The following is a 72089-nucleotide window of genomic DNA, read 5'->3' on the forward strand; positions in this document are numbered from 1 at the left end:
AATGGTGTCCAACTGGTCTCAAAAGAGATGGAAGAATTTTTATCATCATCTGGCATAATACATAAAAAATGTTCTCTCTATCATACTGAGGCTAATGGGATGGTGGAGAGGGTTAAGAGGTTCTTGAAGGAGACCATTACTCTTGCGGAGTCCCTTTCATTGGAGTGGAGAGGTGAAGTTCTTAAGAAGGTTTAAAAATACAGATTGACACCTCATTCCACCACGGGTAACACATAATTTTTACTTTTTCGTGGTAGAATACCTAACACACATCTTGAGACTTTTTGGGTTAACAATTATTGTACTTCCGTGGGAAGGGAATGTGAATGCAATGGTGAAGATTTTCAATTGAAAGAAAATCAAAAGGCATTGCAAAGGAAATGTTATTTTGATAAAAACAAATCTGTTAAGTCACTAAAGGTGAATGTTGGAGATTTGGTTGCAATAAAACATCCTGGTTTGATGGGGAACACAAGTTCAAAATATAATGAGCCAATGGTGGTCATCAAAGTCTTCAGGAATGCGATAAAGACACAAGACCATCAAATTTGGAATCTAAATTGAGTAGTTGTAGTGAGAATTAACATGAGGTTGTGGATGGTGGTAATCATGAGCATCCTTCTGATATATCTAAGGATTCCAGAATAAAGAACTTTGCTTGTCCAGGTTTGTGGAATCCCCGGCGTTCATCTAGATCAAACAAACATCCAAGTTATTTTAAGGAATATGTGTAATAGTTGTCTGGACACCTACACAATTGATTACTGTCTTAATTCATTCTTTTGTTCTTTTTTTTGTTATGTTTTGTTTGCTGAAGAAGGGAGATGTGTGATATCCTCATCTCAATGGTTACTGATCATTGTCTCCTTTCCTCTTGCATACATTTCTATGGTTCTTCTTACATCATAGAATGCTTATATGTCATAGTGTGAAGATACTCAAACTGGGTATTGTCAGTTGCAACTGGCAGCTCGGCTGGATGGGATCTTCTGTCAAGAATAAACTTCAATCAAACTAACTTCATCTGGAGCCTGTTGTCTTTAAAATATCACAATGGCCCTTGGAGTTACACTAGTAAATCCTTAGCTCAGTCCTGGTAGAGTAGCAAAGAGCAGTCAGGCTTAACTAGAGGAGCATGTGTTAAGCATTTCAGAGAACCACTATAGAGGATAGGTAATTGACACAACTCGAGAGAAATCCAACACCAATTTATAAAAAATAGAGTATTTTTAATCTGAATTCAGACACCAAAATGAATGGAATAGCATATATATAACCGGAATTACAGATTTGTGAAACAATATTAAATCAGTGCAGTAAAATACATAGACAAAATACCATTGCAGTTTACTTGCAGGTCGAGTTACTTGGAACCCTTATAGGGATAAGGTCATGCAGGCCCCAGCACCAGGCCACAACAGTCAGATCAATTTTACCTCGCATGTGGAGAATGGGTACAGAGTTGTTCTGACTGTCCTTGGTGTTGAACGGATCTGCAGGTAGTGCTGTTTTTACTGCTTACAGGATACTACAAGAAACAAAAAGCAAAAACACAAAAGGTACACAGCTGCTGACGTCGGATGATGATTGCACAGATGCAGCGTCGAGTGTGGGGGTCAGTTACCGGATTGGTGACTAACAAGCCTTGGAAGTAGAATGCATAACAAAAAGCTTCTGGAACTTTACTGGGTCCAGGAGAGTAACGTAGCGGCCTGGAACATCAGAGCAGGAGAAACTGCAACTCCCACAATGCACTGTACCACCTGTATTTGGGCAATCCCTCAAAGGGCCTGATGGCCAGCGATTCTTTAGATCCGTTGAGTGTTTTTACCTACAGTTTGCAGAGGACTTTTGCCACTTGGTGGTAGAGGGGCCGGCCAGGGCTGCAGGGCACCTGGTGATGCATCTGGCTTCTACAGGGTCCTTCTCTTTGGTAGTGTCGAGTTTTAACCAGGGAAGAGGGTCCTTCTCTCAGTCTCAGTTCCAAGTCTGTTGCCTCCGGGACAAAGTATTCCTTTTTTGCTTTGTGCTGTTGGGCAAAGTCCTCTTGTAGGCAACAGTGGTATCCTCTTGGTTCTTCTTTGAAGTAGGTGGTTCAGCTCTATGGCTCTGGAGTCGGGGGGTTTCTTAATTCATTGATTTAGGGGAGTAAGGGGTGTGGGAGCTAGTAGCCAATGGGCAGCTAGTCCCTGCAGCTAGTCGCCCGAGGTGACCACATCCAGTGATGTAGGTCACCTTTTCTACCCATAACCCACTCTTTCTGCCCTCCTAAAGAGGGCATAATTACATTTTAGATGTACAGACCAGGCTGCAAACCCTGGAGGTGTGATCAGCCTTCTGGGGAGGGGGGAAGACGGGGGGTACACCTGCTGAATAGATAATTTCACATCTTGCCTGGGTGCAGCACGCCTGGGGCAAGGGGAGGGCTGTTTCCTCCCCAGGGGGACAGGCCAGATCCATATCAGAGGTGGTGCAGCCTTTGAAGCTCACCACTCTGATGTGCCAATTTCTTAGTCAGCTGGGGAGGAGGGAGCTGTGACCTCCTTCCTGTCCAGCCTTCGTTTTCGACTGCTGGGAGTAATCAAACTGCCTGCTAGCAGGTCAGAATCCTGTCCTGGCAGTAGCTGGCACAGGAAAGTGTGCACTGGTCAGCCAGAGCACATTAGAGCTCGAGGCGGCGGGGGAATCTCTAAGGTGCCCTCTAGATGCATTCCATGTCACCCAGGGCATGTGAATCATGTCAGGGGATGAGAAGGCACGTTCTTGGATATCGAACATTACTTATTTCAGTGGTACCATAATGGAGCTGCCAATTTGAAGGGTGCCCAGTTGGCAGCCCATGTTAACGTATGGACCGCTAACACATATAGTAGTTTTCAACAGGAAACACAACTATAGGGACATATAGGCTTGCACATATATGCCAAACAATATGATGGACAGAGTGCTGAAACTTTTCAGACACTCACCCCCAGTCACAGATCTGGTTGAATCTATCATATTTCTTCTGCTCACTAAGCCACCCCAGTTTGGACACAGCCATATTCAAATCAGTCTTGACCCTGGTTCTCATGGGAGCAGTCCAGCCCAAACTGCCAGACCCGGTCCTCGTAGGACCTAAACCAAGCATCCTGGGACCGATTTCGAGGGATCACCCTACATCAGCCAGGCTAGCTTGAATCTAGTGGCAACGTTACCAAGGGACCCACGTCTGAGCCTACCCTGGCCACTTAGGGCAAACATAGTAAACCCAATATGATGATGGACAGAGTGCTGAAACTTTTCAGAGACTCACCCCAAGGTACAGATCTGGGTTAAATCCATCATCGTACTTCAGCTCACTAAGGCACCCCAGTTTGGACCCGGCTATACGCAAATCAGCCTTGGCCCTGCTCCTCATGGGAACAGTTCAGCCCAAACTGCCAGGCCAGGTACTCCCTGGAGCAGAAACAAGCATCCTGGGACCGGTTTCGGGGTATCACCCTCATCAGCCAGATTAGCTTGAATCCGGTGGCAAAGTCAGCAAGGGACCCATGTATTGGCAAACCCTGGCCACTGAGGATGAACACAGCAAACACAATATGATGATCAATAGAGTGCTGAAACTTTTCAGACACTCACCACCAGTCACAGGCTCACCATGCCATTGGAGTCAAGCATGCCTAGCTGATGAGGGATGGTACTCTAAAACCAGCCCCAGGATGCTTGTTTCCAGTCGAGGGAGCTGTAACATCTTGATTACTTCAGTCTTAATGCAAGCCTTATCGTGGTTTGACAACCTGTAAATCTTATTTTTGAGAGTGATGAGGTCAGCAGTGTCTACATCATGGGTACACCATGTTGTCTGCACAGGGGTTAAAGAAAAGAGCTCAGCAAACTGCCCCAGGACTTGACTGCAGTCAGATTGCTGTGTGGCCGTGAGGTGTCAGACAATACAGCACATTCAATTGACTCATCCTGTGGGTTGTCTGAGAGCAGGTCAGGAAAGCGATCACTTTCCTCTTCCTGGCCTCCAACAATGTCCAGGAGCATGGTCATGTCTGCTCTGTCCTGGTGGGGGTTTTAGGTAATTTGCATGGAAACCTCTGGGAGGACTCCTGGTAGTGCCTAAGTCAACCAAGGAATGACATCCCCCTTCTTCACCAAGATTGAATAAGGCCCAGTCCACGTAGCACCGGTGGCCTCAAGGGCCCTCCAGAACCACTTCCGGTCATACCAGTGCTTGATTAGCTCCTGGCTGGCCTCTAGGTTCCTGTTTGCCCTCTTTATTTGCTCTGCCATATGTGAACTTAGGCCTAGCAGATAGTATACTATGGCCTGCTTGCGATTTTTGAAAAGCCTCTTCTATCCTTCCCTTACAAGACTCAATGGTGCCCTTCAGGTTGGCCAAACAAAAGTTCAAATGGGCTGAATTAAATCCTCTTTTGTGGTACTTCTTTGTATGCAAACAGACAAGGTAACAGGACACGCCATTACCTTCTGAGTTTTCCAGGGAGGCCCATTATTATGCCTTTCATTGTTTTGTTAAAGCTTTGAACTAAACCATTAAGGGTAATAGGGGGAAGTGAACTTGTAGCCCACCCCACATTCCTCCCACATAGCTTTTAGGTACGCAGACATGAAGTTAGTCGAGATCACCTCGTTAGGAAACCCAACCCTTCAAGATTTCAAGGAGGGTCTTTGCTACTGCAGGAGCAGTTGCAGTCCTGAGGGCAATTGCCTCTGAGTATCTAGTGACATGGTCCACTACCACTAGGTTGAATCTATTCTCAGGTGCAGTCTGAGGGTCTAGGGGACAACCAATGTTGACCCCATACCCTTCTAAAGGGAGTCCCAACCTCTGGTAGTTGAATTAGGGAAGACTTTGGTTGTGAAACGGTCTTGCCACTGGCTTGACCTGTCACATGGGAGCAACAAAACTCCTCCACTTTTTCAGACATCTGGGGCCAATACAAATGGGCAACCAGCCTGTCCCAGGTTTTGGTTTGTCCCGAGTGTCCAGCTAGGGCAATGTCATGGGCCAAAGTAAGGATTAACTCTTTACATTTGGAGGGACCACGACTCTCCTGGTTGCCCCTGGTTTGGGGTCCCTGGCCTCAGTGTACAGAAGCCCATCCTCCCAGTAGAAATTGCGGGTACTACAGACATCCCCCAATTCTTTTCTTGCAGCTTCGCTGCCTAAAGCCTTCAAGAGTAGGGCACTGCTTTTGCCCTTGGCATAGGTCCTCTCTGGAAGGTCCCCCTAAAGTTCTGCCAGATCAGGCTAGACTCCACCAGCTGCAGTTCCCTCCTCGGGCGCCAGGGCATCTCCCTCAGAAGAACTCTCCCCCTGGCCCTGCGATCTTTTAGAGGCTGCCTTAGCAGACCTCTTGCCCTTCGCTTGTTGGGGGGTCACTTGGTCCACTGTTTCTGGATACAAGGCCCCATGCTCCCCTAATTTGTTGCCTGTGCTCTGGTAGCAACACACACCCACTCTGGGAGATCCAGCATTTCTTCATGAGGCTTCCTCTCTCCCCTCCGCCCATGCAGAAGTCTCAAGATCATTTCCCAATAGATACTCCACCGGGATGGCAGGGGACACAACCACCTTCTTTCGGCTAGTAACCTCTCCCCATGCTTACCTTACCAAGGTTATTGGCTGGAGCTTCGTCTCATTGTCAGCATTGATAACCTGGTCACTGGTTCCCCCAGAGCAGATGTTGCCTAGTGTCAGTCTAGCTGCCAGCATAGTGACACAGATAGAGGCTCTAAGGGATAGAGGGGCCAAAGTCCCATTTATCTTTGGACTTTGTCTATACTTCTCAAAGCTTGGAGGCAAGAGAGTCAGGGCTTCAATATCCAACCCTCCAAGGGAAGCTAAAGTAGCCTCTGTGTGAGCGCTGGGCTCTCCAGAGTACACATCTACCCCACTCATATGTTAGCCAACCCCTTGACTGTCCACCATTCAGGGGCTTTTTGGAGCATGCTGCATCTTCTTTCATATGATCGGCCTGATGACAGTCAGCACATAACCCAGAAACCTTTGCTGGATCCCTGTTTCTATCCTGGTACCCTTTCCCTTTTGGCTAGGAGAAATCTCTGGCCCACCCACCTGAGTGGTATTTCGGGGTCCTTTAGAGAACTCATTATCGTGTTTGTTGCTCACCTCATTACCCTGCTTGGGGGTTTTGAACCCTTTTTCTGGTCACTACCACCATTAGTCTTTCCAGACACCCCGGCTCTGACCCATTTGTCAGCTATCCTACCCAGCTCAATGGGAGAAGACAACCTAGAAAGCCTCGAAATCTGATGTACTTTTTTCTGTGGCAGAGTTGGTAAAAATTTGCTCCTTTCTAATTCAAATAACCAGCCCATCATAAGTGTCCACCTCATTGCTTTTCACTTAGTGATTTGACTGAAGAGTCCACAAAGACCACCCATTTCTGGTTTTCACCTATGTGGATGTCTCTGAACTTTACTTTGTACTCTTCTGTAGTGTGTCCAAATCCTATCAAGGCCTTCTTCATATGCCATTAGGACTTGGCTGCCACTTAATTAAGGGATAAAAGTCTCTCTGCCCTTCACTGAGAATTACACCCAAAGTAGAAAGCCCCAGTGCTTGTGTGGTATCCTCCTTATTCTGCAGGTCATTTCAAAGGATGCGGACCACTTGTCAATATCATTACCATCACTAACCTTAGGGACAATCCCTTTGGGAGATCCTAGGGTCAAAGGATTACTCCTGGGCCCTGGTACTATTATTACTACCACCATCTTTCTCTTCAAGCGCTAGTCTCCCCTCTTCAAATTCAAGATTTTTCTCCTTAAGGGAGATTTGGTCAAGTTCATCCTCAATGAGGCCTACAACCCTATGGGCAGGGAGGGGTTGACTAGAGTGCCTTCTGTCACTTCCAACTGGTGAGGGGGTGGGGGGTCTGGGAAAGGGTGGAAGTCCTATCCTTCTTCCCCTTAGTTGCTTGTCTGGGCTAGGGCTTCATCTTCTTCAAGATCATCTTCTAAGGCATGGCCCACCCTCTCCATTCATTCTCTCTCTCTCTCTCATTGGAGCCTCTACAGAAACCTCCTTTTTAGCTGTCACAGTGTAGCCAATACTCCTGGCTTCACACAACGCGCTTAGATCCCTGAGGGCTGGGATGACTGCCATGTCAAGATTGTGACCAACCAGCACTGTGCCTAACTTTTACTTAGTAGTTGTGACTTTATTAACATTTTTGAAAAACGTTTTCCTAACTTACTAAGACTTTTAAAATATACTAATGGAATGGGGCTCCCCAACAATTCAATTAGAAGACTTTTAAAACATTTGGAAAAAAATAGTTTTGATGCTTAAGTCAATTAAATAGATCTCTCATGCAAACATCCTTGTGACCAAGTGGTACTGTGAAACACAGGTTCAGGATCCCCACCGCTATAACACCAATGTAGGAAAGTGGAATATTATGTGATAGGGCTGGGTAGCCTTACCATGTAATATCACAATAATGTCTTAGCTCAGTCCTGGTAGAGTGGCAAAGAGCAGTCAGACTTTACTAGAGGGACATATGTTAAGCATTTCAGTGTACCCACATGGAAACTAAGCAATTGGCACAATTCAAGAAAAATCCAACACCAATTTATAAAATAGTGTATTTTTTATCTTAGTTTAGAAACCAGAATGAATGGAATAGCATACATATAACATAGTTATAGATTGTTGAAGCAATATTAAATCTGCTTAGTGAAACACAGACACAATAACATTGCAGTCAATGGAAAAATCAACTACTGACAATTGGTCACTTGCAGGTCGAATTACTTTGAACCCTTATAGGGATATGGTCATGAATGCCCCAAGACCATGCCACAACAGTTAGATATATTTTACCTAGTCTGTAGAGTCCAAGTGCAGAGTTGTTTTCGCTTTCCTTAGTGCTGAACGGTAGCTGCAGGTAGTGCTGTTTTAACCGCTTACAAAGTGTCGCAAGAAACAAAATGCAAAAACACAACCGGTACACATCTGCTGAAATCGGATGATGGCTTTGTGGTGTTCTCTGTAGATGCAACATTGAGGGTGGGGTTCGGTTACTGTAGTGGCACTATTCTGGTTGGACTCCACATGATGACCTTTGACTACCATAATTTTAATTGGCTTAACCTAGCCTGCATGTACGTCCTGCATATGCCTTGTTTCTCTTGGAGAATTAATCTTGCAGTCTTGAAGTGGGAGATGTCACAGAGTAGAACAGCTTCCCAAGAATAGAACTTGTGGGATGTGCTTTTGAAAGCATGATAGAGAGAGGTGTGGAATGTACTTTTTGGTCTCAAAGTGCAGTGTTATGAGCAGTTGTGCTCAAATGTGCATTGTGTTGTACATTGAGAGATGAAGTATGTGAGGATATAGACAGGGGTGCACAAATGTGGATTGGGTTGTAGATTGGGAAATATGACGTTCTTACTATTTGATTGACATGCTCTTTTCTCATTTTGAATCTGGACGCCATCTTGCTCTGCACATACAGGCAGGTCCCCAGATTGCTCTAGTTGTTTATCCACGTTCAAGGTTGTTTTGTTTTCTGCTGGATGGAGGCTTTCGTTAGCTTCGCTGGGATAATGTGTGGGAAGTGTGCTTGATGCCTTTCAGAGCAGAGATTGGTGTTCCCAGAGAAATGTGTGGTATGTACAGCTCTGTCTCTGAGTCAAAATACAGGGGCCTGGCCAGCTTCTGTCTTCACCTCAACACAGACCAGTAAGGCAAGCTATGTTTTTCATAACAGAAGAAAGGGGGTGAGATTTCTTGAACCTTCATCTTAGGTTGAGTAAAAGGTATTAAAGGTGGAGGGTCTTGACAGGCAGCTTCAGAGCTCATTTGTGGGGCAGACATGTCACAAAAAAGAATCTGGAATTTGAGTCCTGATTGCAGGTCCATGCCTAGATTTCAACAGGCTCCTCCAGCTTGAGTTGGCAAGGACGTAAAATGAATGTTCGGGTGAGGTGATTTGTTTCTTTGAGTATTGACTTTGTGATGTGTGTGAGTGATTTTGTTTGCACATGCAAGTCCAGTGATTATATGTGGGTGCCTGTGTGCACATTCAAGTGTAATCATCTGATGTAGTTAGTGTGTATATATATATTTTTGATTTCTTGCAGGAAGTACAGTATTTGCTCCTTGTTTATTCATATTATTCATGCATTTAACAATTGCATTTGCAAACGGTTTTGTGATTGCTTGCATATAAATCTCTATATACATTTGAATGCTGTTCATTTGACACCTGGGAAAGCCTTTCTGCTAGAGAACATTGCATAAATAAAACCTCAAGCCTTATTCTAAAAAGATACTTTGATGTGTTACATTTTATAAAGTGAAACCCTTTCTAGGTGTTGTTGTGTTCTAAGTCTCTTGCTTCATCGTGTTTGAGCCACTGTGTGGGAGTGGTATTTTAGGATGGCGAAGCAGAACAGTTACTTAATTGGTGACCAACAAGCCTTGGTAGCAGAAAGCACAACAAAAAGCTTCTCAAACTTCACTGAGCCCAGAGGAGTAACAGTGGCATGAAACTTCGGCGCCGGCAAGACTACAACTCTCACAATGTACTGGACCACCTGATTTGAGGGATCCCTTGAAGGGTCCAAAGGCCAGCAATTTTTAAATCCTGAGGGTGTTTTTACCTGCAGTTTGCAGGGCACTAGTCCAGGGGAGACTGAGGGTGATTCTGGCCTCTCTTCAGGAGTGTCAAGTTCAAGCCAAGGGCGTTCAGTCAGTTCCAGTTCTGTTGCCTCAGGAACAAAGTATCCCACGTTTGCTTGGTGCTGGTGGGCAAAGTCCTGTTGTCAGCGACATGTGTCTCCTCTTGGTCCTTCTTAGAAGTTGTTCAGATCAGAGGTGCTGGTGTCAGAGAGGTCTCTTAAATTCTATATTTAGGGGTTAGTGGTGTGGGAGCTAGTAGCCAATGGGCAACTAGTCCACCCAGAGGTGGCCACATCCAAATGGGTAGGTGCAGAATTCAATTTTAGGCATACAGACCAGGCTGCCCACAGTAGGTGTGGCCAGCCTTCCTGGGGGTGTAAACCTCCTGCACAGCTATTTTTCCATCTCACTTGGGTGCAAGCTCACCTGGGGCAAGGGGAGTGCTGTTTCCGCCTCAGGGGGACAGCCCAGATGCATACCAGAGGGGTGCAGCCTTTGAATCTCACCTCTCTGATGTACCAGTTCAATAGCCAGCTGGGTGGGAGGGAGGTGTGACCTTCCTGCCCAGCCTTCATTTCTGGCTCCTGGGAACAATCACACTGCCTGTCAGGAGGTCAGAATCCTGTCTTGGCAGCAGCAAGCATAGGCTTGCCAGCCAGAGTACAGTAAAGCTTGGGACAACCAGAGGCAACCTCTTCGGTGTACTCTAGTTGCAATTCATGACACCCAGGACTTGAGAATAATGTCAGGGGTGAGAAGGCACGTTGTTTGATAGCTAATATGACTTATAGTGGTACCATAATAGAGCTGTCAAACTCAAGTGAGCCCAGATGGCAGATCTTTTTATCCTATGGACCGCAAACACATTGTAGTTTCCATTTGGAAACACCACTATAGGGGTATGTATGCTTGCACCTATATGTCCACACACTTAAAATAATGCACCCTGCCTCCCAGGCTAAAGCGGACTACCTTAGGGGTGCCTTGCTTGCATACATTAAAGACAGTGTAGGTGACTGTGCCACACATGGTGATGACGCAGATGAGTTCAGGATTACCAAGTCAAACTTAAGTTTTAGGAGGGAGCAAAGGCACTGGGGTCAGGATTATAGCCAACAGCATTTGATGCAAAAAGTGTGTGGTGGGGGGGGGCACTATAAAAAGTCACTTTCCTACAAAAGGGTTTTTTAGGGATGAGTGGAGTTCGGGGTGATGAGGGATTTTAGGAGTCCTGGATGGGGTTTAGGATTGCGGATGGGTTTTAGGGTTCAGGAATAGGCGAGTTCAGGGGTAGTGAGTTTTTAGGGTTCATGGATGGGCAGAATGTAGCACCGTTGGGGCCTTTTAAGAGTGAGTGATGTGTAGCTCAGAGCTGATGGGGGTGTAAGAAATGTTTTTTTTTTTCGGTTGGGGGGCATTCAGGCAATAACCACAATCCTGCTCAGATCGAACCAAAACAAAGTTGCTAAATTAACCTGTGCTTCTCCTCTGGTAGCTTGGTGCAAAGCATTAAGGCTTAACTTTTGGGCACTGTGTAAAGTATTTATGCAGCCCACAAATGCAAGAAATTAAAGACAAAAGAAAAATCTCACATCAATTTAGAAGAATTGAAATACAATCAGTAGAACCAGAGAATTTAAGTTTCGATTGAAAATAGCACCTGAAAGCCCCAAGCATCAACTGGGGAGATCTGGTCATGCCAGACCAGAGCAAAGTTTAGGACACACACAATTGAGCATGGAACGTTGACATGGCCCAGGTTAGTCCCAGAGTTGTACCTTAAGTCCTAGAAGCAGGGCTTTGAATCAGTTCTGATCAGGACCCCTGCAGTGTTGCAATGCAAAGTCCTTTGTAGAGTTGTCTCCGTTCTGATCAAGTGCTGCGAGGGCTAGCCTTGGAAGTTACTAAACTCTCCGAACTTTGTTCAGTTAGTGTTCCTTCCTTTAAAGAAATTCCAATTTTACGTAAATTAGACTTTAACCCTAATGTTAAATTTACTATCAAATGAAACATACATTCTAATCTCAAATTACCTTTTAACCCACCTCCTTTCATCCCATGTTAATCTTCGGGATATTGTTTAAATGATGGGGGCTATGTACACATTCATGTTTTTTATTTTCCCTCTTGACCTAATGAACTACATTTTGGGCTATATTTATTCTATCCAAACCCCATTTAGCACTACAGCTTTTGGTAGATTTAATTAACAGTTTAGAACCACATGCCTGTGAAATTCTTTCCACTGTAGCCCATCATCTGATCTCGCAGACTTGGAAAATGCTGTCTTACAAGTTTCACAAAGACAAGTGGGGTTTGTCTGCTCTTCGGCCAGTTAAGCAGAAGACCTGCTTCTTACAGCACCATTGATCAGACTACATTTAAGATTTCATCTGACCAAAAAAAAAACCTGTTAAGGGTAAATAGTTTAACAGGTCACATAGTGCGGTAAGGAGGATCTTGTGAAAGACATTAAAAGCTCCAAACAATGTAATGTAAAACATAAGTAACATGCACTTCTCCTGAGGAAAGCTGCCTCAGATTTTATTTACACAAGGATTCTGGAGATTCCTCCTCAATTGCTGTATATAGTGCTATGATGAATGATTGGTCTCCTCCTGTAATATTTCGAAAAGGAGGCAGGGTCTACCTGGCCTCTTATTGTCAAATAACACTGCTGGATTTCTTCCCGAGAATGTTGGCAGATTCACATGACCAGGATACAGACTTGGGCCAACAATACTCTAGATGACAATATGGATTTAGTAGATGTGCAACAATCAAAAGTAAGATTAAATTAATGTTCTCTGATAACTAGACTAAATCAATAGCCCCAATCCATTTAGCGTTCATTAATGTGGGGTGCAATTTTGGATTTTTTGTTGCCTTCAATTGTGAAAACAAAGTTAAACTGTGGGGCATTTAAGAGAACATGGGCTTAGAAAGTCTTTAGAGGCTTTCAAAATGCATGCTGCCACTCCGATAAATACAATCCTAACCATAATTGTAGTGATCCTTTCATTCTAGATAGAAGTCTTGAGCAGCATTGTTTCATGGGCCTAGTTCATTTTAAATTAATCTAGAGAAACATTTTATAGTTTCAATTGATATTCACTAAAAGTAGGCTTTGGCACAGTACCAATTCTCTATGAGGTAGATGCTGTATTCCCACCAAAGACAACCTCATGACTTCAAAACTATATTGTTTCTGGCCTTTTGAAGCCTTAGCAATCGATTTACATCCTCAGTTGATGGCGTTATACTCATAATGCAAACACTAAATATTGAGTTAAATGAAGAGAAAAAAAAAAAGTATCCAAAAAGCTTCACAAACCCAAGGTGCAGTTGCATCACTTCCTACAAATTTAGTACAAAAAAAACAAAAAATAAACTAATCAAATGTTTTGAACCGGTCATATGCAGCTATGTAAGCATAAGTCCATTTCAAATAGAAAACAGATTTTAAAGGATTATTGCCCCTTCTACATCGGTCTATGCACAGCAACAAGAATGTTTACCAATCAAAATGGATTACAAACAATATGGACACATCACACCTCCGGATCACTGATCTAATCCACAAGCAATGTTTACATAAAGAAAGTTATTGGATACTTTGCAATCAAACAATCATGACTGTACACAGCCCAATACCTTTTACTTCTCTAAAGAATGTGTTAATTAGACCAAAACTGGGATGGACAAGTACTCCTTAATTTGTGAGCTGATGCCTGTTAATCAGGCAACAAGTTAAAACCCAAAGTTGGGGAGAGGGGTTATGCTCCAACACGAATGCCATTCATTCATGAGCCTTACTTTCTGCAGTTGAAAGCTACAGAGAATTTTACTGGTAAGGTATAGTTTTAGTTAAATAAAAAAAGTATGGTTAAGTGATGAAAATGTTTTTAAAATGTGATGTGCTGGGGCGTGGCCAAGATGGGAGCGAGTTAGGACGATCTTTTCCAGCTCCCGTCCGCCGTCTCCCACAAATAGCACTTCCAGGGGTCCGAGCCTGGCCCAGAGGACGGAATCAGTTGGGGTTCAACTCGGAGAATCGCTGGGCTCACTACCATAGCTCAAGACCAGATATTGCAGCAAGGGAAGGCTGCGGCCCGTGACCGGGAACAGACGATGGCACTGGCCACAACTGCAGAGAGTGTGAGGGAGGACACACGCAGCCAGCCCAGGAGAGGAGGTAAGACCCTGCAGCCGGCACACATCTGCTGCCTACTAAAACGTTGTAGAAATAAGGTTAAATAAGTTGATATGACAAGGTAGAGTAGATAAGTGGGTTTAATGAACCTCATCCACAAACAGCAAAGATCAACTGACAAAACATAGAGTTCTCGGCAGGAATCAAAATACAGGGTTCTGAGGTCTTAGAATACAGGTAAAAGGTTCCAAGGTCTTAAAGGGAAAGAAAGGATAACTTCACACATCTTCCTTCCTAACAATATAAAAAATAAAAGAAATACCAAATTTGCATAAGATGTGACTTCAGAAAAACAAATAAACAAAGACTATAAAATAGGCAGAAAACTTCATGTGAAGTAACACCAGTATAACAACTAAACATAGTCTTTCAAATAGATAGGAGCCCTACGAGCTCTTGGACTCCTCTTGCATTAAAATAAGGACCCATCAAGAGACCTGTTAACAATATGATGAAATTTGCTACATGAGCCATCATTGTACACAGAGGCATCAGAAAGAGACAACCTGGGATCAACCACAACCACACGACTCTTATTCCAAATTCTCCCATCTTCCGTCTTAATTGCATTCTTAAAAATCTTAACAGCTCTAACATCAGTGTATTTCGACCACGGTTTACGTCCTACCGGAGTCTTAATTTTTACAAAATCACCCACTTTGACCTCTTGATAAGCCACACACTTTTTCTTATCAAAATATTCCTTGCGAGCAGTTTGTTTATCTAACTCTTTATTTCTCCATTCTGCAATGTCATTATGTACCAGACCTTTATTGAAACTCATCCAGCCAGGACACCACAAAGTATTTGGAACTCTCCCTTTGAATAACTCAAATGGAGACCTCCCAGTAGAAGAATGAGGGGCAAATCGATAAGTATTAATCCTGTCCTGAAGAGTTGACTTCCAATTCAAACCAGAAGACCGAGCTAGCTGTATCAACTCCTTAAGAGTGTTGTTGACTCTTTCAACAGCACCATTAGTTTCTGGATGGTATAAGGAACACCTCGTGTACCACACCACACTTTTTTAAAAAGTCAGAAAATAAAGTAGAACAAAATTGCGGTCCATTATCAGACAACAAGCTATTAGGAAAGCTTTCTTTATTAAACAGACCCTCCAAAAACTTAATGACAGAATCAGAGTTAATCTCTCTGACCGCACAAACTTCCATCCATCTAGAGTATAGATCAATGAGAACAATTAAGTAAGGAGTATCAGAAACACCAGTTAAAGGACCATAATATCAATCGCAACTTCATCCCAGGGATGACTTGGCAAAACCCTTTTAACCATAGGCATTTGCTTTGTCTTTAAAATGTTGTCACTGGCACAGCATTCAACACAATCCCTGACCATCCTCTCTATTTCTAGGTCCATGCCAGGCCACCAGAATTGCGTACGAAGGATCTCTTGTTTTCACAATGCCTAAATGACCGCAATGGGCATGAGAACAATGTTATTCTTATACCACCAGGAGGAACAAGTTTAGTACCACGAGTTAATAAACCCTCACTCACAGAAAGTTCAGAGACCAACAACCACGGCTTTTCTAAACTAGAATTGTTCTTTAAAGAAAAAATAACCTTACAAATCTCTTCATCCTTCTCCAACTCCTTCCTCCATTCAGATTCATCTATAGCACCATCAGTCACCTCACACACATTGACGTATTCATCCGACTCACAGATATCATCCGTCTGAAAATTCTCAGTATCAACCAATCTAGATAAACAATCAGCTGACTTATTAGCTACGCCCGGAATATACTGAACTTCAAAATCATATTCCTGTAGAGAAACAATCCATCTTCTGATTCGAGGATATAGCATCCAAACCTTTCTTCAAGAAAACCTCTCTCAAGGGCTTGTGATCAGAGAGAATGCAAACTTTTGTACCCCAAATCAAATTCTTAAATTTCCTCAATGCCCAAAAAATTGCAAGAGACTCCTTCTGTATCACAGAGTAATTACGCTCTGAACCTTTAAGACATTGTGAAGAACAGCAAATAAGAGAATCTTTCCCATCTTTCTTCTGCACAAGCACTGCTCCTAGACCTTTGTCACTCGCATCCGTAAATAAGACAGTGGGAAGACCTGGAACAAATGCATGAAGTGACGGAGCCTTGTTGAACTCTTTCTTGATATGTACAAATTCACTCATGCACTCAATGGACCACTCAAAAACAACATTCTTTGTCGTCAACCTTCTTAGATTATGGGTTTTGTCTGCAAAATGTGCAATATATTTCCCATAAAACTCAACCATCCCTAAAAACGAGAGTAATTCCTCCTTATTAATGGGTTCTTTCACCTTGTCGATAGATTCAACCAAATCTTTCTTAGGAAAAACACCATTACCAGTGATACGGTGCCCCAAAAAGTTAACTTCCTCTACTCTGAACTTGCATTTGGACTTTTTAAGAGTCATGCCCGCCCCATCTAAAGGTCTCAAAAAAGCACATATGCGTTTATCATGTTCCAGAATGTCATTACCATAAATCAAAAGATCGTCTTGATAACACTTAGTGCCAATCAACCCTCTTAAAATTTTGGACATTATTCGCTGAAAGACGGAGGCCGCTGATACGAGGCCGCAAGGCATTCTCTTAAATTTAAAAGTACCCATGGGTGTAATGAAGGCAGTCAGATCTTGAGAGGACTTATCTAGCTCCACCTGGTGGTAAGCGGAAGCTAAGTCAAGAGTAGTGAAACATCTTGCACCTTCCAGGGTGCCAACCATCTCATCAATGTTAGGAAGAGGAAACCTATCCACCACCACTTCCTTATTTAAGGATCTTAAATCTATGCATAGACGAATTTCTCCTGTCGGTTTCTTAGCGATTACGACAGGAGCAAGCCATTATGTGGCTTCAACTGGTTCAATAATATCATTTTTTACATGCTTATCTAATTCTTCTTGAACTTTAACTTGCTCTACTAGAGGAATTCTCCTAACCTTTGCTACCACAGGAAGAGCATTATCTTTTAACTTGATGTGATGTTTGTAACCACGCAAACATCCCAAATCTTCTTTAAAAACATTAGGAAACTGTTTAGCTAAAACATTTGACAAATTATCATCACTCTTGGCATGTACAGAATTGGATACTTCCTGAATTTGAACCTGAGGAGAGGCATTAGGATCAAGTTTTACCCCAAGTTGACGTTCATGAAGCCACCCCAACAATGCATCACCTTTTTTTGAAACAAACTTTTCCAACAATGATGTGGCAACCCACTTCTATTTCAGCCATGAAGTAGCCTAACATTCTAATTGGTTTCTCACTATATCCCAAAGGGGAGATATCACATTTCATCAATTTTACTTTTTTTTTTAAAAGAAATCATTAAATAATTTCTCATCAATTAACGTTGTTTTAGAGCAAGAATCAAATTTAAAATTTATCATAGAATCTTCTACTCTAACTGTACACGAGGGATGATCTGACTTGTCACCGTTCACCTCAAAACATATAGATCTTACTTGAGGTTGAGGCCATCTATTTTTTTTAGAGCGATCACCTTTATACGTTTTCGTTCTGCAAAATTTGGCATAATGCCCTCTTTTATTACAAAAGTTACATATAACTTTCAAAGCAGGACAAACAGGTGAATTTGCTAAATGACCAACTTGACCACATCTAAAACACGAAAACTTGTTATTCAAAGGGGAATTAGATGTGTTAGAAAACATGTTTTGCTTCTCTTGTAAACTTGTGCTTTCTTGTTTCTTAATTTGACATATAGTCTCATCAATTTTTTGTTCATCCTTCGAATCTGAAGATGGTTTCTCTCTTTCTTTAATTCACCAACACATTTAGTCATATGTTCTACTTGCTTTGCAATAACTAAAACTTCTTCGAGAGGAGGTTCATCCTTCAACCAGAGTTCCTTCCTAATGTCATCATGTGCACATCTTAAAACAAATTGATCACTCATTCTTTCGTCTAAAGTTTGACCAAAGTTGCAAGAATATGCCAACTTCCTTAGAGAGGATACATATTCTTCTACTGTTTCTTCTTTTTTTTGTTCCCTTAGCCCAAAGTGATATCTCTCCATTATAGTGCTGAGTCTCGGTAAATAATGCCGATCAAGTTGAAGAATAGCAATCTCATACTCATTCAAGTTTCTTTGTTCAGCAGCAGATAAATCAGGTAAATGTTCTAAAACATCTTGTCCCTCTCCGCCAAGACAATGTAGAAGAGAATGCTTCCTTTCTGCACTTAGATTCGTTCCACAAACTCTTGCAGAATTTGCAAAACAAATTTCCCATTTTTTCCATTGGATTCTCCAGGACTTGTTAGGAAAAACGCAGGTTGAGTAACATTTTGCATTTTATACTTCTAATGAAAATATGTAGTAATATATTTTACAGAATCAATTCTTTCTTTTTAAATAAAAAAAATATATATTTAGCTATTACTTAAGCTTGTACTCTTTTTTTTTTAAATGGAGAAGATGATTTTTCACTGTTCAGGGTAAAAAAAGAATTTAATCCACTTTAGATTATTGTTTAATAAAGAATGTGTGTATTTTCTTTATTCACTGAGTGAAGAGAACGTCATAGAAATAGTCTTTTAATAAACGAATGCCTTCCAATAGAAGAATGGAACACACGTAGTGCAATAATGGAGAATGGAACACTCGTAGTGTAATAGTCAATTGTCCCAGACGCGCGTTTTCTGCTGGTACGCAGCGTCTAAGAGGTAGAGACGAACAGAATTAAATGACGTGTACAGTGGAGACGTCCTTTGCTGGAACGCAACGTGACAGACGTACAGCTGGAACGCAGCGCCCGTATCGTTAAAGCGAGCTTCCTCTACATAAGCAAGGTCGTTTCACACGCTCAGTCTTATTTAAAATTAATTTGATGGAAATATTGAAGTATGTCCAGTTTTATTTATATAAGAATATTCCTCCCACCGCTCTCCTCACCGTTACAGCAAATCTGTTCAGCCGCTGTGAAGTCAACGGTTCGCTTCCCGATGAAACAGCCACTGGAGGAGAGGCAAGGTCGTTTTCTTTTTTTGTTGCTGTCGTGTTGAGGTAGTTTCCAATCGTCGCCAGTAAAACGTTGTAGAAATAAGGTTAAATAAGTTGCTATGACAAGGTAGAGTAGATAAGTGAGTTTAATGAACCTCATCCACAAACAGCAAAGATCAACTGACAAAACATCGAGTTCCCGGCAGGAATCAAGATACAGGGTTCTGAGGTCTTAGAATACAGGTAAAAGGTTCTAAGGTCTTAAAGGGAAAGAAAGGATAACATCACACCTACGACATTGACATGGCCGCTGGCTACAGGGAGAGGGCACTGGCGAGGCTGAGCCAGCCCAGTGAGAACCGACAGAAGCACTGTGCGCGCAGACATGACTGATCCCTGCTCGCACGGAACCCGCGGCCGGAGGGGGTAGACAGCACGCCTCAGGATCGAAGAAAGCATGAAGCTGGATGCACGCGATTGGGCACGCTGCAGAGAGTGAAGCACTGTGCTCTGGCCTTGCCCTGGGTTGCTGGTGTCGGCGAGGCAACCAGTAGCGTTACAGGAGGGACCCCGAGGGGGGGGGGGGGAGGGGGGGAGAACCAGCAGGGGGCACGGATCGTGCCGCAAACATCCCCAGCTCACGGGATTACAGAGGCCTGCACAAGCCAAGGGAGCTGATGCCGGGCCTGGGGGAGCAGTGAAGCCAGGCCTGGCTCGAGGTAGCGACACCGGGGGAAGAGCACGGATTACAGACTTAAACACTAGACACCCCCCCCCCTAACCTAAAGATCCTAATGTTTAATGTGAGGGGTCTTAACAATCCTGTTAAGTGCAAGATGATATTCTCATACCTGGAGAGTACCCGGGCTGACATATGCTTGTTACAAGGGACACCTGTTCTCCCTCGTATATTTCCCACTCAATTCTTATCATCTGGTGCTTCTAAGTAAGCAGGAGTGGCGATTTTAGTCTCCGGACTTTCCAGGGAAGGGTGGGGCAGAAGGTGGCAGAGATCAGGGGACGGCTACCGACTTACCAGTTTCCCATTGGGGGTACACCCAGGTTATTGGGTCCCTGTATGCACCCAATGAGGGCCAGGAACAATTCATCCATAAATCTGTCGGAGTCCACCACAAGAGTGGAGCGCTAGATGTTACGGGGGGGAGGGATATTCAATCTGGTCTTGGGAAGAACGAGGCTACAAAAGGAGCTGGGCAGTGTGTGAAAAGAAGCAGCGCCTTCACCGTGCTTTTGGACTTTGTACTCCACACACCCTCAGCGGCAGTAACAAGCGGAAGACAAAATGGTGCCCAGAAGACTTTGAGGGGCGTTTTGAACCACAAGCCCGAAAAACCGAGCAAGCCAAGGAAAGAGCAGGAGGTGAGCACAGCACCCAGAGAAAACCTGCAACCACCCCCCAGAGAAACGCTCCCCCCCCCCCCCCCGGCCCAGACATATTGGCAGACGCGCACAACAAGCGTGTAACGAACGCAGCGCAAGCAGGCGAGCAGAGATGCAGTGCGCTAAAGAGGGGAAATAGAGAGAGAACCACCAGCGGTGAAAGCGGGCTTCGGGGGAAGAGACAGAAAACAGCGGGTTGCGATCCTCGACCGAAAAAATGGCGAAAGTGAAAGTAACTGCTCTCATGGGCGCTGCCATTACAGGAAGCCACCAGACAAGAACAAGGGAGCGGAAATGGAAGTGAACCAACGGAAGTGCGAGCTCAGAGGGAAGGGTGCCGTTAGAGCCTGGCCGCACCCGGAGAAAAGGGCAAGAGACCACCCAGGTTGAAAACGCTACCCGGTCCAGCAAGGCAAGCACCCCAGACACGGCACAAACAGTAAGGAAAGGGCTAAGGGCTACAGCGCGCGAGAGAAAGGAGGTGATCATTGCCGGCGCAGATCGCACAGCACGATCGCGAAGCAGGCGAACCCAACCAACGAGCAGAGCAAGCTCCAAGCCCAACGGAGGTGCACAGACAGTAAATTAACGTCGCGAACCCACAACACTGACGAGTGGTCCCGCCAGCAAGGGGGGGGGCCAACTTCTCAGTGCACACAGGCAATAAGCGGCCGGGCTCAGCCACGAACGAGACGAAGCACGCGCTGGCAGGGGCAAAATCCAAGACAAGGACCAGGAACGTCAGAGAGCCGAGCAGATACAGAACCTACGCAAGTGCCCCGACTACGAAAACGGGACCAACAAAAAACCTGACATCCTCGCAGAAGGAGGGTCGACTGGGCAGTGTCCTGATAAGACGAGGCATTGGCACTATGGCAGGCAATGAAGGAAAACTGGCGGCAGACTCTAAAAAACAGAGGAAAGTAAACCCAGAGTCGCCAATGAAGCAGAAAAACGAGACCATCACCTTAAAAACCATCCTCAGGAAAATCAATGAGGGCAACGCTGTAGCAAAGGAAACGAAAATCACAGTAGATAACATGCAACTGGAGCTTGCGGCAATAAGAGCTGACCTGCACAGCACCAACACCCAAATTGAAGCCGCAGAGGGGCGCATAAGCAATGTGGAGGACGCAACGGAAGAGAACACAAAAGCAATAACAGAGTGGCAAAAGGCCACAAAAGCCATACAAAGGCAGCTGGCAGAACAGGACGACCAGGCCAGAAGAGGCAACGTGAGGATCTTGGGCGTCCCAGAGGGCACAGAGGATAAGGCGGGCTCCTGCGCAGCCATGCTGGAAGACATGATTCCCAAGCTCACCGGCCTGAGATTCGATAGGCAGTTGGAAGTACAAAAGGCGTATCGAGTGCCAGCAGGGAAGCCAGCGATGGGGAAAAGTCCCAGACCGATAATCTGTCACCCGCTAAGAACGAGCCATACCGATGCCATTTTCGCCTTCGCCAGGAAGAATCAAAACCTCACATGGGCAAGCAGCAAGATCATGTTGAAGCAGGACTACTCCAAACAAACGGTAGAAACCAGGAAGGGCTTTCTGGCTCTAAGGGACACACTAAGGAGAAGAAATTTCACCTTCAGTTTCGCCGGCCCAGCACGCTTTAAGGTCACAGACAACTGGAGGACAATGATATTTGATGACCCGGAAGACCTGAGACGGTACATACAGGGTCAACCCGCAGAAGAGATGGAAACAAAAAGCCCCGGGGCAGCCAAAAGATGCGCATCACCGGACGACGCTGCAAAATCTGACTGAGAGCACAGGAGCACAAGTACAATGATAGGACATAACACTACCTCAAGACAATGTACCTTGAAATGCGCCTGGGAGTCTCACTCAGGAACTATGAACCAAAGGTGCTCATCAGCACAAAGAGAACTCGGGCGCACGAATCCTACCTCATTGTTTTGGCAAACACTCTGAAGCCTAGCTGAGAACTCAGACTAAGAACACTACCTCAGGGATTACACGGAGCAATGGAACTTTGTCGTCGCACACCCACTCAGCAAGTAAGGGGGAGGGGGGGGGAGGGAGGTGGATGGGGGGAGGGAGGGTCGTCGCACACCCACTCAGCAAGTAAGGGGGGGGAGGGTGGGGGGGAGGGAGGGGGTTGGGGGGGTCGGGGGGAGAGAGGGGGTGGGGGGAGGGAGGGGGGCGCAGGGAGCACTTACATGGGGTATCTACACTTCTTTTCTTCTATTTTTCTATCTTTCCTCCATCTACATCGTTCCCTAGGAGAGGTCAGCACAGGAGAGAGAAAGGGCATCCACAGGCAGGGGAGTAACATAGGGGCCAGCACAGCGGGGCACACAGAGAGAAACCAGACAAACCACCAGATGCACGACACAGATAATGACACAACAACCTAACCAACCTTGCCACTGATATCGATAGTGTCCCTGAACGTTAAAGGCCTTAACCACCCTGTGAAGAGAAGGAAAGTCTTGGAACACCCGAGGAAGCTCAAAAGTGACATATGTACTACAGGAAACTAGGCTAGAAGCAGAAGACATAGGGCATCTCAAAGCCAGCTGGATAGGCGAAGTAATAGGGTCACCCGCACAGAACAAAAAGAACGGTGTTGTAACAATACTAAGTAAGAAATCAAAACTAGTTCTGGGAGGCCTGCAGGCAGATACAGATGGTAGCATGCTAGTTACCAGCCTGACAAGAGGTGAAGTAGTAATACATGTGGCCAACATCTATGGCCCAAACACTGACGACAGGCCATTCTGGGACAAGGTAGGAGAACAACTAAACACTACCACTAGGAGAACTCCTAGTGGTGGCGGGAGACATGAACCAGGTCCTAGACCCAGCCATTGATAGGCACCCGCACAGACAGAGCCAAACATCACAAAAAGGTAGCATCCTGGGTACCCTGTGCGCCAAACTAAGTCTCAAGGACCCATGGCGGCTCCAAAACCCGGACGGCAGGGAGTACACCTTTTACTCACACCCACACAACTCCTACAGCAGAATAGACCACATCCTAATATCAGAAACATACCCACCTCATAGACCACATTGAAATAGGACCACGGAGCATTTCAGACCACTCACATATCAGCCTAGTGCTGTCAGGGAAACACAACGAGAAGCCAACACGCAGGTGGCGTTTCGACGACACACTGCTTAATAACAAGACAGCGAAGGCAGAGATAGAGACCGCAATAAAAGATTATCTGGCAATTAATGACACCCCCGAAACAGACAGGAACTTACTCTGGGACGCCCTGAAAGCCACTATCAGGGAGACAATCCTTGCCATCAAAGGAAGGCTGAATAGAGAGGAACAGGAAGATTGAAGAACTAGAAAAGGAAATCAAACACTTAGAGACAGGACACATTGCGAACATAGAGGATAAGAACACCCTCACGACCCTAACGAAACGGAAATACGAACTGAACAGAATCCTCAGTGAGAGGGCGGGAACTTGGATAAACAAGTTCCAAGCCATCAACCTATGTACCGCAAACAGAGCTGGGAAAAATCTAGCATCTTACCTCAAGGGGAAGCAGAAACACTCTATAGCAGCCATTAAAGACAGTAATAACAAGTCGCAGACCGCAAACAAAGATACTTAAGGTCTTCAAGGAATTCTACGAACAACTGTACACGAGGGACACCACCCTACTAGACGACGGAGGCAAAGAACTCCTAGAACGAATATCCACACCATCAATAAATGGCAACGAGCGAGAGATACTCGATATAAACATTACAGAGGACGAGGTAGGGAGTGCCACAGCAAGCCTCAAAGACAAAGCACCGGGGCCAGACGGCTTCACGGCCGGTTTCTACAAACAGTTCCTTCACATACTCAAGCCCACAATGACGGAAGTCTTCGCGAACTGCGTCCAAGGGGGACGCATGACACCGTCAATGGCAGAGGCCAACATAATAGTAATACCAAAAGAAGGGAAGGACACACAGCAGGCCAAAAACTACAGACCAATCTCACTTCTAAACGTAGACTAAGATCTATGCAAAGATCCTCGCATTTAGGCTCATAGCCAGGAACTACATGCTCAACATGCTGCCGCTGACTAACACGGAGGACTTCCACAAAAAATTGGACAAAATGCTCAATACCTTTCTATTGAAAGGGAAGAAACCCAGACTTAGTCTACAGAAACTCAGATTAACAAAAAACCTGGGGGGCCTCAACATAACAAACTTCAAGATTTTTGAAAAAGCATGCATAGCAAAACAGGGACTATACTGGATTACCCCCAAACAAGACTACACCCCAGCCTGGCTCACACTAGAAAGAAGACTACTCAGAGGGATGGAGCCCGTCGCTCTACTCACCGCCACCCGGCACCCCGCAATCAAACACAACCCCATTTTAAGGAACACCAGGACAGCCCTCCTAAGTATAGATAGGCTACTAGGGACGAGCATAAAGAAAACGCAGCTAGAGTCCATATGGTACAACCCCACAATCAAATACAGAGACAAAACACTGGACATGCACTCATGGTACAAACACGGCATATCCACAGTAAGCCACCTACAAAAGCAAGGCGCACACACCACCTTTGACACTCAAAGAAGAACACAAACTGGAAAGCATAGAACTGTACAACTTCCTGAAGATCAAGGTAGCAATAAGGAAGGCAGACCTGAAGCTACAGACACCGTCAATTCTGCAATACGCCAATAACCTAAATAAACTGGGGCACCCAAGTAGCACACCTCTACAAAGCCCTGAGCCCCAAATCCACCAAACTCAACAACAAAGTCATGACCTTCTGGGGATCACTAGTGGGAAGGGAGCTTAGCGAGGAAGAGCAGGGCGATCTCTGGAAGTCCACATCTAGGAAAAAGGTAACGACGACTCTGGACCAGACCAAGTTCTGGCTGATACACAAGGCATACTGGTCCCCCGCACGCCTAGCATCCATAGGAATCCGTGACAGCGATTCCTGCTGGAACTGCAACAAACAAAAGGGGGGGGGATCTAGCACATCTGTTCCTTCACTGCACCAAGGTTAGGAAGTTCTAGAATACAATTGAGACACTGATAAACGAAATGACGGTGGCAGCACTACAACTAGACTTTCACAGCCTAGCATTAGGGTTCATGGCCCTCTCAATCACAGCCAAAGAGGACAGGGACCTGATCGACCTGCTGTTGACAGCAGCAGTCAAAACAGTGCTGAACAATTGGAAGGACACAGGGGAAGCCACGTCCAGAGCATGGCTCAACTGGGTCACCTTCCTGAGAGGGGCGACACCATAACGGCGAAACACACTCCCAAGACGCACAGACAGTGAAACATGTGGGAGTCTCTATACAACTACCTATCCTCGCACAAACCCCCTTAGAAGCATAGCCAGGCACTCAACCCAACAGGTGCCACCAGAACGCAAGCCACCGCCATAAAACTGCAAAACGATTCCACGCTGCTCCTTTCTCCCTGCTCTCTTTCCTGTCCACGGTCGGGGCGGGGGACCAACGAGAGACAATCATTGCAAAGGAGGGGGCGAAGGAACCTTACCAGGAGTCAACGACGAGGAGCGGCACGCATGACTGGCGCTTGGACTAAGGCCAATAAGACTCAACGGACCACTCCCCCTCCCCCCCGGGCGTTTCTTCTCTTCTTTCTTCCCTCTTTCTTTTTCTTCTTCCTCCCATGTTTATGTAATGCTCCATGTAAATATTTTTTCAAAAAAAATTACGGAAATCAAAAAGAACCGACAGAAGCACTGTGCGTGCTGACATGACTGATCCCTGCTCGCATGGAACCCGCGGCCGGAGGGGGTAGACGGCACGCCTCAGGATCGAAGAAAGCATGAAGCTGGATGCACGCGATTGGGCCTGCTGCAGAGAGTGAAGCACTGTGCTCTGGCCTTGCCCTGGGTCGCTGGTGTGGGCGAGGCAACCAGTAGCGTTACAGGAGGGACCCCCGAGGGGGGGGGGGGGGGGAACCAGCAGGGGGCACGGATCGTGCCGCAAACATACCCAGCTCACAGGATTACAGAGGCCTGCACAAGCCAAGGGAGCTGATGCCGGGCCTGGGGGAGCAGTGAAGCCAGGCCTGGCTCGAGGTAGCGACACACCGAGGGAGAGCACGGATTACAGACTTAAACACTAGACCCCCCCTAACCTAAAGATCCTAATGTTTAATGTGAGGGGTCTTAAAAATCCTAATGTTTAATGTGAGGGGTCTTAACAATCCTGTTAAGTGCAAGGTGATATTCACATACCTGGAGAGTACCCGGGCTGACATATGCTTGTTACAAGAGACACCTGCTCTCCCTCGTATATTTCCCACTCAATTCTTATCATCTGGCGCTTCTAAGTAAGCAGGAGTGGCGAATTTATGCTCCGGGGCTTTCCAGGAAAGGGTGGGGCAGAAGGTGGCAGAGATCAGGGGACGGCTACCGACTTACCAGTTTCCCATTGGGGGTACACCCAGGTTATTGGGTCCTTGTATGCACCCAATGAGGGCCAGGAACAATTCATCCATAAATCTGTCGGAGTCCACCACAAGAGTGGAGCGCTAGATGTTACGGGGGGCGGGGGAGATATTCAATCTGGTCTTGGACAACTCCCTCAAGAGGTCAACACAGCACTTCAGTTATACAGGTATACTCTACAGCAGAGTTAGCCAAACTGAAGGACCTAGGCCTGGTAGACCTTTAGCTGGGTCACCACCCCCAGCTCAGGGAATATTCTTATTATTCTAATGCCCACAAACTGTACGCCAGGCTGGACGATCTGCTTGGCTCCAAGGCCCTTGGCGCCCTCACTTCAGCTGTGGACATCATGGCGGCATCACTTTCGGACCACGCTCCTCTACTAGCCACATTCACTTTGCCACCCTCCCCATGTCCCAAATGACAGTGGCGCCTTCGGGATACCCTCCTGCAATGTCCTGCCAAGGTGGAGCAAGTCAGCGTGCCATTGATGACTAACTCTTGCACACTTGCACAATGATAATCCGGACCCTCTACTGCCTACACAATGGGAGGCCCTCAAGGGTGTGATTAAGGGTTCACTAAGCCATTTCAGCGGCTGACAATGCCGAGCAGCGGTGGAAGAGGGAGGAGCTCACACAGAAAAACAAGGGAATTAGAACAAATGCATCAGCAGACAGGAGCACCTAGGATTTAGAGCCAGCAGACTAAAGCTCGGACACAATTAGCAGCCCTAGATCAGAGCAGAATATGCAGCATTAAGACTACTCCACTCATTTTATGTGGAGGGGGACATATGCAGACGGTTGTTAGTGCACAAACAGACCAGACAGGTGCAGGGTGTGCAGGAGATGCAAGACCAGACCGGGAGACTAGTCACAGAGGACGCAGCTATAGCTGAAGTATTTAGAGACTTCTACACCCAGCTATATGAGAGGCAGAAGTTGGAGGACACCGATAGAGATGGGTACCTAGCAGAGTTGCACCTACCTTAGCCTCGATACACTCGGAGCAGTTAGAGGGGGATATCTGAATAAAAAGTCATTGCGGCCAGATAAAGACTCCAATTAGCCAAATGCCCCAGGCCAGACGGTTACACTGCAGTCTTTTACAAGCAATTCTGCCCTACACTGGCACCATTTCAGACCAGGCTTTAATACCTTCTCATCCCCTGGAGCAATCCCCGAATCAATGCCCGGGGAAGCAAAAGTGGTAATTCCTAAGCCCAGAAAGGACAAAACCAGCTGCAGGGCATAGTGCTCCATCTCGCTCCTGAACATCGATCTAAAATTATATACCGGGATCTTGGCGCGTCGATTAGCTACTCACATGCCAGGAATGATTGACCCCGATCAGGCAGGTTTTATTTCACACAGGCAGATGGGCGACAAAACTAAGAGGGTCTTACATCTTATTGAGAAGGAGTCACGGATCCCGGGAGATTTTATGCTCCTCACCATTGATGCGGAGAAGGCCTTCGACAGGGTCCACTGGCCTTGCCTAGAGCAGGTGATGACTCGCGCTGGACTTGATGAGAAAATGAGGACGCAAATTCTGAATTACTATCATTTTCCCACAGCGTCCATTAGAGTGAATGGGCACACCTCGACATCCTGATTCATTGGAAAACACCTTGCATTCCTACACACACGGGTTAACGCTTATGGCATATCTTAGGGATGGAGAAGATATCCCATACACTAGCAGGGAAAGGCTCGACCTTTGGAGACTTGTGGCAACCATTCCTGAATATACAAGCCCAAGAGTTTTGGGAACTAACATGCCCCAGATATCATGACCGCGCCCAAAACCACCACCACCACCCAGCCGGTCATCCAGCAACAGTGAGACACTCTTACCCCCAAAGGGGATCTTTAATTTGCAATGAACGGGGCGATTCCTAGCATTTTGTTTTACTTGTTGGTACCTTGGTACGTCAGTTGCCTGGGCTCTGCGCAGCCCCCGATTGATCACTCTTCATAATTTACACGGAGATTCCAGCTGTTAAATCAATAGAGATTTAAACCTAAGAAGTGATGTGGACTTGGTCTTTTTTTGCAAGTTTAATGTAAACACCATTGCTAGTTTGTATTGCCACTTCGCTTATGCAGATTAGGTTACCATCTATATCTGAGCAATTTCTTGAAAGCAAAAATGAAGCTATGAAAAAATAAGCGCAGTAGGTTCTACCTGGAATTTCTATTCCAAAATCTGGCCTCGCTAATTAATACATTAAATTAAGATATCGTATCAATTTGACTTCCAGTGCCTCTTCCTGGCACGACCAAACCCACCATTGTTTGTAGAGACTGTAGCATTTTCGAATTAGTAGTTTTATTTTGTTCCAAATCAAAATTTCTAAATAACTAGTCTGTACAAAAGTTAAGCATACGACGATTTTATTGAAAATGTAGCATTTTAAGATACAAATTTAGGATACTAATCTTACCCCCACACTGAGTCCCACGAATCCATTCATCTCTTTACTGGTCAGTCCAAGTAACAGATACTTTAATTGCTACATAATTTTCTGAGGCATGGAATTGGATTCCCGAAACAATGATTTAACAATTTTTTCAGCTCAATAATTCTCTAGCTACGTAGCCTTCGTTCATTTTAACGTAATAACCAGAAGGTTACAATATTGAGAATCGGTGTATCTGTTGGTTATTATCTGAAAATATCAGCGTAAATAATTACTTTGTACTTTTGCACTTCTACAGTGAATCCAAGGAAAGGAGTCAGTTGATTCCTTCATGGCCATATTTAAAGAGAACTTGAGAAGTGGCAACCACTTTTTCACTGCTCCGTAAAGGATTGCCCGTTAGCTTCCCTGTCATAAGTACTCTAGTCATAGGTTCCCCATACGGAGGCTTTAGCACCACTACAAATAGTCCATACTCCTAACCAGAAATACTTTCACTTGGTCATTGGTCTTCCTGGGATTTAGAAGATCACCAGGTATTCATCACTGAGAAGTTATTGGAATCAACTCTGTACAAAGTCATACATTACCTTGGTGTTCCTCCTTCAAGGAATCTGGAATGAACCTAAAGGCAGTAATAGACTTTTCCATCCTTGTCCCTGATATATCAAGTACCTTTAGGTCTACATTATTGGGAGGGAAATTCCATGATTTAGAGCATTGTGTATGGTTTCCATTTGATCGATGGAAAACCACATTTGTTTTATTTTACCACATTCCTAAACTGTTTGGCTAACATGCAATCAGTACATACTAAAATCGGATGCAACTATGGAAAACCATGCAGACCGTGAGCCTTTGCTTTGCTGGCTTTTAGTGCATTAAAGACCCAGATTTCTTTTTTTTGCTAATCCAGTTTGTCTGACAAATGTGGACATTTAATCTGGTCCAAGCCCTCCATCCTAGTACTAAAATCAAAATAAACATACAGTCAGGAATACAACTTACAAATTCTACACCAGCTTACCTTGATATATTCCCCATTGATTTATCTCCTGCTTGTTATGTTTAATCGAAAAGTCTGCAAGTTTATCATAATAACATTAACTTTTAAAGCAATGTATACCACCGCATTTTATTTTTTCCAAATAGTTTTCCATTTAAATGTTCAGCGCCTTTATCACCTCATTAGCTCTAAACCTCACCCCTTTATAGTGCAGATTTATTTGTCTCAACTCTTTCAAGTCGTTCCTGGAAACCTGTTTCAGCCCTAGCTTCCCCTAGACACAGTTATGGAAAATTGATTTTCCATTTCCATGAAACAAAGAAATACATACATTCTAATAAGTCAGAAATGCAGTTGCTACGTTTTACTTCAGAGGACACATTCCCTCCATCCATCCAGTCCCCATAGAGACTCCTTTAGCTACATCAAGACCTCCCCCCTCAAATCATGGGTTTTCCCTTCATTTTGTGTGGGTATTTACACTTACCAATAAACCGGGGTAAACCGTGACATTTTCAGGGGTGAAAGTGTCAGAATATAACACCCCTAAATGAAGTCTGTGGGTGGGCACAAACCTAAGCATTTTTGTTCTCTGAAATACCCCATATCCTTTCCTGGGCTTCGATGTTCACTCACAGATCCTTAAACAAAATCTATTTAAGAGAGCAAAACCAAAAGTCATGATTTTGAAAGGACCTTTTGCAATCTAAAGAAGTGTGTACAAATTTGACTTGCTTGTAATACCTTCAGTAATAAGGCCCATGCCATGCAGATACTAGTCTGTGGCTATCGTGAAGTTGGGTACATAGGGAGCCCTCTGCGCAGGAATGATATTTTATCATGTTCACGATATAGATCAGTTCTGATGTTTGAATGGAGCCTTTGCTTCTCCCTCACCTCAGACTGACTGCACTTGGCAGTTCGGGCTGGACTTTTCCCATGAGGCACAGGGTCAGACTGATTTGCATATGGCCATGTCTGAACTGGGGTGGCAGAGTGGGCTAAAGAACAGTGATGGATTAAACCCAGATCTGTTGACTAGGTGTGAGTGTTTGATTGGTGCAGATGCTACGTCCATCACCACCCCCTTTTGTCCTGCACTTCGTTACTGGCACCACCAAAACACTAATTGCGTTTGCTGTCAATTTCAGGCCCCACTTGCATCTATCCAGGCTACAAGCTTTTTTTTAAAAATACATTTGCTCATCTGAGGACCTCTGAATGAAGCAGCCCAGAATGGCTCCTAAGCTCTTTTAATAGGTTCTTTAGAAGGACCATACAGACACGGTTGACATTTGATTGTGTCCATATTGTAACTTTTGATGGAATTAGAAAGATTACGCATTAAAAATGTGTGGAAAGTGGTTATTGCGAATTCAGACATACTCCATTTACTGCCTTTAAAGAATGAGCCGGTTGAAGAAAAAATCATTTTATTATGCTCTCGGTAAGGAATTGACAGTGCTACCAATTTCCTACCGGTAGTTATCTGGATAATTTGTAAACATATCAGTCACAGGAAATGCCCAGAGCGCAGCAATGCAATTTCCTTTCTTTAATTTACATTGGCAAGTGAAAACAGATTAACTATAGAACTGCTTCAGATGCATTCTATGTCAAGATGGGTGTTTACCCCAAGAACCACAACTCGATTGGTCATCCATTTTGCAGTGTTTTATGCATGTGATCGGACTGCATTTCTGCTATATATCCTGAAATAAACAGAGGTTAAAAAATAACAATGGAAAAGTTGCTCAAACTGAAGGCACCAAAAAAAGTGGTAACTATAGTATATACAAACAGATTTACAGAGGGCAATATGCCCTGTATTACCATAGTTGCCTGTGGTAAGGGGCCATTACTCAAAAGAAAGCCTTAAGTGCATCATGATGCCCCTCCCAACTTTGGTACTGAATAGTATATTAATCTGCACATATTGCTCATGCCATGCTGATTTGTCATTATAAATACAAGGCAAATCCCGGGATAAATACTTAAAACACCCACACGATTATACCTGTACTCCATGACATTGTAACATGAATTCAAAGAAAGTCAGTGTTCTCAGTTGCATTGTACTGTGGTGACATGGCATTATATCTTCACACTTTTGTAATATTTCTTGGAATGTGAGCCAATTAGTACACGTGTTCCAGTGAACATGCAAGGCCACATATGTTGGCCAGCTGAGCAGAAAGACAAACTGAAAGACCCTTGAAGAAAGATTAGCCTAATAAAATGTAATTTTCAAATCACTATAGGAAACCAGATAACGCACCACATGAAGATAAAAATATGCAATTTATTTTTTTTCTCTTGTCAACCACACAAGTTGGTTAATACAAACATATAAAGAATAATAAGTATTAGACTCTAGGTTTTAAATATTTAAGTAAATGTGGAAAGTGCCATTCTTTTTATAGATTAAAAACAATTTAAAAATTAGCATTTTGTGCTTCCTCAGCGTTTAGTGTTCACCCAGTGGTAGCGGTCCACTCGGGGACCTGTAAATGCAGCAGACGGGCGGTATGGTTTGAAGCCTTTAGCAGGAGGATAGAAGCCCTGTTTGTGAGGATGGTAGCCATCATTGGGATGAACCTTCTTCCGAGAAAACTGGGACCACACAGGGCTAGTGTGATGGTTGTAATCACAGGACTGGAAGAAAAAAAAAGTAAATTATATAAAATACATCTAACATAAGATTGTTACACACTGAAGAATGCCTCCAACACTCAAGTACATAAATAGTCTTATTTCAAAGTTACTTAAAATGTGTGTCAAGTGAGTTTAAACAAGCTTAAAGGCAAAACAGATCTGTTCTGGCCATCTGAACATCTTGCTGAGCCAAACAGTAGCAGCTCATGACATACACTCCCCCCAAATTAAAAAAAAAGTGTATAGACACGGCAGACCTGTTCTAGAGCTAAATAGGTGGAGGTTTTCCCAGAACTGAAATCTCACCACAATCCAAGTGTTTGTGACTAACTACTGCCCACTTCTCCTAGTTCATGGTTGAGAAGTTGTCAATGAATGGCTGACATCTGAATCTCAGATGTCCCTCTTGCCCCTCGCCATTTCATTCTTGCTTAACTGCCTAACCTCCACACTATTCTAATACCCCAGTACTGTTTTTGGAAACCTCTTGCATATCTACCTCACAAGTTTTATATACAGCACTGCAAAACTGAATTAATACGTTTCGGAAGCCAAAGGTAATTTAAGCTACCAAGAAAACATAGCTTTTGGATTCAAACTAGTGACTTAGATGGAGCCTGTGTGTTGAGAAGGGATGTCCGGTGACCAGCCACTTAAAACTTTGGGAGGGAGCCACACAATAGAATAAATAAGGATGCTGATTTATACAAGCATTCAATGTATTCTAGGAAAAAGGCACAAAAATAAACCCAAAAAAAACCTGACCGTTCCGTTTGCAAGATGTCAAACAGAGGTGCTGACTCCAATACATCTACTCTACATTTGTTCTCTAAACAGAGGAACCCGAGGAACCCAAAGAACCACATTGACGTTCATGAAAGTGATCTGTATTGAGCGATAAAAAGCCCAGCATGAGACCCACCCCATTCTGCCATTTGTAGCTATTGAAGTCAAAGTTGGTGGGGGAAACCTACTGCAGTGTTTTTTTCCGGCGAATTTGGTTCTTCTAGTACCGCACCACTTAAGACTCAAGTCATGCCTACATCCAACCTACAATTTGTTGGGCAGATTAAATATAGCTGATACAATTTATATGAATCTCCAGTTATAGCAATATTAACTTGTGTCCAATCGCGGCTGGCATGGCTCACGGGGAGGGGGATGGAGTTTAAAAAAACCAACAAAAATTAAGAAAAGTTTACCTTTCCCGGGTCCGGTGTCCTTGCTGCTTGGTCTGCTCCTGCTTTCCTACCTCTGCAGGAACTGGAAGCAGGCTGCCTGCCTCCCCTAAGCCAATCACAATGCTGCAATGGCAGTGTTGCGCGATTGGTTGGGACACCGACCACACAGGCCATTTTCTCCGTGGAGGCTGCAGGAAGCTACATGGGGAAAAGGGAGTGCGCACATGACTGGTTTGGTCGACACCAGAGGGCCAACCAAACAGTCGGGGCCCGCGGCATTGGGATAGCCACTCCTCCCCTGCCCTCAAGCAGACCCGCCTGCCCCCAACCAAATCCTTCTGTTCTCTCAGTGCAAGAAGCAGAAACATAAAATGGTATTTTATACCGTTTTAGGTTTCTGCTTTTCGCACTGCGAGAAAGCAGTGGGGCGACGCTCCTGTGCAGACATTGAGGATCCGCCCCTGATTGTGTACCAAAATGGTTAACTGATCTAGCTTGGATTTAGAAGCATAAGTTAAATTGAATAATCTTGCCACCAGCTTAACAAATTAAGTAGACTACACCCATTGCTATTTAAATGCAGACGTAACTTTAGGTATGTTGTGCCATACTTTTAGACTTTACTGAATTCATTAGTTCTTCCCTGTATTTTGCATAGACCACCATTACAGGAATTCACCTAAATGAAGGTTACTGGTTTTTAGATTGGTTTTGACAGATTACCCATTTCCAGACCTTGTAAGACCAAAAACAAGAAACTAGGGGGGTAGGGAGGAGGGGGCGCTTGAGTTCATTTAAATGTTGATCTCCTACAGGATTGGACAGAAGTTGTGCTTTCATGGAAAGGTTTTGCTTGTCAGCATAGCTAACCCAGACCTACCATATTCAGGATAATCTACGCAATAGAAAAAAAAAGTCAAAGCTACAGCTAGATTGGGAAATGAATGCTTGCTGTTTATTATGATCCGACAGACAGTAAGCCAGAGTTATTCATTGTGAAAAGCATAGGTTATGCCAGTAGGCCTTTATGGGTGGATTGTTATTAAACCGTCTTAAAGCCTGTTGACAAACATTCTCCACCTTTTATTTTTAAGGCCGAAATTCGAGGCACCTTCTGACAGCCTCTTTGTTTGTTTTTAGGCTTGGCTTGACACAGTCGTCTGAGAACTTACCCTAAGAGAAGCACTGTGGCTCAGTTCAGGTGTTGATCTGGTCTACATGCATTTGATTTAAAATGAAGGGAGTTTTCATCCGCCTATGCAGTAGTTCTATTGCTCATAACAGACAGGACCTCTCTAAGAGTTATACAGTATCAATAGCAGATGGGGCCAATAAAGTAAGGGGCTTTACTTGGCATTACCCTATTCCCAGTACAATAAGAATGCGTTTCACATTAAAATGTTTGCCAAAAAACACACAAAGTTGCTTTATATTGTGAACTCTGACAAATGCAATAGGAATGACTCTTACATTGCAAATCCAGGAACATTTATAAGAAGTGACCACATATTTTAATGTTAGACAATACAACAGGAACAGGTTTAACATTGGGAACTTTGTACTGTACACCATTCCATTACATTCATCAGGTCCTTTTTAAGGTCTGGCCACAATATAGATTTCATGTCTCAAGAAGACCTGCTGTTCATGTATACATTGGGGCAGCCTAAAAAGGTTAGATGATCTCTAGGCATAGACCAGATTAATGTTTGCATTCAAAATCAATGGGCCCATTTATTTTTTAATGTGACAAGAATAGCCTATCCTTTACATTTTGAACTTGAAAAGGCATATTGATAACCTTTGATTAAAAAGCCTCATTTTCCATTACACAGACAAGGAGCACGCTAGGTTTATAGTTCGTGCCTTCCCTATGATATTTATGTAGAGTACGTGATTTGTAGCATGGTTAGTCTGCAAGGCCCATTTACTTGGGGTTGCAATTTGTAACACCTGAAACGGTAAGCGTTTGTAATTTTGATGATAGTATCTAGCGGCGTGTGCATTATAAAACTTTAAAAATAAAGCACTGGCTGGACCACAATTTGTTTTGTTGTGCTTTGCGGTTCAGTGTATCTAGCCCACATCACCCCAGATGAACTGGTTTTCGATCAGAGGTGACTTGCTTATTCTAGGTGTTTTTTGGTTGGTAAATAAGGGTTGGGTGTATGCGATGGGAAAAGGATGCTCCGTTTGGGAGAAAGCACACTTCACATGTACCTTTTTCATTCCCTCTTAAAGCTGAATGAAGAAAAGTGGTGTTGGTTCTAGGTTATCCTTAGAACAAGGCCTCCATTTGGCAGCTACAGGCTTGTCCCACTCCTCACTCTTGCCACCATGACCAAAACTTGAGGTTACTGTTGGAAATAACCCTTTCTAGGGTGCTTTCCCTCAACTTTTTGCTTTTCTCCTTCCTAGTTTTTTGTTGCTCTGGACTCTAACCTTAGCGAGAGCGCGTTTGGCCCTTCTGTGCAGTGTCAAAGCGCGGTGCTCATCATATACATACTGTGGATCAGTGTATATACACGATTGGCTGATACGGGTTAGCTGCACGTCCATTGTCATGAGGGTAAGACCTATACCAGGGGAATACATCTTGAATGCACCGCCACACAGGTAGCTCATCATTTCTGCCACAGATTTGCCTTGGTGGGGCCTGTGTGCAGGGGTTACTGTTAGGGCTGCAACTGAAATCTCTGCAGACTTGTAGTGGCTTGGAGCTGGTGGTACTCTAAGAAGGGGACTATCATTTTTGGGTTTTTGCTTGGATATTGCTGGCTAGCAGCTAAGTAACAACTGTCATGGCCTAGGTCTTGAAGTACTCACCAAGAGCAAGTGAGCTGGTCTCCTGTCCACAAGGTCCCAGAGACACAAAGGATTTCACTATTTACACAAGAACATGAGGACCACACTGGGTGTGGCGGAGACGGGTGGCAGTGATCGTGGTTGGGAAGAGGACCATCTTGACATACACCATCATCTCGTCTAGCTGTGCAAGAGGAGTGTGTTCGCAAGATGAGCCGCCATCTGAGGTACTGGGATGTGAGGAGTGTGAGGGAAGCTTGCAGAGTCGGAGGGGCAAGTGCTTGCAGCCAGGGGACCCTTGCTTGTTTGCCAGAGTGTGATGTCAGAGGTACGTTGGGGGAACCTGAACCAGGAGCCGAGACTGTCTTCGGCCTCCAGATCATGAGGAAGACAGTGCATGGCATCTCAGCCTCTGTCGGAGGTAGTTGGCTCCCTCTCCCTGGACCAATTCTACAGGGTGCTTGGTTTTAGAAAAACCGGACAAGACCAGAGGAAAGGTTTAGTGTGCCTTGTAGACATCTGCAACAGACTGTTAGCGGCCTACGGCAGGTGACAACTCCGCTTGAGGGGAAAGCATTTCTCTGGACTTGGGAGTGCACCTGCTTCCTGGGTCTGGATATCAATCCCACATTCATGCAGATGCCTTCGGGCACCTGGAGGTCTAATGCTGATGGACGAAACCCAGCTAGGTGGTTCCAACTGTCTAGTTACCATGGCACCTGCTGGGGCAACATGCAAAGCCCTCCATCAAAAAACCCCGCTCTACCTTTCAAACAAACTCAAAAAAGTGGGCAGTGCCCGTTCGATGAGAAGCACTAACTATCCTCCTCGCCCCCCCCCCCCTTTGCTAAAAAAGAAAGCCGCACAACCTCAATCCTCTGGTAAGGCCCCCAGCATCTGGAATACCCTCCCTAAAGACCTACTACTGAATCCTTCATACATCAGTTTAAAAAAAAAAAGACCTTACATTGCACCTGCTCAACAAATATTGGGATCCATAATCATTTTATGCCCATACCTGCTATTCAGTCTCTTCCTTTTTGAATCTCCAACCCCCCCCCCTTTCTCCCACCTCTCCTGCACCAACACCTAATAGCCCCTCACCTTACCCATCCACACCTCTTGCTTGCGTCCCCCTTGTTTCACCCTGCTGTTTAAAATTAGCCACACCTCTCCAGTCTCGTCTAACCCTTCAGTTTCATTCAAAATAAGAGCCTAGTTCCTTTTTTACGGTTTAATAATTTGTAATTATGTTATCCATATACTGCCTAGTAAATAGCTCCATCCTTTCACTTTCACAATGAGTCTAGTTCCCTTTACTGTTCCATAATTAGTCATTTTTATCTCTCTATGGCTTAGCAAACAGCTTTATCCTTTCACTTTATATCATAATCAAGATATGTTATTCACTTTGTTGCTTAAGCCTATCATATCTCAATGTTTATTTTTGTTACCATTTGTTTTTGTAACCCATGTGCTATCATCTTCCCAATGTAAAGTGCTCAGATACATAGGGTGAACCAATCAGGGCAGGGAAAAGCTAGCACACGTCGTCAGGGAGGCAGGGCTGACCGTCCCTCCCCAGAGGGTACAAAACCCCAGGGGAGGCTGAACTAATCCTCTTTCACGAGCTCCGGCGGCAGCAGACCAACAAAAGGATTACCCACCCATCCCTGCAACAAGGAAGTGAACGGCGGGGTCCCAGGCAAGAAAAGTGTGTGGACTTCCCCTTTTGGTATGGACTGGCTGCCCATGGAAAAGGGCAAGCAGTCGTTGTGGGACTCTGGGCTGGCGGGAGAGGTGGGACTGACCTGCTGGTGGTCCTGACCACTCCTGCCCTACCCGTATGACGGGGTGTCGGTTTATAAACATTGGAGGGGGTATACCCCGGTATCTTGGTCACAAGTAGAGGCAGATTATTTACCTGCGGCTCTGTTGACCGGAGGGTGGTCAACTTAAGGAGAGCAGGCTATCTTGGTTGTGGCCTGCTGGCACAGCCCGAAGGACAAGCAAAAGGCCCCTTGGAGAGCGGGGACTAAATATAATGACAATCTATAACTTTGAGTATCTAATAATGTTGTGTTGATAAGCAGGTAATTTTAAAGATTTACCTTAAACCTTAATTAAGATGAATAAAAGATTAATGACACTGCTTGGAGTTAATAAATAAAGACTACGCAGTGAATGACAACAACCTGTTTCATGTCTTTTATGGGAAGGGGGCGAATTGCACCCGGTAGGCACACTATGAGAAAGTCCGATCGCTGAAAAGAACTGTAAATTGTATATACAACGCCGCGCATCTAGTTTTGATTTCAGTGTGTGTAAAATAAAATGACAAGTGTTTTTGTGCATATGGTGGGGTCTTTATGAATCATATATAGTGTCAAATGGGGCGCGGAGGGCCGATGTCAATACTTACACTCGAGCCGTGAGGAGAAGCTGGACTGCTTGTGCCAAGCTATCAGAGCATGAGCACAGGTTATCGGACAAGTGTATCGTACACAATCAAATTGAAAAGGTGGATTCAGACTGGCTTCGTTGCGTTTTAGTCAGCCCTAAACCACTGGATCTAATAGGGACTCTAAACTCTGGGGCTATATTACGAATGGGCTTTTCTGGTGCAGAGCTCTTTATGTGCCTGCCGGGCATAACGTGAGATCACTTAACCAGATTAAAAGGATAGTACAGCTCGGAAACTGAGCAAGGTATGCTTAATTCTGTTTTGGAGGTGTGCAGACTGAAAACAAAGCACACACCTACAGAAGTATGGAGTTAAATAAATGTACACACTGCAGGTGCACCAACCCTGCACCAATAAAGTATAGCATGAAGCAGCCTCCCCACCCGCCTGCCTTTCCCTTCTCCCTCCATGTTGACAAAAAACGCGGTTACAGGTTCCTTCCCATTGAGGAGCTTAGGGAAAATGATACCCTCGCTTCAAGTTGGAGAGAAGACTGCCGATTCATGTAGCCATCTCGTCCAGTTTGAATTATAGTAAAGCAGGCTCACTTGGCTTTCCTAAATCTCTTCCCCGTCACCTTCATGCTGTGCAAACTGCAGCTGCTGCATCTGTTACTTAATGTAGCTCCAACACTTCTATTAAATGGCAGTTCCAATTCCTCCACAGGTTACCACTGAACAAACGTATCTCATTCTAAGACACCGCTTGGTACACTATGCACTTGGCGGCTATTGTCCTGAGCATCAGTTTGGTTGGACCACAGCTCCATCATACCAGAGCAAACAGATGTTTTTTTTTCTTGTTACTCACTCCATTCCTCGTACGTCAGAGGTAAACTACTCTTGTACAACACTGAGCGGTACGCCATCCCCAGTGAAGCATATTAAAGCCAGACCGGTTGCCATTGCTGGCTACAAATTGGCCAAGGCACTCTATAGGAATTGTACCCCACAATTGTGCCCATCCCCAAATCATTTGCGGCTTATGAAGCACCCAGCTTTTGAAGCAATACCCTAAAGCCCCAAAACAGACAAGTTCACTCCATCTAGACTAAACCTATAGATTACACGGACTATGGATATACTTAAAAAAAATCCTTTTGGATGGGTTTTCTGATACAAGCCATACCTGGTAGATGCTGTTTGGGTTGCTGACCGTTGGGATGGTTTTCGGCTCCTTGATGGAGGTTTCTTCATCCGAGGAGATTGCAGAATAATCAAAAGTGGATTTTTCAACAGCAATGCCAATACACCTGGAGATCTCGAACTTCGAGAATTCATTGCTCACGCCCCCATCAAAGTGGGCAACTGTGAAAGGCCGACTTTTCTCACCATACCTACAACGCACAACACAAACTGGTTAGATTTACCCAGGGAGCAATGCAACAATACACTCCTAAATTAAACAGCCACCTTTGGGCAGCAGGCATGTTACCCAGGGGCGGCTCCTCCAGTTGAGGAAAGTAGCGTTACCTCGCCTGCTGTAAGCACAGCAAGCATACATCAACAAGTAGAATTACTGGTCAATGCCATTTTACTTAACACTGCAGTGCGCCGGCAGAGCTGAATCCTGCAATTGCCGGATTACAGCTGCCCCTATGGTGCGCATGTCAGGTTGGCCGGCTCCATTGCTACAGGCAGAGCAACACTCGCAAGGCGCACCCAGCAATCCTCCCATTGCTGTGAAACAGCTTTGGGGAGGGTAGGTAAGGGAAAAATCGCAGGCATAGGCCTCCAGCCACAAAATGAGCGCTGGGTTAGCCTGCTCACACCAATCCTGGAGCTGCTCTCCAGGAGAGTAGCTCCAGGATTGATTGCATTGGTGTCCACTGAGCAGGAAGTATGTCCTTCCCTTTCCTGTTCGTGGACATGGATCAGGGCGAGAGTTGCGCACCCAGGGGCGCAGTATAATACAAGTTTGGTGCCTTAGCGCTCTACCATATTTTTTTTTATAGTTTTAGCCGCCACTAAGGTTACCTTCTGGCACTGGAGCTAAATAAATGGCTCCTGGAGAGATTCTTGTGCAAGTTAAAGAACACAACTGGTTAATATAAATAATCAGTGGCATCCTGAATGTGGGGGAAATATGTAGCCCAGATATTGTGCTCATTGAGCAGTTAATTGACCAAGCCGTGTAGTCTACTCAATGTCATTACAACGGGTAAATAAAATGGACATTTATATCAGCAACTTCTTAGAAATTCGGTCAATGCATGCTGCTAAAGAATGCAGATTATGGAAAGGAGGACTTCTCCAGATACACCCATACTTGCAACCAACAAAAAATGATGGCACTATACATTTTGGTGGCAGTCGTCTTACAATACTTTTGAAAATACTAGGTTGGTAGATTCCTGCATAGGTTCAGGAAAGTCCACAACATTTTTAGCTTAATACATTTTGGATACAATTAATCTAATGGATCTCTTCGACATGGTCAGTAGTTCTGCAACCAGCTATAATGGGCATTCACGGGAACCCTCGCCAGTCAAGATAGCTTCCTTTCTCCCATTAAGGAAAGAGCTCCAATTGTCACAAACCTAGGTGGCAAGGAGCAATGCTACTGACCTGGAGGGTATTTGTTTAAGAGACGACAACAACGTGGATCACAGCACAAAGGTTGGTGGGGTTTCTATATTGGGAGGCAATTCATAACAAGCAAAAACAGGATACAAGTGGCTTTTTATACCAACATTGGGTCAGCTCTATGAAGAGCTAACATTTATAAAGGTTAAACAGGAGCGCACAATAAAATAAAAAAACGCCTCCAAAAAAAAAAAAACCTAAAGCAGAGTGGCAAAGTAAGACTGGTCCAGGATAGTCTACTGATGCATACATTTTCTTACAAAGAGCAAGGGAAACCAGTTTTGTCATTAAATATACAGGTCTGACCAAAAGGCAGTTACGTTACCAGAACATTAAATAACCTGGGTGCAGAACACCAGAGTAAATTTAGATTGCGTTAATAAAAAGAGGTCGCTCCAGAGAAAATTCTATCCAATAATTTGGAAACCATCTGCCTCTCCCAATCTACGGGGAAAGGCAGGTTGAGCCATCTTGAATACCAGGAAAGTACCTTTAAAAAGGCACATTTTTCAAACCCAATAATATCCACTAGGGTAACTAGTTTACTTTTTTCAAGTCAAGACATCTTTCACAGTTTTGTGCATGTGGGTGGCCATTACAGACCACATTTTTGTCCCTACCACAGAGCTGTAACAAAACCTCTGGGGGGTGGGGGGTGGGGGGGGGGTAGTAAGGGGAAAAAAAATCTGCTCCAAGATTGACTGCATTGGTGTCCACTGAGCAGGAAGTAAGTCCTTCCCTTTCCTGTTCGTGGACATGAATCAGTGAGAGTTGCGCACCCAGGGGCACAGTATAATATAAGTTTGGTGCCTTAGCGCTCTACCATATTTTTTTATACACTTTTTTCAAGTCAAGACATTTCACAGTTTTGTGCATGTGGGTGGCCATTACATTTTTGTCCCTACTACATAGAACTCTAACAAAACCTCTGGAGCACACACAATTTTAGATGAAAAGCAGAGATACGTGGGAGGTTGCACGGCCTTCCAATTTTTGACCTCCTGGCAAAGCCAAGTCCACCAACAATCTGGAATGAAGCCCTGCATGGATACCTCCACGAGTTAAACAGTACAAGCAGCAGTAGAGAACCGGCAAAATGTGGACCCCAGACAACTAGTCTGTCCTCAGAGACAAGATTGTTGATCATTTCTGTAGCTTTAGGCAGGGTCACTAGAACATTAGTCTCAAACGTACAAAACATATGGAATAATGAGGTTCAACCAAACTCCAGGAGTGGAATCACCCATTGAAAGTTATTCTTGCCCACTAAGAGTGGTACTGCAAGAAGTTCAGGTTGCCCAACATATTCTTGCCACAAACAGGCAGAAAGTAATGGACAACAAAAGTAAGCTTTAGGGTGTTAAGTCTTACCAGCATCTACTACTTACTACAGAGGCCATACAGTATGGGCACTAAACATGCTTTGCATGCCAATTCTGACATGCAAATTGAAGAAAACTAAGAAGAACCCACCTGCAGGACACCTCAAACGGATCAACCCATATGGTCATCTCCGCCGGCAAACCCAAGTCACTGAAGTGCACACTGCTCTCAGCACACGCCCTCAGCAGCATCAAGTCAGTTGACTGTTGCTTGTTAATCCGGATGCATCTATGGGATTGAAGGCAGAGAAAAAGGCAAGAAAGGGTTCAAAAACGTCGCAACAAGTTAGACCTTTATGTCAATGAGACCTCAATGATGAAAGGCCAGCAGGGGAGAATACCACAGAATAGGAGGGATAGCAAAGTGGACTGCTCCTAGGTCAGACAGTGGTTGAAACATCTGGACACATTGAACAGCTTTTACCACCCCACCCAGCATTGGAGGTGGATGCATTAACACAAGTGTACAGAGCACACTCCATGTGTAACTGTACCAGGGGAAACCCATACCCTCCATATGAAATTAGATGCAGCTGGGCCCCAAGACCTCCCTACACACACAAAAATCAACCCATCTGCTCCCTACCAGTGTCTTGGGCAGATGCCTGCATGAGGTGTAAGCCATGCTGAACCACTGCAATATGCATTACTCATTCAGGCGCCCAACGCCCATTGGGCTAAAAGGGCGCCATCCCCCCCCCCCCCGCCCCCGTCGTCTGCAGACCGTGCGGCTGACTTCCATGCACTACAATACCGAAAGTAACCAAAAATGCCTTCCCCTGTTTAATTATTTTTAAGGCTGCACATCGTAGCTTTATTATCGGGTGCCTTAGCATGGCATCTGAGAATTCGATTTTAATTACCACTGCCAAGAGGCCCAGGTTCAGCCTGAGCCAGCCATCCTCTAAAAAGTTTCAGCAAACCGCCCTGCCCCCCACTTGGTTTTCTTGGAGATACAGAGGTGCTATTCTTCCCTGAAGGCAGGGATTTCACCTAAGCAATTTAGATGTGCTGTGCAGCATGGGGTGGGAGTGGGAAGATGTGCACAGCAGGGGGATACGACGCCTGCAGGATTTCCTTTCCAAAAGAAAAAAAGTGTCACCTGCACTGGCCAACCCTTTTCCCTGCTGTGCACATCCTCCCACTCCCAGCACCAAGAGTCCTGTAGTGTGAGCTTGGGTTTTGTCACTGACCATTCAAGTGAGCACTGCCTGCCCTGGGCCTTTTGGACACAGCTTCGAGGAACACCTCAACCGAATTTCTCAGGAGTCGTCCTTACTTTTATCCAGTCTGTACTTTGGAGTGGATTTGGTGCTCGTAATTTTGAGGCTGTGGGTTTGACTGCTAGTTCGGTATTGGCCTTCTCAATTACTTTGGCTGGGAAGGAGAGCGGGGATATGGATCTGTAGTTCTTGAGGTCGGCAGAAGGTTTCTTCAGAAGGGGGTTGAACTCACGTGTTCCTAGACTTCAGTGAAGGTGGTGGATTCGATGGAGCAGTTGATTGTGCAGCAGAGTTGGGTACAATGGAGGCACTGGCTGCTGAATATGTGATGTGAGCAGGGATCAGATGGGGCTCAGAGTGGATGTTCATAAACTTGAGGGTGTTAGTGGTGAAGGAGGTCCAGTTGAGTAGGGTCTGGGTCTGTTGGGTGCAGTGAATTTGCCAGGAGCTAAGGGGGCACGGGGGATGTTTGGTCAGAGAGCCTTGATCTTGCAGTGGAAGAATGTGGCAAGGTTGTCCAGAGGTCTTGCGAGGGGGGGGGGGGGGGGGTAGGGAAATAGGTCTGTCGTCTCCATGCCAGGTTTGGTGAACTTTGACCATGGTGAAGAGTAGTTTGCGGTTGTGTGTTGGAGTGGATGTGTTCTTGTATGGCCATTTTCTTAGTTGAAGAGGTGGTGGTTTCAGTGACTGGGGTTTCGAAGGCTACGTGATCTGCCGAGGCCGTGTTGCTTCTCAATCTTGTCAAGTCATTTGCAGGTGCGCCTGGAATCTTCGAGGGGAGATAACCAGTTGGCTTTCTTGGAGGGTTGCTTGCCTGAGTGTTTCCTGAGGGGTGCACGGTGTTGGCGCAGTTGGAGATCTATGAGTGGAGTTTGCGTGCAGAGGCACTGGGGTTTGTGGATATTTGTGGTAGGGTTGCAGTGAGTTGGTCCTCGGTGACTTTCAGCCATTTTATGGGTGGCAGGAGGGGGGGTGCTGGTTTACAGTGGGTTTGGTGAAGGAGAAGTGGATGCAGGTGTGGTTAGCCACACATCTGAACTACAGTGGACCAAAGGAGATGTTGCTGCTTGGAGAAGATTGGGTGAGTGTTTCCTGCTGAGTGGGTTGGAGAGGTGACCAGTTGTCCAGGTGGAAATTGATCGGAGGAGGCTGCAACCATAGAGGCGAGTGGTATGTGATGAAATGGATTAGGGATTCGCTTAACAGCGGTGGTGTCCGTGAGGTCTGTAGATGAGGGAGCCACGGATGGTGGTATTCAGGTTGGTTTTGATCTGGAAGTCTAGGTGCTCCACGGTGGTAGAATTGTTATCCAAGCTGGTTGTGATGGAGTGGGTTTTTGTGTATGATGGAGATACATCCTCCTGGTCTGGTGGAACAGTCTTTGTGGACCTGATTTTGTAGCCTTCTGGGATGGCTACATCTGGGGCCTTTGGTGCCATTCATCCAGGTTTCAGTGAGGCAGGTGATGTCTGTGGAGAATGAGTCGAGCAGATCCCGATCTCCACGTCATGATTTCAGAGGGAGCGTGTGTTGATTAGGATACAGCATAAGCTATCTGGCCTGGTTTTTGTGGGTCATGCAGTGAGTTTGTTTGGTGTGGTGGTGGCAGGCAAAGGTGCCACTGCAGTTGTGGCAGGAGAAAGGGCCCTGGGTGTCTATTGGCAATGCGACTTGGCAGGCTGAGTGGTATCTGGTGTTGAGGGAGTGGATGATGCTGGCACCATAGCAGTGGATGTCCCAAGAACCAGGGTATATGGCACTGGGCGCAGTCTAGACGTGGAGAGGCTTGCCTTTGATGCATCTGCTACACAGATATCAGAGCAGCAAAACAGATACTCACCACTGGACCACCAGGGATGAGGTGCAGGTGGAGAGAGCCTTGAACACAGCCCTGCAAGGGTCAGGGGCAGCAGCAACCAGGCAGAGCTGTGTCAGAAGGGAAGCAGTTCACCGATAGGTCAGTGAGATAGCAAGTATAGATCTGGTTCCACTGAGGTCTACACTGTAGCTCATATTCTTTACTGTTGATTCGCAGCACTCTATAAACCCATAAACCCCTCATAATGTAAGATACGCATCAGAACTAAAACTAAATACTCAACGCCTAAGCTTCACATCAAATTAAACCTCCATTAAGAACTACGTACATGTTAAAAGTTCCACCGTCTTTCAGTCCAGAACATTTCCATACAATGAACTCTGGGATTTATAGTTCAGCCCACCACACACACACACACCAGTTGAATATAGTGTTCTTGATGCCATGGGGAAAACTGGTAAGGTTAGCCTTCATTGAAAGACTGATCCAGTTACCCCTTTTGCTCACCTGAAAGCTTGCCCTTTCGACGGGTTCTCCAAATACCAGTGGTTTCTGTACTTTGCAAACAGGATACTTGTCAAGCTGGCTGCAAATCGCTCGATTTTCTGCTTGCTCATTTTCTCGTGTTTTTTTGCCAGTCTTGTGAAAAAAACGACTGTGGCAGCAATTTCGTCCTTCATTTTTCTTTTCTCACCCCCTTTTCAACTCTACTCAATAAAATGGGCACCAACACTAAAAACCTTATAAAATATGAAAAATAAATATAGTCAAACAGAAGCAGTGAAAATGTTCACACCACACCCAATTACAAGTCCGCATTTATGGGTACAAAGTTATTTTCTAGGAAAATGGATTATAGTGTGGCACTGAGCCCAAATATGATTGAAGGGAACTGGCTTGAGTGTTTCTCTTAAATCCACACTGGACAAATGTTAAACCGTTACAGGCAATTCAGCTAATGTTCACATCGCCTGTCCGAGATTAAAATGGAACATTAACAAAGGCTATATGCCTAATGTAATGTTCCAACAGCTATTTTATAAAGAAACACATGGGAGGGACTCGGAGGTATCCTTGAAGAGTAGTTCCTCATGGAGTTGAAAGCAAACACTGGAGTGGAAGGATATATCCAATGTTAGGTGAGAGATTAACACCAATCATGGCTGAGTCAAGCCACGATTGACTATCTGAAGCCATTGGCTGAAAGTAACTGTTCGAAAAAACAAGCCTTGGTAAATGCATTAGGTTTCACCAATGCGATTAATAAGCAGTTTTTTTGTTGTAAACTGTAGCTTGCTGAGTAGTAGTAGTGGTAGTGTATTTTCTAAAGCGCACAGCTGCCCCAACGAGGCGTCCCGGCGCTGTACAACGCTGTGGAACCCTTCCTGGCTCTCCCTGTGAGATTTATTTTATTTATTTATTTATTTATTGACATTTGTAGAGCGCGGCGAATACCCGTGGGCGTCTCGGCGCTAGTTAAGGGATGGATCAGCAACTGGGGTAACTGCCCCTCCTGGGCACCCCCAAGGTGAAGCCAGGCATCCCAGTGTTGTAGGGGCAGTTGCGGAGATTAAGCAAGATATTGCCCAGAGTTGCAGCGTGGGACCCATGATTAGAGTAGGCGCCGAGGCGAGAATTATCAAGTTCGCGGACATTGAGCCCAAGACCCTGCCGAGTCGGGACTTGAACCCTGGTCCCGGGCCAGATCTCTGCTTCATAGTCTGCCGCTCTAACCAGTGAGCCACACTTCACTAGTAGTTGTACAATACAAGTTACAGAAAGTCTGGGTGTTATGACTTGTTAATGTACAAAAAGGAAATATATTGTGCTGTTAGTAGTTGTATAGTGCAGGCAAGTAATGGCAATTATTTTAAGGAAATTAAAGAGGGAAGTAGAATTAATTGCTTTGATAACATTGTGTTTAGAGGAGTTATGACAACTTTTGGCCCCCAGTGCCACTGCACCATTCAGATCAGGACCCCGTTGTCTGTGAGGTAACTGCACTCATGACTGTGTTTAGTATTAAACTATAGCATAGCACATGTATATTAACTATTTTTAACGTGCAATATTTATTACAACATTTAGAGTTTGATCGTAATGACCAAATAGATTAAGTTGGGAAAAAAAACAATCCGATATTGCCCACAAAGTGCAAAGATGTTCTGAGACATGAATAGTAAATGACACAAAGTAAGCATACGGTTATAAGATCTCTTCCTGTGGAAGAGGCAGAGTGCTTCTATTGACAGTGAATCACAAACAGTGTGAACAGCTATGATACTTCGTATCGTAAATGTGTGCGAACAGGGGAAGTACTCTAAAAAAAAAAAAAAAAATTGGTTCACACTAAAGTGAATAAGAACAGTAATTCGGCCATGGTAACTGATAAGCAGGGCTGTTTCTACCATTAGGCAAGACTAGGCTGCCGCCTATGGCGGCGAAAGGGCTAGGGCGGCAAAAGGGCGAATTTATTTTTTATTTGAACCTACGAAATTAAAGCTCGGCAGCCGCCTAGTCTTGCCTAATGGAAGAAACGACCCTGGTACTCGTCCTGTAACAATTCACTGCGGAGTTCAGTTTAATGAAAACCTGCTTTGACTTTCCGCCCCACACCTCCCTTTGTTCAGGCCCTAGACCGCGACCCCAGCGCCCAGGCCACGACAATGAACACAGCCCCAGGTCTAGGAATGATGCCCAGCCGCCCGGGCCCTTCGGGGCATTATGTGCTCTTTGCAGTACTGTCACTTTAACTGGCTCTTTTGTTGCTGAAAAAAGCGCAATTAAAAAAAGGGGCGGGCGGACTGCCAACCAAACTTCGCTCTCCTTTCTCTGCTGGGCGGCGGTTTGCGCTTTCAGTTAAATTCTAATATTTGGGATTTCTTTGGCTCCTTTCATGGAGCACTGCGTTGGGCTTTGTGGCGCTCGGGACATCCCGTTGCCACCCGGTGTGAGAACTTTAAAAAAAAAATCCCCAAGGAGCTGCAATAAAATGGAGTTGGTCAACTTCATTTAAAAAGTTATGGGGGAACTTCTCATCAGCTCTGCGCAGAGTTCCATCCCAGAGGATAGGGCGAGGCGCACCTCCTCATGCTCTCTACTCACGTGTTGAAGTTATCAGTGCGCTCAGTCCGCGCTGGCGCCATTTTTGAACCTGTATTCATATTTTTTTTAACCGCTCGGTACCTTTTTGAAGACATTGTTGGAAGGTTGAGCAGAGTAACTGCGTGCCGATTGCCTCTTATCCTGCAGGTATCACATATAACCTTTACGATTTCATTACTGGTAACTGGTTATTGGCTTAACTGAATGATTAGAGATTTGCTCTTAAATTGCCTTCATCTTCAACATGCCTTACACTATTGAAAATGGGTATTGTTCTCTTGAGAAATTCTGGGCTGAAATATTGGTAGCTCAGTGAAGTTGGCGCCTGTTGTCATAATAATAACCTGTTTGTGCCTAATAAAAATTAATGTGTCCTCTTGATGTAATGCAACTTGGGCTTGTGTAAAGTGCTCTGACATATCACGCTATATAAAACTCAATTAAAAAAAAGGAACTGACCACTAGCCTAGTGTCATGCCCGATACAGTTATGCGGTAGTGACTGTTTAGGCCAGCATCAATGTCCACACAGGGATTTTTGAGCCAATGCTTGCCCTTTTGAAAGTAAGACTACAAATCCCAGAATGCAATGCACAGGTGGCTGCAAACCCGGGATTGGTTGAAGGTGTTCCACAACATGGAACCACTTGTCAACTATGGTTAAGTGTGCATGATTCTGCCTTGCACCACTCAAATTCTGGTCAGGATTACTCTCATAGCGGTACCATGCACAAGCTTGTAAATGACTTCTATTCACAGCACTAAGAAGCTGTTCATTCTGTGTTGTACGCCAAACTTTATTATCGTCTTGCCATAGTCTCCGATTAGCGCAGATTTGAGCATCATGAACAATAATCTCTCGGACATGGAAATCTTTTAATTGTTGTGATCAGCCTCTATTAATGGATACAATGGTAGATAACTATTTCAGGTGCCTCAGTGGGAAAAAACAAGCATTGGCAAAGCCACTAGGCCTGGCCTTGGAAGAAAGTACAAGTTACTATTTTTGTTGTTTCTGGTTTAGAAAACGAGGTGCACTTGATACCTCTGTGGTATTTAAACACAAGGCCCTATTGGGCATCCGTGTGCATTGTTCTGTGAGTGTATGGCTACAGTAACGGTCTGGCCTGGGCCTTTTGTGGAGATCGTTTGCAGGACTGACTTGTGATCGTGTTTCCTGATCGTAAATGAGAGTAACATAGAAGGGTTCGGCAGTAGAGGGTGTGCCTCTCTAGCCTGGATGACAGGCAGAGGGAGTGATGGTAGTCAAAAAGGTAGGGGGCGGTATTTTTCAATTCCCGTCTAGGGCGGTGAGACACCTAGAAACCGAGCCCCCCTTTTAAGATATATTAAAGACAAGAGATTTTGAAAGAATAGCACAAGCAAAACCTAAAAAGTGAACATTTGATGAAAAGGGTCTATCTCTGTATGCATATTTTTAACAATAAGTATGTTTGACAGCTGTGCTGTTAAACCCACACCCAAAAAGTCAAGTCTGCCGCGCAGCACAAGTATTGCTTGAACACCGCAGAGGGGGAATCCGAGGAACGAGAAATACTTGTGCAATCCGGGACAGCACTCTTCAGGGACGGGACATTTAAGTCACCTTGATGATAAATGCATTAAGTTAATTACACTGACCCCCGTCAGTGCTCGAAGGCAAGCTCCCAGCATGGAAGCCGGTGTTGCGGACATGATTGGAGTGTGGGAGCAGTCGCAAGGCAGACTCAGCACTCGGGCCTCTCCGTGAGGGAAAAGAGGTTCTCAGGTACACAGGCAATGCAATGTACCTCAAAGTCTTTCTATGAAATCTCATTCAAGCAACCGCGTTAGGCTGCTCTTTTTGCCGCTTGTAGAGCAATAGGGAGTCTGCTTCATAAATGTCCGTTTGGCAGTCCAGCCGTAATTGTGCCTCCCTAGCAGGCAACACTGAACAGGCTTTACTACAAGCAACAGTGAATGATACGCCAAGCATGACACGTAGCAAAAAAAAAAAAAAAAACACGCGTGCTTGGATGGGGGTTTTGTGCTAGACAAACCACCAGGGACAAATACGTATACCTAACACCAACATGCAAAGGGTTCTGGGAGATGTAGTCCGCGGTTGCTCCTATTGAACGGACACCCTATAACGGATTTTGAAGCGAAAATCCAACTTCTGGAAATAGGGAATAAAGACACCGCGCTCCTAAATGAGACCTCCTCAAACCGAGGTGCTCACCGATGAAATGTAAAGCCTGCTGGAGCAAGAACAGGTGAAACACCAAAAATGGGACCTGCACAAGGGGAAGGTAAGCTGGCCGAAGAACGAGTTCTAGATATAAAAATGGGTGACGTAAGGGTGGGGATTTTATTTATGTGAACAAGCCAAGCTTTTGGATAGGTTTAGAAACCTCTGCAAAGCATGTAGCAATATATAAAATATTCACATTTTCAACTATACATACATCATGGAATGTACATTTGAAAAACGACACCTGAGGGTTGCAGGGACACATCGGGGTGCATTCAAGGGCCAGGAGTGAAGTATGCCACAATCTGCTAACACTTGTAGAATGTTCATAAGTTCTATATAAAAAGCAACCACTATTTCCTCTCACAACATTTAGACCTCGTTACCCTACCTTGCGCATTGCAAGTACTGACAATTCCTGTACGGGGAAAGGTGAAGGAATCCAGGGGATTGAACCAGCTTAGTTTGGAATGAAAGCCAAAAAGATCTCCCCTCCCACTCCCTAAAAGGCAGATTTTCCTGGTCGCCCATTCCATACAAAAACCCAGGAATTGGAGTATAAAGAAACCAAATAAAATAGTGCTTTAACAGGAACAGCCAAGGTTCGATTTCAGAGGGCCCCCTCAAACTCACCCCTCGACTTCAAATCCCAGTTCTTCCTCCCTACTAACGCTGTGAGCGCCGATTCACGTTTTTATACAGGCTGAGGTAGGCTTGCTTGAGGCTAACAGGCAGCCCCACAGGTGTGTTGCCTGACACTGATTAGGCTGGCCAAAACGTGGGGCGGAGAGCTGACCCCCTTTCTCGTATTAGAACATTTCATTGAAGCTTTTCTCTGCCTCGGCACCGCACATTTCTGTGTTTAATCATCCCTCTTTGACAGAAATACATGCTATTTTGTGATGTAAACTTGAACACCAGGCAACAACCCAAGATCTAAAGTCGTCACGTGGTAGGTATGAGTAACTCACCTTGTTTCCGTGTTTTTTTTTTATTCTGAAAGTTTTAGTTTTGCTTCTGCCCTTACAATTGACGCACTACAAGCACCGGATACATGAAAAGAAGAATTGAGTGGAGCAGGTGACACCCGCCATGTGGCAACGTGAGATCTTTGCACACGTCTTAGCAGCGATTCATTACCATGTGGTCCCATGTCATGTCATATGTGACACACGACCCTGAGTTACTTGGCAGGTCAGCGGGGTTTGGGTTTTTCTGATGAATCCAAGCCATTGGGCACACGCACATCACGATTACAGGGACGGCCTTACAATTTGCACATCAAAGCAGACAGAATGCATTAGGCTGTTAAAATTTCAGGACTGGACATGTGATCCTCTAGATGACCTTTTGTAATTTGAGACCTCTAGCTTGCCAAAATCCTACAGTCCTTCTCCTAGAAGATATGTTTGCAGTTTACATGCTTTATTCTCCCAAGGTTATTAGCAAACGGATTTTTTCAAGGCAGGAAGAGTTGTTAGATCGCTCAGTGTCAGCAGGATGCAACTGTTCTATTAGTGTTTGCAAAGGAATACTACAACTCCCAGAATGCACTGAATTGTGATTGGAAAGCCCAGGGCTGGAAACCTGGAGGCACGTGTACTATTTTTTCATGCAACACGGTACAGAAAGGGAACTCACGTGAAAGAGAGAAAGCAGAAATGATCCATATTAACAAAGATATGGAGCATTTCCCCTCTCTTCTTGTGCTGGTGCTCTGTGTGCTGCCTAGCACCAGTGCAGACACCCTTGCAGGGAGGTTCCCTTGCACAATGAGATACATTCCTACACACAAAATCCTTATAGTCGTATACCTCTTTCTGTGAGGGCTACAGAATGCACCATACAGGAAAAGAGGAAGTAAGAAGTATAAATAACGCGCCAAAGGTAAGCCCGTCTGCGCCCCTCCGCGCCTGGACCGCGCCCAGTGCCAGGACCCCTGGCCCTCGAGGACCCCGACCGACCCGCCTGACGTACTCCGCCGCCACCCTCATCGCACTCAACACCGGCCGACCCCCAGATTGCCACCAAGCCACACCACGACGCACCCACGGACCTTTCAGCTGCCACGCCTGCAAGTTCACCTGCATCCGGACCTGCCTCGCACCAGCACCCGCCAAGTCGAACACCAGCAGCACCCACCTCAAGTGCATCCTGCTCAACACCCGCTCCGTCCACAGACACGCCGTCGAACTCTGGAACCTCCTAGACGCCACAGCCCCTGACGTTGCCTTCCTCACGGAGACCTGGATGAACGCCTCTTCAGCCCCCGACATCGCCATCGCCATCCCAGAGGGCTACAAGATCGTCCGGAGGGACCGCAACGCCAACCAGATGGGAGGAGGCATCGCCATCATCCACAGGAACACCATCCGTCTCACGACCAGCACCGACAGCACCCTGACCAGCGCCGAACACCTGCATTTCCAGATCCACACCAACCCGAAGACCACCCTCAGAGGCACCCTGATCTACCGACCCCCGGGACCACGCACACAATTCAGCGAGGACATCGCCGACTTCGTCAGCCCGCATGCCCTCCCCTCCGCTGACTACATCCTCCTGGGGGACCTCAACTTCCATCTAGAAAACAACAACGACCGCAACACCAGCACCCTGCTCGACAACCTCGCCAATCTTGGACTCAAGCAGCTGGTGTCCACCCCCACCCACCTCGCCAGACACACACTCGACGCAGTCTTCTCCTCCAGCACAGATATCGACTTCAGCCACGCCACAGAGCTTCAATGGACGGACCACAGCTGCGTCCACTTCACCTTCAAGAGAACGACGACCCACCACCACCAGCAACAGGCCGCCCGCAGAAGCTGGAACAAGATCACAGCAGACCAGCTCGCCACCTCCCTGAGCCAGCACCCTCCTGCCAGCTCAGCGAACCCCAGCCAGGCCGCCGACAACCTCACTAAGTGGATCAGCATCTGCGCGGACGAGCTCGCCCCGTTGAGGACCCCGCCCAGCAGACCCGGCAGCAAGAAAGCCCCGTGGTTCACCGACGAACTCAAGAGCTCCAAGAAGAACTGCAGAGCCCTCGAGAAAGTCTGGAGAAGGGAACCTACACCGGACAACAGGACCACCCTCAAGCTGGCCACTCGGAAGCACCACCAGCTGATCCGCGCCGCCAAGAAAACTGCATTCAAGGACCGGCTGGACAACAACGCACACAACAGCAAGGAACTCTTCAACATCGTGAAAGAGCTCTCCAACCCCAGCTCAGGAAACAACGACATCACCCCATCGCAAGACCTCTGCGACTCCCTCGCTTCTTACTTCCACAACAAGATCGCGGACATACACAACAGCTTCAACAACCAACCAACGCACACCATGACCGAACAACCTCCCCCCACCACCACCCTCCACGCCTGGACCCCGATCAGCACCGAAGACACCATCCGCACGATGAACTCCATCCACTCCGGATCACCGACCGACCCCTGCCCTCACCACGTCTTCAACAAGGCCGACGCTGTCATCGCACCCCACCTGCGAGACATCATCAACTCATCCTTCGACACCGCCACCTTCCCTGAGAGCTGGAAGCACGCCAAACTCAGCGCTCTACTCAAGAAACCAACAGCGGACCCCACCGAACTCAAAAACTACCGCCCCATCTCGCTCCTCCCGTTTCCAGCCAAAGTCATCGAGAAGACCGTCAACAAGCAGATGGCCGCCTTCCTCGAGACGAACGGATCCCTCGACCCCTCACAGTCCGGCTTCCGAGCCAATCACAGCACCAAGACCGCCCTCATCGCCGCCACCGATGACATCCGAGCCCTGATGGACAACGGAGAAACAGCGGCCCTCATCCTCCTAGACCTCTCCGCGGCATTCGACACTGTCTGCCACCGCACCCTAGTACAGCGCCTCAGCAACGTCGGAATCTAGGACAAGGCACTGGAACGGATCATCTCCTTCCTCGACGGAAGAACTCAGAGAGTCCGCCTACCACCGTACAAGTCAGAGGCCTCCGAAGTCATCTGCGGCGTCCCTCAAGGATCCTCTCTGAGCCCCACCCTCTTCAACGTCTACATGAGCCCCCTCGCGGCCATCGCACGCCAACACAACCTCAGCATAATCTCCTACGCCGACGACACCCAGCTGATCCTCTCCCTGACCAACGACCCCGCCACCGCAAGAGCCAACCTGCACGAAGGGATGAAAGAGATAGCCGAGTGGATGACGACCAGCCGCCTGAAACTGAACTCTGACAAGACGGAGGTCCTCATCCTGGGCTCTTCACCCTCCGCCTGGGACGACTCCTGGTGGCCTCCCGCCCTGGGCACCGCACCCAAACCGACAGACCATGCACGCAACCTGGGCTTCATCCTGGACTCCTCCCTCTCCATGACCAGGCAAGTCAACAACGTCTCCTCGGCGTGCTTCAACATCCTACGCATGCTACGGAAGATCTTCTGGTGGATCCCCACCGAGACCAGGAAGACCGTCACCCAGGCCCTCGTCACTAGCCGACTGGACTACGGCAACGCCCTCTACGCCGGTACCACCGCCAAGCTCCAGAAGAGACTCCAGCGGATCCAGAACGCCTCAGCCAGACTCATCCTCGACATCCCACGAACCAGCCACATCTCCGGACATCTGAGAGACCTTCACTGGCTCCCCGTCAACAAAAGGATCACCTTCCGCCTCCTCACCCACGCACACAAAGCCCTACACGACCAAGGCCCGAGCTACCTCAACAGCCGGATCAACTTCTACGCTCCCAAACGCCACCTCCGATCAGCCAACCACGCCCTCGCCGCCGTCCCCCGCATCCGAAGAGCGACTACAGGAGGAAGGTCCTTCTCCTACCTGGCCGCCAAGACCTGGAACTCCCTCCCGACCGACCTGCGCCTGACCCAAGACCACCTCTCCTTCAGGAAGAAGCTGAAGACCTGGCTGTTCGAGCAGTAGCGGCACCCCCCCTCCCCCAAGCGCCTTGAGACCCTACGGGTATGTAGCGCGCTCTATAAATGTCTTTGATTGATTGATTGATTGATATAAATAAAGATATTTCTCCTCAGTAGACCTGTTAGGTAGGCACAAACACAGGTTTCCTTTTTTTCCCCTTTATAATTTTTTTATTTTCATTGCAAGAGAAAGACAAAAAACAGAAAAATTAATTCGATCTAAACGTAAGTTATTAATACAGAGGTACTAGTCTTAACAAAGTCAAAAATTCATATAAACATACCCCAAATTCTCTCTCGTTTTTTCAAGGAACGTGATAAACACAGGTTTCCAAGTCTTTGGAAAGCTGAGTTTGTGTCAAAGTACATGGGGGGAAGCATGGTAATGCCCATGCTCCACCCAGTTAATGTCTCCCCGATGGTAAGTTATGCATGGCTCTTTGCGTTCTTTGATTTTTAACAATCCACGCAAAGCCACACAAAGTGGCTTTGCATGCCTTAATAAATGCCCAAAATGATTTCACGGAGGGGCTGTGCCTCAAAAGTGACGCAACCTGACCAAAATCATTATAAACGTCGGCCTTGGTGTCCTGCAGGTATGAAGACATCTGCCAACCCTCCATATCTGCTGCAGGAGTCTGAACGAAATGGGCAGTTTCGGACAACTTTGCCTGGATTAATTTGTATAAATCACCTCCTCCCAGCACATGGTATGGCCTGAGACATTACCAGTAATCCCATGCATCTGATACCTTTCTTCATCCCAGTTCTATGTCACCCAGCTGCATCCCTTTCAAGTTTCCACGGTTCATGTGTTAGTATTTTATCCCTATCATAAATTTTCCGACTTGTAGTCCTGTTGAACCCATTATAAAATAATGACAAGTCCCAGACCACAAAGCAAAGACCTGAACCGGATGAATTTCACATCGACCTGGGAATCTGAGAGCTCTTACTATGCCTCATCCAGACACCACAGAACAACAATAAAAATAATGCCATCGGAATGTCCAACATGGCCCTCCCATCTTGTCCACAGGGTCGGACAAACCTATTGGGCAACCAGAGGGTGCCCAAAGGGTTGGTCTGATAGGTCAATCAAATCAATCAATCAATCAATCAATCATAACACTTGTAGAGCGCACTACACACCTGTGAGGGTCTCAAGGTGCTGGGGGTATGGGGGGGTCCTGCTAGTGATCGAAGAGCCAGGTCTTGAGGAGTCTCCTGAAGGCCAGTAGGTCCTGGGTCTGATGTAGGTTGGTGGGGAGGGTGTTCCAGGTCTTGGCGGTGAGGTGGGAGAAGGATCTGCCGCCGGTGGACGCTCTTCGGATGCGGGGGACTGTGGCGAGGGCGAGGCTGGTGGAGCAGAGCTGCGGGTGGGGTTGTAGAAGTTGAGTCGAGTGTTGAGGTATGCTGGTCCGGTCTTGTAGAGAGCTTTGTGTGTGTGAATGAGGAGCTTGAAGGTTATCCTCTTGCTGGCGGGGAGCCAGTGCAGGTCTCTCAGGTGGGGTGTGATGTGGCTGCGGCGGGGGATGTCAAGGATCAGACGCGCTGATGCTTTCTGGATGCGTTGCAATCGCCTTAGGAGCTTGGCCGACGTTCCTGTGTAGAGGGCGTTTCTGTAGTCCAGCCTGCTGGTGACAAGGGCCTGGGTGACTGTTCTTCTTGTCTCGTGGATATCCACTTGAAGATCCTGTGGAGCATTCAGAGGGTGTTTAAGCAGGATGAGGAGACGGCGTTGATCTGTTTGGTCATGGATAGGGTGGAATCGAGGATGACCCCTAGGTTGTGTGCATGGTCGGTGGGTGTTGGGGCTGTTCCTAGGGTTGCAGGCCATCAGGAGTCATCCCAGGCTGAGGGGGTGGAACCGAGGATGAGGACCTCCATCTTGTCCGAGTTCAGCTTCAGTCTGCTGTTCCTCATCCAGTCGGTGACGGCCTTCATTCCTTCGTGGAGGTTGGTCTTGGCGGTGTGAGGGTCTTTGGTGAGGGATATGATCAGCTGGGTGTTGTCAGCGTAGGAGATGATGTTGAGGTCATGCTGTCGGGTGACTTGGGCGAGGGGTGCCATGTAGATGTTGAACAGCGTCGGGCTGAGGGAAGAGCCCTGGGGTACGCCGCAGATGATTTTGGTGGCCGTGGAGCGGAAGGGGGGAGGCGAACGCTCAGAGTTCTGCCGGAGAGGAAGGATGTTGTCCAGTCCAGGGCCTTCTCTTGGATCCTGGTGTCGTGTAGGCGTGTGCATAGTGTGTGGTGGCAGACAGCGTCGTGTCGAAGGCTGCTGACAGGTCCAGAAGGATGAGGGCTGCTGTTTCTCCGTTGTCAAGCAGGGTCCTGATGTCGTCCGTGGCGACGATGAGGGAGGTCTCGGTGCTGTGGTTGCTGCGGAACCCAGACTTAGATGGGTCCAGGATGTGGTTGTCCTCGAGGAAGCGGGTCTGTTGTTTGTGGACGATTTTCTCGGTGACCTCAGTGTGAGGGCCAGTTTTTGGCTGGTTGTAGGTGTGTTTTATGGTCTGGTGGGCCTGTATTTACCTTTGACTACCCTGATATTAAAATAAAAACCTTGCGGCAGTAGGTTCAAGTCCACGCAGTCTCCGAAGTTTAAAACTGCTCTAACTTGCAAACATGGGCCACTTTTTTAACTATCTGATTTACTAACGGGGGCCGCTTTTATTGTGGTGCTCGGGCTATTTTCTGTCCCAGTTCGACCCTGCTTGTCTATGTAAAGTCACATCTCCACCAACAATTCTTGTACCACTAAGCACAAAGTAGAAGTGGTATATTATACCAGGAAAGAGGACGAGCAGTAAGTGCCTGCACAAGCAAAGGATAACAAAATAATAAGATCCTCTTTGAATTATCACCACAACTTCTGGTCCCTCTACTTACTCTCTGAGGATGTAGCCAAGCCAAGGACCAGCTTCAATACCAGTACGACACAATAGTCTCCAGAGAGATGAGGAAACACCATACCCTGTGTGGTAATTACGCACCCCCCAAGCATGCGATTTGGCAGGCAAACCTCTGTTCATAAAAACCTCTTTCCATGGGGTCCCCTGACTCTAGCTTGCAAGAAATTGCAAAGGTGGAAACAGCTATTCATGTGGCAGTCTGCAGATTCGCTCCCGAGAGGCCCCTGTTCCTCACCTTGCGAGGTAGACTTCCCTGTTTTACAATGATCCAGTGCTGTGGACCAACCGTCTTACCATTTGTTAGCTGATGGATCTTTCTTCACTGACTTAGAGGTGAGGGGAGTAAACATGACATCAACCAATTTCAAATCACAGTGTAATCCATTTGGCTACACAACAAGGCCCAGGAATCAGTGACTACAGTTAAGATGGTATTTTTACAAGTTAGCAGTCAAGATACACAAATCTTAGCACCAGGCTGTAAAGGAAACCCAACCTCCTAAAGATTTTTAGGTGTACCTGTATGAGGCAGACAAGTAATTAAGTCACAGCGATGTAAAAGATTAATAACAAGGTTTGGAGCTCAGTGAAGAGTTTCTGGTTCTCTCTTCTATACATGAGTAAAATCTAAATCATCTAAGTTAAAGTCCTGCCTATCGTGTAGGCATTACATGGGTGGAGCATGACTGTTTGATGTTACTGAACTAGGCAACAAGTCAAGACCTTACATACAAGATGTGCCATTACCCAAATCAGATTATGTGATGTTTGCTGATCACTTCTGCTTACGAGCCCATGACGGAAGCCTGAGAGCTGCCTATGCAGTCTGTACTGTCTCCGGTGTGGTCGAAGCCTCCTGGCTTCAAGAAGTGCTCCCTGCACAAGTGGTCACATTGATTGCTCTCACTAGGGCATCCTGTGCTTCAGACCAGCTGAAAGTGACCATTTTCAGTGAAAGTCAGTATGACTTTGGTGTTGTTCATGACTTTGGACAGTTATGGTCTCAACACAGAATTATGACCTCTTTGGAGTCACCAATTTGCAATGGAAAGAACATACATAATCTGTTAAAGAAGTTACTACTGCCTGTTTAAGAAAGAAAGGACAACCTCTAATAAGCTCCCTAAAATATTTAGATGGATATGACTCTAAATATTCGTATATGCTAGAGCCAAAACATGCATAAAATGTACCAATTATTTATCATTCGTTTTTTTATTTTCAAAATTCTAGTTATCATCAAACAATTTTTTTTATTTTTGGCCTTTTTTTTATAATATAAGGTATCAAAACAACGTCAAATAATAATTAATGACAAACATTGTATAAGAAGACAAGGAAGAAACACCTACCCAACATCCTCTCCACACTCTTTCATAGCACAACTATATTAAAAGCAAGCATGTAGGGGCGTCATTGACTCCATATGTTGATAGGCGCTTGTTAATGTAGTGTCATATGCATGTGATACTATCCAATATCACAGTTTGTAAAGAATCACAATGAACACATTGCATAAAATATGGATAACAGAGATGAGTCACAAATTTCTTTTTCGTTCTTACCAGTTAACCCGTAACATGTTCAATCTAGCACAAATTGTGCCAACACACGTTTTGGTGGTTCACCATGGATGCGGTAACATCTTCAGGGCAAACAGAAGATTAAAACCGGAGACCGGTAGGGAGAAACTTCATATATGGCTCTTCAGGGACTAAATACAGACTTAATAGCAGTCACCCTAGAGCCACCATTAGGCGAAAATAGAGAAAAGTGTATCCTAGGGTGGATGCCCCTAAGGAGCAGGGATTAAAAATGAAAAAAGTGAATGGCAGCTTTGATGAGGAATTTTTTCATTGCTAGAAGCACTTCAGAGGGACAGTAACAATTTCTACAAAATTATTCCACCGCTTTAGGTTGCTCCCCAGATAGAAAGTCAGGCAGGTATTGTCCGTTTTAGATTTACGAAGCAAGGAGAAAGGCCATGGTGTTGATACATGAATTAAGTGTCAGGTTGAATTTCAGCCACTATGAATGGTTTCCCAGAGAGAGAGTCAAACACATATTCACCCTGTTGAGTTTATGAGTCAAATACTAGTACCTGCCCAGATTGTGGCCATAACGGAACTGACTATGTCACTATGAACAATGGGTATGTGGATTAGAGGGAGAGATGTTGTGCCCTGCATGATTATACCTTCAAAGGGGAATACCAAACTGAAAGAACAGATGAGACAAATTGCAATCTGTTCTTAACCACAGTTGATACTTCGGAGGAAGTTAAGATGTTACAGGAGGAAGTGTCAGAAGCAGTACAGCAAGGCTGGATTAGAGCAGGTTGTGTCCAAAGAGATGAAGACAACATTCGGGTTTCCGGTGCTGGAAGACCTGTGTTGTCAGATTACTTGTTACCTCCAGTGGCGAGACATTATCATCTACCTGCACATTTAGGTAGAGACCCCATGGTGGGGTTGTTCAGGCAAACATGGTTCAAGCCCAGGTTCAGATTGACGTCTGAAGAGTTGTGTCACAGGTGTGTTGTGTGCCAGCAGCAGAATGTGGGCAGGAGAACAGCAGTGACACTGAGTCACATAGGGAGATTAGGAGGTCCCTTCAACAGGATTGTCAGGATTCGCCCATGACCGCGCCTACCTAGAAACTACATCTCCCAGAGGTCTAGGGGTGAATCAACGTATGTTATTTAAATGATCGCTACGCACTCCGGAGCGTGCGTAATTCTCTTGTTTGACCTTACTGCAAGGAGTTTGTGGAGTGGCGAGTGCATCTGCAAAGTCATGGATCCAAAGCGTAGGTGAGTCTACACCTTCGGATTTCAAGGCGGCGGTTTCTGGGATTACCGCGGACGCCTTTGTTTCTCTTGTCAGTGTCTTGTTAAGAAAGCAGCAGGTTTCCATTCACCGCTGACGTTTTCTTCTGTGTTTTCGTTGCTGGATAAGACTCTTCGGTGGGCGTCAGTGCTGTTAACTGAGACTGCCTGTCTTTCCTTTTCTTGGCATTTACGGCGGCGGTTGTACCATTACCGTTGAAGCCTTTTCTATTACTGTTGGGCGGCGGTGATGTAACCGCGGAAGCCCATCTCCTTCCTTATTCTTTCTGCATTCCATTTTGACAATTGCTCTGGGCGACGGTATGTACACCGTGGAAGCCCCGCATCTGTTTCTTCTCTAATTAACTTTTATGATGGTAAAGAATGAAAAGCTACAATCCATGATTTCTGTAGCTGATTCAGTTGGATTTGTTTTGAATAATATTTCCCTGTTAGAACCGGTGAGCCACTGGGTACACAATAGTAGGGGATAGAAAATAGAAGCCTGCTCGTGTATGCCTCTGCTAACGTTTGATCCTTTGTGCATTAGGTTCTACCAAAGTTGAAGCGTTCTGTTATGACAGAAGGTCTAATGAGAATATGCTGGTACATCTGGTGGATCAGGTATGCGAATTTCGCTCGCGAGATCATATGAGAGTAGGCTGTATATATCTTATGTTTCTGATCCTGTTGTTTTGTGTTTTCAGGTTCTCATCCCCGCTGTTCCTCCCCTTCCCTTTCACTCGCCTGATTGCTCTTAAAATCTGTACATTTATGGTTAGAGTTTGGGGATGTCGGGAGGTGGACCATTATTTGCATCATCCAGATCCTGAGGAGTGCCAATTCTGACAGAATTATGCACCCATAAAAGTTACTCCCCCGGTCTGGGTGTTTCAAATCATGGCATCCATGGATGATGTCGTTCAGGCCTTAGCCTTAGTACAGCAAGAACTAGCAGCCTCTAGGCTAGAGACAGCTGCTTTACGGGATAGAGTAGATAAGCTATCCAGAAATCCATTTGACGTTAATGTTACCAGTAACCCGCAGATACAAGTGACGGTTCCACCACCGATACCCTTAGCTAGTCCCAAAAGATATGCAGGGGATCCCCTTAAGGTACAGATCATTTTGACGCAAATTATGCTCCATTTTTCCTGTACACCATCCTCCTTTCCGAACAATCATTCTAGGGTAGCTTTTGCAATCTCATACCTCATTGGGGACGCTGCTAACTGGGCAGTACCTTTGTTCAGGAACAATGACCCAGTTTTGTCTGACTGGGATGCTTTTCAAGCCGCATTCGAACGGGTGTTCGACAGACAAACTACCACTTTTAGCGCTGATAAGGAGTCATTATAGCTACGACAGGGTAGGAACGATTTGGTGACATACCTCACGTCTTTCAATCGTTTAGTGGCCGAAGCAGCATGGCCAGAAGAAAAGAGGATGTCTCTTTTCTACCAAGGGCTACGTGACGGATTGAAGTATGTGATCACCCAGATCGATCCGCAGCCGGCCAGCTGTGCTGATTTAATCAGCTTAACTCTACGACTGGATGGTAGGATGTCTGAAAGAAGCGGCGAAAGACCACCGGATGAGAGGACCTATTTCCGATCAGATAAGAATCCCAGGAAAGAGAGTGTCATGAGTGACAATACCAGTGAACCCATGGAGATGCACTGAGAGAGAGATCCGACGTACACAAGGGTTGAGTATGTATTGTGGCAAACGAGGACACTTTGTACGTGAATGTCCTTCTAAACCCAAGACGCCAGGTTTCTCATATCGAAACAAAAAAGCGGCTGTGAGTCCGGGGTATCTTCCATGTCTCTCACTAAGGAACCAGTAGAAAGGGACTGGAAAATACCGTCCTTATTTAGCAATAAAATAAGGGATACAGAATCACATATAGTGTTGAAAGTAGGTCTGGAACACAAGCAACACTTGCACCAGGTGCTAGCCCTGCTGGATTCTGGAGCCACTGTGAATTTTATAGACAGCGGGTTAGTAAGGCAGTTGGCAATAGACAGCATACCGCGTGAAACCCCTGAAGAGGTATTAGCAGTGGATGGTAAACCATTAAAATCAGGTTTAGTTACCAACCATACCGAATTATTACAGCTTTCAATAAGAGATGGGAAGCGTCAACATCTGGAAGACATAAAACTCAACATCATAGAAGCCCCCCAATACGAGGGGATTTTGGGGATGCCATGCTTTTTGGCAACATAATCCTACCCTTGACTGGAAAGAGAAATCAGTCAGGTTTATGTCTAAGGACTGTGAGGAACATTGTTTACATGAACACAGGTCTCAAGCAACAGCCTTGTCCTACCCTTTTCAGGTGGCTACCGCAGCAGAAAAAGAGGTATCATTGCCAGTAGAATACTCTCAGTTTTCAGATGTTTTTAGCAAAAGACATGCCGAACAGCTTCCCCCCCACAGGATATATGACTGCCAGATTGATTTGATCGAAGGGGCCAACATTCCGGCTTGTCGGGTGTATGTCTTATCTGATCCTGAAACAAAACATCTCAGAGAATATTTAGATCATTTTTTGGACATAGGTTTCATACGACCCTCTCGCTCTCCCGCTGCTTCTCCTCTTTTCTTCTTAGCTAAGGCTAGTGGGGAATTGAGGGCTTGCTGTGACTACAGAGCTTTGAATAAAAACACCATCCAAAATCGTTATCCCCTACCTTTGATTACTGTTCTGCTAGATCAGGTACGGGAGGCCACCATTTACACTCGATTAGACCTGAGAGGGGCATACCATTTGGTCCGTATCAGGGAGGGAAAGGAGTGGAAAACTGCTTTTAAAACAAGATACGGGCTGTATGAATACACAGTTATGCCACTTGGGCTGTGTAACGCCCCAGCAGCTTTCCAATATTTTTTTAATGATGTTCTGAAAGAGTTTGTGGATCACTTTGTGGTGGTTTACATTGATGATATCCTGGTATATTCAGTAAAAACCGAGGTGCATACTCAACATGTGGTACAAGTTTTGGAGAAGTTAAGAGACTTTCATTTATATTGCAAGCTGAGTAAATGCGAGTTTGGAGTACGTGAAGTGGAATTCCTAGGAGTGAGTTTGAGTCCAGATGGGTTGGGGATGGCAACACGTAATGTACAGGCAGTACAAGAATGGCCTATCCCTAAATGTGTAAGGGACGTACAATGCTTTTTAGGGTTTGCAAACTACTACCGCAGATTAATTTTGAATTTCTCCGAGGTGGCAGTACCCATCACCAGGTTACTTTGTAAAGGTGTGCCTTTTGTCTGGATTCCTGAGGCATCCAAAGCTTTTGGGTTTTCGAAACAGGCTTTTACCACAGCTCCCATACTCAAACACCCCCAAATGGAGGCTCCTTTTATAGTTGAAGCCGATGCTTCGGATGAAGCCATCAGAGCCATACTGTTCCAAAGAGACAAGGTAACAGGTCAGTTATACCCAGTTGCGTATCTCTCCAGAAAACTCAATGCTGCTGAGAAGAACTACACCATCGCTGAAAAGGAGTTATTGGCCATAAAAAGATATGTTATGTAGTGGAGACACTATCTCTGGGGGGCTCGATACTCTGCCACGGTGTATTCAGATCATCGCAATCTACAGTACATGAAATCAGCACGTCACCTCACACAAAGACAAATGAGATGGTCACTATTCTTTGCTGAGTTTGTCTTTGTGATAACCTATAGACCAGGATCAGACAATCGTAAAGCAGACTCACTATCACGACAAGAATTGATAGTGGAGAGAAAAATCTGTATGCCTGAAGCAATAATCAATCCAGCTAAAGTTGTCTGTGTTCTACGTATCGAACAATTCCTGACAGATGTGACCATGAACAAATCTACAGACTGGTGGGAGACATGGGCAGCAAAAGAGGGTTGCCTTTCCCGAATGGAGGATTGTACTTGTCTAAAAAAATGCTACAAAAGAAGGCTTTTGAATGGTGTCATGTGTCGCCCTTGGCAGGTCATCTGGGTTTCTGCAAAACCATGGATCTAGTACGACATCATTTCTGGTGGACAACGGTGATTAAAGATGTACGCAGTTGGACGTCTCAATGCGAAGTATGTGCTAGAGGTAAAGGGGAGACCACAATGAAAAAAGGAAAACTCATGCCTATGCCCTCACCTCTACACCCATGGCGGAATATCAGCATTGACTTCATCACCGGCCTCCCACAGGATCAGGGGTATTCTGCCATTTTGGTGATAATAGATAGCCTCACCAAGATGGGTCATTTCCTGCCATGAAGAAACCTGCCTACGGCAGGTCAGACAGCACAGCTACTGCTAGACGGGGTATTCAAATTGCATGGGTTACCAGACGTGATCGTGTCTGATCGAGAACCCCAGTTCATAGCTAGTTTCTGGAAAACCTGGTGTAAGGCCCTACAAATCGAATCAGCTGTGTCGAAAAGTTTTCATCCTCAGACCGACGGTCAGACCGAATGGCTGAATCAAACTTTGAAGAAGCATCTGCGCTGTTATGCCATGGAAGCACAGAACTCATGCTTATCTTTGCTATGGATGGCTGAATTGGCATACAACAATGCGCTGCATTGTTCAATAGGGGTGTCCCCATTTACGGCTAACTACGGCTATAATGCTAAGACTTTACCTGTCAATATACCTGAAGACCTGTCCAACCAGCCTTCTGTACTGACTCATATCAAGACCTTGCATGCTGTTCACATGGCAGCACGGGAACATTTGCTAATGACAAAACAGACATACAAAAAATGGGAAGACAGACATCGGATTGAAGGTCCTCGGTATCAGGTGGGGGACAATGTTTGGTAGCCTACGAAGAATATCAAGTTCAAGCTCCTCAGCGTGTTTTCATCCCAGGTTCATTGGTCCGTACAAAGTGATACGTCGGATCAAACCGGTGGCCTATAAACTGAAGTTGCCTGGCAGTCTTCGGATTCATCCGTTTTTTCACTGTAACCTCCTGAAACCTGCTCAGGGAGCAAGACGACGTACCCCCCCTCCAGTGGACTGTGATGGTGGTTTGGAGTATGAAGTGAAGAAGATCCTGGATTCCCAATATCGTCCGGGTAGGCTGTGGTTTCTCGTCTCCAGGAAAGGATAGACTTCCGAGGAGGATCCCTGGGAACCATGTGTTAATGTGCACAGCCCTGCAGCGGTCAATGCCTTCTTCCGCAGATGTCCCACTAAGACTGGTTCTAGGAGGCGCCGGGTGGGAGGACCTACTGTCAGGATTCGCCCATGACCGCGCCTACCTAGAAACTACAACTCCCAGAGGCCTGGGGGTGAATCAACGCATGTTATTTAAATGATCGCTACGCACTCCCGAGCATGCGTAATTCTCTTGTTTGACGTTACTGCAAGGAGTTTGTGGAGTGGCGAGTACGTCTGCAAAGTCATGGATCCGAAGTGTGGGTGAGTCTACACCTTCGGATTTCAAGGCGGCGGTTTCTGGGATTACCGCGAATGCCTTTGTTTATCTTGGCTGTGTCTTGTTGAGAAAGTGGCAGGTTTCCATTCACCGCTGACATTTTCTTCTGTGTTTTCGTTTCTGGATAAGATTCTTCGGTGGGCGGCGGTGCTGTTAACCGCGACTGCCTGTCTTTTCTTTTCTTGGCATTTACGGCGGTGGTTGTACCAATACCGCCGAAGCCTTTTCTATTACTTTTGGGCGGCGGTGACGTAACCGCGGAAGCCCATCTCCTTCCTTAATCTTTCCGCATTCTATTTTGACAATTGCTCTGGGCGACGAGTTGAAGCGCTCTGTTATGGCAGAAGGTCTGACCAAGTATGCTGGTACATCTGGTAGATAAGGTATGCAAATTTCACTAGCAAGATCATATGAGAGTCGGCTGTATGTATCTTATGTTTCTGATCCTGTTGTTTTGTGTTTTCAGGTTCTCATCCCCGCTGTTCCTATCCTTCCCTTTCCCTCGCCTGATCGCCTTTAAACTCTGTACATTTATGGTTAGAGTTTGGGGATGTCGGGAGGTGAACCATTATTTGCATCATCCAGATCCTGAAGAGTGCCTATTCTGACAAGGATACAACAGGACTTTATTGCGATGCCTGTGGGCAATGGGCTGAGATATGTCCTAGTGATTGCGTACATCTTCTGGCGTTGGGTTGAAGCAAACCCGACAAAAAGATGTGATAGTCTCACAGTGGCTAAGTTGTTGTTCATGAAATTAATACCATACTTCGGGTTTCCACCCTCTCTGGAGTCAGACCTAGGAACTAATGTTAAAATTGAGGTTCTGAAGATGTTGTGCACAGCATTACAGGTCGAGCAGAGGCTACATTGCAGTTACTTCAGAAGCTTCGTGAATTGTGTAACAGGTCAATGGCACTTTGAAATCCAGATTGGCTCAAGTGTGTACTTTAACATCTCTGAAATGGGCTGATGCTTTGCCTCTTGTGCTGATGAGCCTACGTAGTACTCTGGATAGGAGAACAGGATTGTCCCACCATTAAATAATCATGGTCAGAAGCTGGGTCAAGAATCTTCTGTGGCAAGGGGAATTGAGTGTTGGCCTAAGCACAACTCAGCAAGAGTCAAAGGGAATAGGCATAAAGGGACAAACCTCTGAAAGTCCACGGAAATAGTTGTGGTAATCTCAGACAGTGTAGACAAGTTATTACACCAAAATCTCTCAGATAACACCCCTCTGTTTGCATTTTCAGGGGTTCCATTGTCCTTTTTCCTTAACACATTGTAAGCTGGAACGTTTACGAAATGTCCCACCCTGAACATGGGAACAACATCATCCTTGGTCACATAAGCAGCATTGCAACAGTGCTGAATAAGACTCTTCAGTTGCTGTTCTGGCTCTACATGTTCTTTGTCAAGGTCTTCTTCACAGGTTTTCTCTCTATTTCTAGTACTGTGTTGTATCTACTTCTCAAACTAACAAACCATGTGAACGCACATAAAAGGAAAAAAGACATGCAAACAGAAATGGAAAATAGCATTTTATGTAGAATGGGAAACAGGCCTAGTCAGGACAACTTCAAAGTATTAAATCAATGGTGCACCTTTAATAAGCATGTGCACTTTCAAACATGAATGTAAAAAATGTCAGTACACTAGATTCATATTACTTGTGGCATAGAGTAAATCTTGAATTTGCATGTGTAAGTATGACTAAGAACTACATTTTAAATGAAATATACAGAATGTTAGTGTACACATTACATAAATTATTGTCATTTCTAAAGTAACTATATTTCTATAATATGAGGATGGTTTCTACATAATCATCTAAACAGTAAATATTGTTTAATGAATTTAGCCACACTGTATATTCATTCTCTAATTCTACAGTGAATGCACTTTAATAGTGATGTCAAGTGCAACACTTTACATTAATGTTGCTAGGCAACACAGGAAACATGTGCTAAGTGCACATTTATGTTATGTTTGTGACATTTAAGGGTGGAGCTGAAATTGTGCTACTCCAGTAGCAACCCTACACTCCACACACCCTTGGCACTTCTCTACTGACCAATAAAAAGTTTTCAGAACAGCAGAACAAATCCAACTCCTCAGAGTAGACAGTACCCAGTCACACCAGCCCAAAAATTACAAATATACGATCCAACAAAAGAAAGAAGAGGTTTGAGGTGAGGGCTTGGCAGAAGCTGGTCCTGAGAAGATGTGTCCTGGCTGAGCTCTGTACTATGAGTTCTCGCTGCAACGGTTAGCAAGTAAATTGATGGAGTGGGGACACTGCGCTTCAATGAGAGGACTCCTGGGAGTCAGGTGTCCACCTCTCCCTCATAAGTGCATGTGGATTCAAAAAGTTTGACTGTTGACGGTGGCATGGTTGTAAATCCAAAATGGCATCCACGATTGCGGTCACTGCAACCACTGAGCTCCAGCTCTGGCTTCAGCAACGGGGAGGAGGACTCCAACTACGGCGATCTGCAACTCACGTTAGAAAAGGAGTTGAAATCCCTGTCTTAACTGTGGTGTGTTCGATACACTAAACCATGTCTCCTGAATAGAGTTTACCGTTGGAAATTAGAATGATTCTTTCTAACCTTATGACAAGGTGAATGGCAAATGAATATCAAAAACAAAGGCAGGGCTAAGTAGACAAAGGGACACGGAATTACTTAGGATTAATAATACTAAGCAAACAATATTTGTCAAAAGTACACCATAAAATTTATTACCTCCCGAACGGGTTACAATCTAAAACATATTAAAAACAATTAATAAAAGCCACCAACAGTGGTCATATCATACATCAGTATGTGGTCAAGAGTTAAACAGTCATGTACAGTCAAGAGTGAAACAGTCGACGCGGCGTTTCGGTGCTTTGTTTGATCTTCACACCTTCTTCAGGACATTTACAACAATTGACTTGGTATCTGTATTATTATTGGGAAGAGTATATCAATTCTTTTCCACTGTTTTTAATGATTTCTCAGCAGTTCTAATATCACTGGAGCTTCAATGTAAATGCACGAATATTCACAACAGCATGATGAGACAGAGGTAAGCTAGGGTTGCAAACATTTTAGAGGAGGCAGGAGGGCATGTAAAAAAATAGGCAAGAGAATTTATTTTTCCCATTTACTTAGACTGAAACAGAAGCAATCTGCCCGAATCAGGTCTATTAGCGTATCTGGTGAAAGACAAAGAACATTTCATTTTAGGTAGTTTACTAACATAGCACAAACAAAAACAGAGTTCTAAACTCTGTTTTTGTATGCGCTATGTAAAACTACCATAAACTAAATGTCAAGGCATATCACACATTCTAATCTCCCCCTCCAAGAATTAAGGACATAGCGTTCAGGCTCATTACATATATTCCATGCTCAAGGTGCCTTACTTCCAGCAGATCATGATTCAGCAATCCGAATCGGGTTTCTGCATGCAAGAATCGGGAGGCAGGAACCTAACCTTGACATTGGGAGTCTCCCATTTGAATCAGGAGGTTTGGCATGTATGGAGAGGTTGTACTGGATGAGGGTATGAAGGAGGGAGCCAGCTTAGAGTGCTAGAAAGCATCAGAGCTTGTGCAGCAAGGCAGGAATTTGGGAAAGAAGTATGAGGATTGCTGGGACTGCCACCCTGAACTTCCATTTTTTGGACTCTCTAAAGCCATTAATGCCAGCTGGCCCAACCCACACAACACTACCTGGAGCCAAAAGACAAGCCAGCACATGTGCTGCCTAATTCTTATCAGTGGCTGTGCTCTAACAGCATGATCAGTTGAGCTTAGAAGTTTCCTGTTGGTTATCGCACCTTCCTCCCTGGGGTCACCAACCATCAGTGGTCTGCATCAGGACAGGTTCTTTGTCTACACCATGGCAACAGCTAAAATGAAAGCCACCAAAGCATTGTCCATTTGAAAAATGCTATAAACCCAAAAAGCAGAGAAGGGCAACAAGAACTCCAAAACAGCATGTTCAACTGATTCGACAGAAACCTCTGACATTAATCTACACGCTCTGCCACCAAAGGGGATATTCAGACTCTCCTGCAGAATTCGGCAAAAACATTTCACCATGGTGCCAAGACATTAACAGATCCACCTCAGATCTAGACCACTCCATCCAATAAACAGAAGCTCATATTGACCAAGTGGAGAATGACTTAACGGCCATTTTGCTTGAGAAAGACAAATTCTCTCAGAAATTTCCCCCCTTGAAACATGACACATACACCTCATCTGTATGACAGACAATACTTAAACTCATTCCAGAAGGAGCAATCTTCTCATCATAGACATTCCCAAGGAGGTCCTCAACAAGGATCTTGAGAACTACATATCTGCTCTAGTCTAGCAGCTTTTGCTTAATTGGCC

General features: G+C 45.6%; 1 protein-coding gene across 1 annotated transcript; it reads right to left on the minus strand.

The window, feature by feature from the left end:
- Window positions 1-31559: 31559 nt before the first annotated feature.
- BTG4 (BTG anti-proliferation factor 4) lies at window positions 31560-52273 on the minus strand. The gene is made up of 5 exons (XM_086958846.1): window positions 52227-52273; window positions 46764-46996; window positions 43306-43443; window positions 40376-40583; window positions 31560-32797 (listed from the first exon to the last, which is right to left on the minus strand). Exons 2-5 carry the CDS (start codon window positions 46934-46936, stop codon window positions 32603-32605), a joined length of 714 nt encoding a protein of 237 aa, XP_086814972.1. The 5' UTR covers window positions 46937-46996; window positions 52227-52273; the 3' UTR covers window positions 31560-32602.
- Window positions 52274-72089: the final 19816 nt, after the last annotated feature.

This window comes from Lissotriton vulgaris, chromosome 2_1, assembly GCF_964263255.1.
Source record: "Lissotriton vulgaris chromosome 2_1, aLisVul1.2, whole genome shotgun sequence".
Taxonomy (NCBI): Eukaryota; Metazoa; Chordata; class Amphibia; order Caudata; family Salamandridae; genus Lissotriton; species Lissotriton vulgaris.

Excerpts from the sequence above, each read along its gene's own strand:
- BTG4 (XM_086958846.1), bottom strand. The coding sequence starts at position 46,936 with ATGAAGGACGAAATTGCTGCCACAGTCGTTTTTTTCACAAGACTGGCA. Across the intron at positions 40,584-43,305 it reads CCGTTTGAGGTGTCCTGCAG|GTATGGTGAGAAAAGTCGGC; the intron begins GTGGGTTCTTCT and ends TGTGCGTTGTAG. Across the intron at positions 32,798-40,375 it reads ACCCAAACAGCATCTACCAG|TCCTGTGATTACAACCATCA; the intron begins GTATGGCTTGTA and ends TTTTTCTTCCAG.